At 42.9% G+C, this 72,089-nt stretch overlaps 1 protein-coding gene across 1 annotated transcript; it reads left to right on the top strand.

Annotated features, from left to right (window-relative positions):
- Window positions 1-16,614: 16,614 nt before the first annotated feature.
- RANBP3L (RAN binding protein 3 like) lies at window positions 16,615-55,964 on the top strand. Its single transcript, XM_054397533.1, has 14 exons — window positions 16,615-16,870; window positions 27,829-27,887; window positions 28,202-28,238; window positions 28,927-29,004; window positions 30,571-30,645; window positions 36,448-36,522; window positions 37,173-37,261; window positions 37,770-37,873; window positions 41,143-41,263; window positions 47,250-47,349; window positions 48,409-48,539; window positions 49,451-49,571; window positions 52,010-52,152; window positions 55,749-55,964. Exons 1-14 carry the CDS (start codon window positions 16,615-16,617, stop codon window positions 55,962-55,964), a joined length of 1,605 nt encoding a protein of 534 aa, XP_054253508.1.
- Window positions 55,965-72,089: the final 16,125 nt, after the last annotated feature.

Raw genomic sequence — 72,089 nt, 5'->3', positions numbered from 1 at the left:
ACTTGGGAGGAGCATAAGACTGTTGTCAGAGGATGTAGGGAGATTTATTATTCTTCAAGTAGCTGGAGGCTGCCTCAAGATCACTTGCCCTTGTTCTTGTGGGTGACTTTAACGTGCCAGACATCTGCTGGGAATTTAACACTGCAGAGAAGAGGTAGTCTAGATGGTTCCTAGAGTGTATGGAGGATAGCTTCTTATCCCAGATGTTATGTGAGCCTACCAGAGGTGCAGCCCTGCTCGACTTGCTGTTTACAAATAGAGAAGGGTTGGTGGGAGATGTGGTGGTCAGAGGCTGCCTGGGGTCCAGTAACCATGAAATAATTGAGTTTTCAATATACAGTGAAACCAGGAGGGGCATCAACAAAACCTCCACACTGAACTTCTGAAGGGCAGACTTTGGCTTATTTAAGGAACTAACTCAAGAAAGTTCCTTGGGAAACAGCCCTTAAAAACAAAGGGGTCCAGGAAGGCTGGACTTAGTTCAAGAAAGAACTCTTGAAGGCACAGGAACAGACTGTGCCCATGGGCTGGAATAGGAGCTGATGAGGGAGAGAGCCAGACTGGATGGACAAGGAGCTTCTAAAGGAATTAAGGGAAAAAAAGAGGGTGTATCACTTTGGAAAAGAGGGGAGGTATCCCAGGAAGAGCTTAAGGATGTTGCTAGGTCTTGTAGGAAAAAAAATTACAGAGGCAAAAGCCCATTTAGAATTTAGACTGGCCACTGCTGCAAAGGAGAATAAAAATATTTCTATAAATATATTAATGGCAAAAGAAGAGGCAAGGACAACCTCCACTCTTTATTGGATGTGGACGGGAAATGTCGTAACAAAAGATCATGATAAAGCAGAGGTACTTAACACCTTCTTTGCCTCAATCTTCAATAGTGGGACAGGTTGTCTTCAGGACAACTGGCCTCCTGAACTGGCAGATGGAGCCAGGGACCAGTATAGTCCCCCTGGAATCCAGGAGGAAGCAGTAAGAGATCTGCTGAGCCACTTGGATCCTCACAAGTCCATGGGACCAGATGGGATCCATCCTAGGGTGCTGAGAGAGCTGGCAGATCAGCTGGCCAAGCCACTCTCCATCATTTATCAGCAGTCCTGGCTCACTGGTGAGGTCCCAGATGACTGGAAGCTGGCCAAGGTGATGTCCATTCACAAGAAGGGACAGAAAAAGGAACCAGGAAATTACAGACCTGTCAATCTGACCTCAATGCCCAGCATGGTTATGGAACAGGTCATCTTGGGTGCAATCACACAGCACCTACAGGATGGTCAAGGGATCAGGCTCAGCCAGCATGGATTCAGGAGGGGCAGGTCCTGCCTGACCAACCTGATCTGCTTTTATGACCAGGTTACCTGCCTGGTGAATGGAGGGAAGGCTGTGGATGTAGTCGACCTGGACTTCAGCAAGGCCTTTGACACTGTCTGCCACAAGAAGCTCCTGGCAAAGATGGCAGGTCATGGCTTGGACAGATTCACTCTGAAACAGGTCAAGAACTGGCTGCAGGGCTGGGCTCAGAGAGTGGTGGTGAATGGTGCCACATCTAGTTGGCAGCCAGTCACTAGTGGTGCCCCCCAGGGATCACTGCTGGGCCCCATCCTGTTCAATATCTTTATTGATGATCTGGATGAGGGAATTGAGCCCATCATCAGTAAGTCTACAGATGACACCAAGTTAGGAGCAGGAGTTGATCTGTTGGAAGGTAGGAGGGCCCTGCAGAGGGACCTGGACAGGCTGGATGGGTGGGCAGAGATGAGATTTAACAAAGCTAAGTGCCGGGTTCTACACTTTGGCCACAACAACCCCATGCAGAGCTACAGGCTGGGGACAGAGTGGCTGAAGAGCAGCCAGACAGAGAGGGACCTGGGGGTGCTGGTTGATAGTAGGCTGAACACGAGCCAGCAACGTGCCCAGGGGTCCTGAGAGCCAATGGCATCCTGGCCTGTATCAGGAATAGTAGCAGGTCAAGGGAAGTTATTCTCCTGTACTCAGCACTGGTTAGGCCACACCTTGAATACTGTGTCCAGTTCTGGGCCCCTCAATTTAAGAAGGACATTGAGATACTTGAACATGTCCAGAGAAGGGCAACGAGGCTGGGGAGAGGCCTCAAACACAAACCCTATGAGGAGAGGCTGAGGGAGCTGGGGTTGTTTAGCCTGGAGAAGAGGAGGCTCAGGGGTGACCTCATTGCTGTTTACAACTACCTGAAGGGAGGTTGTAGGCAGGAGGGGGTTGGTCTCTTCTCCCAGGCAAGCAGCAGCAGAAGGAGGGGACACAGTCTCAAGTTGTTCCAGGGGAGGTATAGGCTGGATCTTAGGAGGAAGTTCTTCACAGAGAGAGTGATTGCCCATTGGAATGGGCTGCCCAGGGAGGTGGTGGAGTCACCATCCCTGGAGATGTTCAAGAAAAGACTGGATGAAGCACTTAGTGCCATGGTCTAGTTGATTGCTTAGGGCTGGGTGATAGGTTGGACTGGATGATCTTGGAGGTCTCTTCCAACCTGGTTGATTCTGTGATTCTATGAACTAGGAAAGATAAGGCCTCCTTAGAATTCTATCCTGCAAGGGAGGTCAAGGACAACAGAAAGGGCTTCTTCAGATACATTGGAATAAAAGCTAACACTAGAGGCAGTGTAGACCCACAGCTGAATGAGGTGGATGCCTTGGTGAGAGAGGATACAAAGAAGGCGGAGGTACTGAATGCCGCCTTTGTCTCCATCGATACTACTGGAGAGTGCCCTCAGGAGCCTCAGACCCCTAAGGCCCCAGAGGAAGACATGACAAAGGAGGAGTTTTCCTTGGTTGATGAGGACTGGGTTGATGAGGACTGGGTCAGGGAACAGTTAAGTAATCTGAACATCCATAAATCCATGGGTTCTGAGCTGATGGAGGTCATTGGCAGACCACTCTCTGCTATCTTCAGTAAATCATGGTGGACAGGAGAAGTGCCTGGGGGCTGAAGGAAGGTAAAGGTCAGTCCACTCTTCAAAAAGGGTAAGAAGGAGAACCCAGGTAATGATAGACTGGTCAGCCTCACCTCTGTCCCTGGAAAAGTAATAGAGCAACTTATCCTTACCACTGTCCTTAGGCATATCGAGGACAAGAGGGTCATGCCCATGGTGGGGGGGTTGGAGCTAGATGATTCTTGAGGTCCTTTCCAACCCTAACAATTCTATGATTCTATGATTAGGAGCAGTCAGCATGGTTTTACCAAGGGGAAGTCATGTTTGACCAACCTGATAGCCTTTTGGTGGATTGATGATGGCAGAGCAGTGGATGTAGTTTATCTTGATTTCAGTAAAGCATTTGACGCTGTCTCCCACAGCATCCTTGCAGCTAAACTGAGGTACTGTGGTCTGGATGATCAGGTTGTGAGGTGGATTATGAACTAGTTGAAAGAAAGAAGTCAGAGAGTTGTGGTCAGTGGGATGGAGTCTAGTTGGAGGCCTGTATCTAGAGGAAAAGAACAACCTCATGTATTATTATAGGTTGAGGACTGACCTGCTGGAGAGCAGTGAAGGGTAAAAGGACCTGGGGGTCCTAGTGGTTGAAGGTTGACCATGAGCTGGCAATGTGCTCCTGTGGCCAAGAAGGCCAATGGCATTCTGGGGTGTATCAGAAGGGGTGTGGTTAGTAGGTCAAGAGAGGTTCTTCTCCCCCTCTACTCTGCCCTGGTGAGGCAGAGTAGAGAGGCCACATCTGGAATATTTTGTCCAGTTATGAGTACCTCTGTTCAAGAAGGACAGGGAACTCCTTGAAAGAGTCCAGCACAGAGCCACAAAAATGGTTAAGGGAGTAGAACATCTTCCTTATGAGGAGAGACTGAGGTAGCTGGGGCTCTAGCTTGGAGGAGACTAAGGGGTGACTTCATTAATGTTTATAAACATGTAAAGGGTGCGTGCCAAGAAGATAGAGTCAGGCTTTTCTCGGTGGTGTCCAATAACAGGACAAGGGGCAATGGGTGGAAAGTTGAGGCCTAGGAAGTTCCATGTAAACATGAGGAAAAATTTTTTTCACTGTGAGGGTGACAGAACACTGGTGAACAGGCTGCCATGGGGGGTTTTGGAGTCTCCTACTCTGGAGATATTCAAAACCCACCTCGATGTGTAATCTGCTATAGGTGATCCTGCTCTGGCAGGGGGCTTGGACTAGATGATATTTCAAGGTCCCTTCCAGCCCCTAACATTCTGTGATTCTGGGAGATTTTCAAAACCACCTGGATGCATTCCTGTGTGGCCTGCCCTAGGTGATCCTGCTTTGGCAGGGAGGTTGGACTCTGTGATCTCTAGAGGTCCCTTACAACCCCTAACATTCTGTGAATCTATGATTCTATACATTTGAAAGGTGATTAAAGTTGTCATTGTATACAATGGAAGGTGCTTCATGCTATTAAATAATCTAGCAGTATGTTGTAGGAAAAAACAGAAAGTCTAGCTTGTGTGAGAAAGCAGACTTCTACATTCTGTCCTCATCTCAATCTTGTTTGTTATGGCAGCTGCTGCCCAAATTTATTTTCCCTCCTTCAGCTTCACAGGACTTGGCAGTTTCCAGGTTTCCAGGGCAACCTGGAACATAGGAGATACCTTGACCTAATGGTGTTTGAATAAAGATGTTAGAAGACTGACACGCGTGCTGATTGCCAGCTCCTGATTACCTCATCCCTTTATTCCTCTTACTCCTTGTCTTCTCTTATTTCTCCTCATCTGTTTTTTTGGTTGCTTTTACTAGGATCTTTCTTTTATTCAGTCTACCTTAGGTGTAAATATGATTGGTCTGTCAAATACAAAGAATTGTCAAGCAACAAGAATTCATAGAGTGTAATTATAAATTCTATCAATGTAGATAATGCATTACTATGAGTGTGTATAGTGTATGAGTGTGTATAATGTGCTTTCCATCACATAAATAATTCTGCTTCAATACTTTTGACTTTGTTTATGTTGCCTTTGATGTTTGTTAGCTTTTGACTAAAACTGTAGCAGACTGTGAGATACCAAATCTCTGAACTCTGGGAGGTGCTGTAGACTCTCTTGGGAGACAGACAGGAGGCTATCTAGAAGGATCTAGATAGATGGGAGCATTGGGCAATGATTAATAGGATGAAACTTAACAAATCCAAATGTTGAATGCTGCACCTGGGACAAAGTAATGCCAGGCACAGGTATAAACTGAAAGCGGAATGGCTAAAGAGGAGCCCTGCACAATGGGTATGGGAGTGCTGGGCTGACACTATGACCAATGTGACTCAGCAGTGTGTCCTGCCAGCCAAAAGGACAAACCTCAACCACGGATGCACCAAACACAGTAGAACCAGATGGTCAGATAGAGCTGATTATCCCGCTGCATTGAATGTCGGTGCAGCCCCACCTTGACCACTGTGTGCAGTGCTGCGCCTCTCAGTTTAGGAGGATCTAAAGGTCCTTGAATGTGTGCAGAGGAGCACACCAATGCAGGTGACAGGGCTGTAAGGAACGACCTTTGAAGAGCGGCTGAGGACTCTGGATTTGTCTAGTTTGGAGAAAGGAGGATGAAGGGTGACCTCATTTTGTTATTCCATGTTCTCTTGTGCAAAATATGTACTACAAATAGATTCAGAAGTACATGTATTGCTTTCACAAATAAGTACATGGGAAGCACTGCACATGTATTTTCACACTGATGTGCCTCTGTGGAAAATGTGTCCTTTTAATAAAATGTATTCCCCCGAATCTTACATAGCACTATTAGTAGTAATACATTCTATTTTTAGAATGTCATTCTTTTTTGAATTCCACAGTGTTTAGAGGGTAATATAACAAATGTAGAGTTAATTTTGAACTGCTGTCTTTAATGAGTTTGGTTTGGCAGTTCTGGGGACAAAAAATGAGTGTGTTTTTCCTGAATGAACAACATGCCTGGGAAGTCAGCTGACTTTCCTGAGCTGTTGGTTAGTAGAACACCACATGGCCCCAGACTGCTAAAAATAGTCTTGTTTTTTACTACATGTTTGTTCTGGAATACTATAGTGGAAATTTAAGTAGCAACTTACTGCCAAACACATCCTTCTACAGTTTCAACAATCTTCACTGATTTTTGTATCTCCTTCTAATCCCTTGATGGCAGCTGCTCTAAGTGACCCAGGAGGGCTCAGAGCCTTTTTCTTTCCCTTCTGCTTGATTCTGCCCAAGGTAGAAGCTGCATCTTACTCAACAACCGGAGGCTGCAGTCCAGTCAATAGCTCTCCCCTATCTGTACAAGCAGTAAATAGAGCTGGCAGTAACATGGGCTCTTTCATCACATTCATGCCTCCTTCCCATTCAAAGGCCAAGTGTGTTGCAAACCTAGCCCTAGTCTGTGCCTTTGGGGCAGGTGAAAGGAGAACATGCTGTGATCACTCACAGCATAAGAGGCACACACTCAGTTACCTCACTGAGCTTCCCTCTGCTCAGCTGTTTGACCATGTATCTGTTCAACAGGCAGGCCAGAAATTCTTTCACACTGAATCCTCTCAAATACAGCACTGGAACTGGTCTGAGAAAATAAATGTGGAAAGAGGTTAAAAACCAATAAAATCTGCTACTGCAGCAGGCCAAACTGACCACAGTGTAAACTCTGTGTTACAGGAAATTAGCAAGAACAATAAATAAATTACTAAGACAACTTTCATTCCTTGAAAGCAAATGCCATCTGTTACCAAAATCACAGAATTATAAAATTGTTAGGGTTGGAAGGGACCTCAAGGATCATCTAGTTCCAACCCCCCTGCCATGGGCAGGTACACCTCACACTAGATAAGGTTGCCCAGAGCCACATCCAGCCTGGCCCTGACCTCCAGGGATGGGACTTCTACCACCTCCCTGGGCAACCTGTTCCAGTGTCTCACCACCCTCATGGTGAAAAACTTCTTCCTAACATCCAGTCTGAATTTCCCTACTTCCAGCTTTATTCCATTCCCCCTAGTCCTATCACTACCTGACACCCTAAAAAGTCCCTCCCCAGCTTTCTTGTAGCCACCCTCAGATACTAGAAGGCCACAATAAGGTGTCTTTAGAGCCTTCCCTTCTCCAGCCTGAATAGTCCCAACTCTCTCAGTCTGTGTCAATAGGAGAGGTGCTCCAGTCCTCTGATCATCCTGGTGACACTTCTCTGGACACGTTCCAGCATGTCCATATCTTTCCTATAACAGGGGCTCCAGAACTGGATGCAGTACTCCAGGTGGGGTCTCACCAGAGCGGAGTGGAGGGGGAGAATCACCTCCCTTGACCTGATGGCCATGATTCTCTTGATGCAGTCCAGGATGTGATTGGCTTTCTGGGCTGCGATGTTGAGCTCCTCATCCAGCAGCACTCCCAAGTCCTTTTCTTCAGGGCTGGCCTCAAGCCAGTCACTGCTCAGCCTATATCACTGCCTGGGATTGCCCCAGATGCAGGACCTTGCATTTGGTCTTGTTGAACCTCATGAGGTTGTCATGGATCCACCTCTCCAGCCTGTCAAGGTCCCTCTGGATGCCATCCCTTCCCTCCAGCGTGTCTGCTGCACCACACAGCTTGGCACTCAATGCCTCTGTCCATGTCGCCAACAAAGATGTTGAACAAGACTGGTCCCAGGACTGATCCCTGAGGGCCTCCACTTGTCACTGGCCTCCACTTGGACATGGAGCCATTGACAGCCACTCTTTGGGTGCGGCCATCAAGCCAGTTCTTTATCCACTGAATGGTCCATCCATCAAACCCAGACTGCACCAGTTTGGAGACCAGGATGTGGTGCAGGACAGTGTCAAAGCTTTGCTCAGGTCGAGGTAAATGATGTCAGTTGCTTGGCCTTCATCTATTAATGTTGTGACCTTGTCATAGAAGGCCACCAGGTTTGTCAGGCAGGATTTGCCTTCAGTGATGTCCATTCTTTTGTTTAGATATGAGGAATGGAAGTGTGATAGCTGCAGGGTGCCATTATAAACTGTATTTGTTAATGAGGGTGGGGAGCAAGGTAAGGATACTGTGATATGAATTAAATTTTATTATGTGGAGAGTGCTCAGAGCATGGCATAGGTGCCTTTTCATTGAGCAGTTAAGATATCTTGTGTCGGTGTGAGCTGAAATTCCGCCCCCCCCCAACAATAACCAGGCTAGCCCAGTCTGGAAGCAAATGAAGGCTGTATTTACAAGCAGAGTCTAAAATCTACAATGAAATGCAATGAATATGTACAAATATACAAAATTCACAACATTTACAAATATATGCAATCAACAGAAAAGCACAACCGATCTCCCTTTGCTTCCCCCCAAGGGGACCCTCCCAAAGGGGCCTCTCTCTCCCAGGAGCTTCCCCCCAGACGCCTCTGGACAGAGAAGCAGAGTTAGTTAAGCAGAAAGTTGTTAACTTAGCTGCCAAGGTCAGTGTGTTATCTGCAGCCAGAAGAGAAGAAGAAACAGCAGCCAGACAGCCCAGCAACTGCCCCCACTGCAGAACGCAGAATGTGCAGAGTGCCCACTTTGTTTTGGGTAATAGTTCTTAAACATTTCTATCTATCCAATGGAAGTGTTTAGAACAATCGTTATTTTGCTTTCTTACACCCAATAGTGACTTATTTACACTCTTTCACTTTCTCTGTTCTGAACTTTGCAAGGAAAAATTAAAAAGACAGTTTCAAACCATCACATATCTGAACACTAAAATGAACATATTGTGTTTGTTTTACTCATGCTAAATAAGGAATTCTCAGAGGTTGTCTTTGGGTAAGTACAAGTGGTGTGTATGCATTATGCTGATACTCACAAAATCTGTCCTATCTTTAGAGGTTCAATTTAATGGGAGGAAAAGATCATCATGGGTAAGTGCCAGCATTGCCAGTGACAGCAGGACTTATGCAGACATTTTCAAGACTTTGACTGAACGCTGACTGCAAACACTTGGTTTTATTTGAATGTCCACAGAAGTGTTAGGCTCATAATTAGATCATAAAGTATTTTGTCTAGAGTTCAAAGTTACTTTGGAGGTTTGAAGAAATAGGAAATTTATCTTGTGACCTGGTTGAGACTACAACACAGCTAACTTCTCTGCTTATTACTTTAATTTATGTTAATCTAAAATTAATTTCATCATAATGTGATGCAAAACTACTTACGGAGAGTTCTGCAAGGAAAATTAATGCAGTAATATTAACGCAACAGAATGACAATGGCAATTTTGGGTTGAACCACAGTATTCTGTCATCAGCAGTGGCCAGAAATGGATGCTGAAGCTGAGAACAGCATGAGTTGATACAATGCTTCCCCAGAATACTCTCTCCTTCTCCAGTAGGTGTAGTTTGGGACATCTAATAATCCCAAAAGAGTCTCTCATAGGGAATCATTTCACATATCTATATTTGTTGATTGTCAGCTGCTGAAGCTGGTTTTCACTGCAGACAGGGTTGGTGTTTTCTGCAAGCTCATCACACGACTGAGGCAGTCATTCTTTATATGTCGTATTTCAGAGGTGTCCTTAGAGAGCAATAATTTATAAAACAGGTTAAAGATGACACATTCTTTGTGGCTGTTCACACCCACTGATTCTGGAGATACTCATATCAGTGACACAAAATAGGCTGCAGGTTCTATGTTAGACCAACACGCAATGTCAGGGAAAGAGCAGCAGTGACAGCAGCGTGCAAAATGGGAAAGCAACATGGGCTGTGCTGCTTTGGTCTGCTTCCTTTCTCTACACCTACCATAACATTTGGCAGGAAGACTACCCTGGCCCTCAGCACTTTTCAAATGAATGTTCAATTTACTGCAAAAGTAAGACCTCTAGAAATAAAACATTCTTCTACTACGGTAAAATCAGAGAGTGAAACATGGGGATAGACATACATTGCATTTTCAAACAAAATGGTTTTGAAAGGCATGGCCAAATCGAGAGTTACTGAGCAAAGAAGAAAAGCTACAGTCTGAGGAAAAAATAATTATGACTCCTTACATTGTGAAAAGCATCAAGTGTATGTAGCATTAAAATGTAAGTCACATCAAAGTGTCAGTCACATGAACACCAAGAATGAGTGAAGTAGAAATAGTCTGGTTTTGGAGTAACTGGAGTATTTCTCATCACATTTGCTCTTATAACTTTATGCTTGCATGTTCATAATTTCTGTGATTACAAGGAAGAAAGTTAAATATTAGATTTGTTGGGAGTTTTTTGGTTGATTGTTTGGTTGGGCTTTTTTATTATGTAAGTTGTGTCATTTTACATTTTGAAATATCCTGAGCTTTTTGGGATCATTACCTGGAGACAGATAAAACCACACACTGACAAGTAAACACAACACCACGTAAATCTTGCCTCTTCTGCAGTTTTACAACATTTTAAACTCACTTAAATCCAAATAATGTTTGTCATTGTGAACCAAAAGTTAAGCTAAGGAGCGATGCATAATTTCTAAATAAAGTCAGGAAAATGCCTGTAAATTCAGCCATTATACATGTATTATATATGAAGAAAATACTCAGCTAAGAATGGGCCCTGCCTGCCAAGCTGAGACCATGATCTGCCTCTGGATCCAAGTTTTTTAAATGTTCTGGGATAGTAGGGCTTTAGATTACAAATCAAGGTCATGTTTGATACAAACAATTACATTTAATTTCATACGTCGCTAAAGAAACTTTCATTTTACTTGGCCACATTTGGTGTTTAAATACATTTACTTACAGTATTTTAAACGGGTTTTACAAAAATGTATTGCCATGGGAAAGGCTAATTACATACTGATCATAACAGAACCCAAAGCAATGCCCAACAAGAACAGAATGTTTAGAACTCTTAAGTTGGTCTCAATACATTTTCAGACTTCTACAAGTCATTGCTAACCTCTATGACCTTGTCAGATGTACTAAGCAGCTGCAACTCAAGCTGAAATAATTGGAACAGGCTGTTCAGGGGAGTAGATGACTCACCACTCCTGGAAGTATTTAGAAGATGTATTTAAATGATTCTATGTACATGATTCTATGAAATGGGGCACCTAGGGACACAGTTTAGTGGTGGATTTGGCAGCTCTCGATTAATGGCTGGACTCAAACTTAAAGGTCTTTCAAACCTAAATGATTCTGTTCTACAAATTCAGAAGCTTGCTCAAGAACATCAAGAAAGATGCCCTTAAAAAATCACTATGCTTAAAATCAATTAGTTTACCGTTGTTTAGAACTGACCTTCTAAAATTTGCCTGTAGAATTAAGATTTTCAACTTGATCAAGTTAGCGATACAATATATAAAATTTCTTTTCAAACTCTATTTAGATACATTGATTAGGAACTGAAAGCAGTCAGTTTCGGGCAGTGTTCAACTGGCAAACAGTGCATCACACAGTATAGTGATTGTGGAACCTGCTGACATAATGCACCTATGAAGTCAAGGCTGCACATTTGAGCTCAGAGTAACACTTGGTACTAACAGTTAAGGCAGAGGGTACTGCAGTAGGGATATAACATCACACCTCAGGATTTATGCCAACACACACTGGGGTCCTAATGAGGGAAAATTACTCAACATCTGCCTGCTCTTGGACTTGCATCTTTTTCTGTGAAGCATCTGATACTGGCTGTGTGAAGGAAGCAGATTAGGCTAAATGTATGGTTCTGATGAACTTTTATCAAATTCTTACCTTTTTGCCTTGAACTACTAGGATTAAGGCAGTTTAACACCAGGCTTGCAATAGCCTGAAATCAGAAGAATTTGGGACTGTTATTCACAGAATGGTCTGGGTTGGAAGCGACCTCCAAAGGTCATCTAGTCCAACCCCGCCTACAGTCAGCAGAGACATTCTCTACTGACCAAGTTGCTCAGAGCCTTGTCGAGCCTGACCTTGAGTATCTCTAGAGATGGGGCCTTCACTACCTCCCTGGGCAACCTGTTCCAGTGTTCCACCACCCTCATGGTAAAGGACTTGTTCTTAACATCCCACCTACTCTTCTCTAATTTAAAACCATTAAAACCTCATCTTACCACTACAGGCTTTTGTAAACAGTCCCTTTCCAGCCTTCTCATAGGCTCCTTTCAGGCAATTAGGTCTTCCTGGAGCCTTCTCTTCTCCAGGCTGAATAATTCCAGCTCTCTCAGCCTATCCTCATAGGAGAGGTGTGCCAGCCCCTGGATCATTTTCGTGGCCCTCCTCTGGACCTGCTATGGAGCATGTCCATGTCCTTCCTGTGTTGAGGGCTCCAGAGCTGGACACAGTATTCCAGGTGAGGTCAGAGCAGAGTAAAGTGGCAGAGTCACCTCTCTTGATCTGCTGGACACACTTTTGATAGTGACAGCCCAGGATGTCATTGACCTTTCAGGCTGCAAGGACACACTGTTGGCTGAAGTCCAGTTTCTCATCCACCAGAAAGACAGGAGATAAAGGCTAGGCTTGTATAAACAAGCTGCGCAGTGCATCTGGAAGAAGGGGACCGTAATACCTTTCTTTACTGACAGTGCATTTGGTTCAGGTTAGTATAGGAACAACCATAGTGCTTGGCTGGTTTACTTTATGTTTCATCAACTTTTTGAAAACAAAAAGACCCAAATCTCAATACCAAGAGCAGTATGAAAGAAAGTGAAATCCAGAATCCTGTTTGAGAGGATAATAGAGATCCTTCATGAAGAAACCACCAATTATGGCAACAGAACTGGTGGTTTCAAGAGGCTTGGCTTTACTGGGAGCATTTTTATGATATGTGATGTTTTACCAGCTGAACAAAGCCTTAAGTGGCAGCGCTGGTTCGAGGCAAGGGGCACAGCACAGCGTTAATGGTTGGACTTGATGATCTCAAAGGCCTGCCCCAACCTGAACAGCACTGCTTCTACACCTGCTTGGCCAGTACCACAGCCCCTCCTGCCAGCACAGTGCCCCACAGGCCCTGTCCTTCTGGTCCATCTTGCAATAAGCTGGCCCCAGCCTGCCCAAGTCCAACCACCCCAGTCCCTGCCACCCCAGGCTAGGCCAGCCTGGCCCTGATTACTTTGGCCCCCACCCCAGAAGACACCCTGTCAAGACACTAGATGCAGTTGATGTTCTTCCACTGCCCTTTCCCATGCTGGAGGCAGAGGACAACTATAGCACTCAACCCGCACAGCTTGGGGAGAACCCTCTAGGGTCTATCCTTTCAGTGCTGCTCAGCAGGTGGTGAGATCGTGGACATGTGGGGGTCCAAATGGAGCTCCAAAGCAAGCATATAGCTGTCCAGATCTCCAGATGCAGGCAGTGCCTGAGCCTGTTGCTAGTACAGAGGGCAGCAAAGACAACATCTGTATGCAGTGAGACCAAGTGGATGATCTCCTGAGCCTGGTTGCAGACATGAAAGATGAAGTAGAAAGGCTAAGGAGTATCAGGGAACATGAGAGGGAGGTAGATTGATGGAGCCAGCATACTGTCCCTGAGACAAAGGCAGTGGATGGAGGCTCCACATAAGGTGGAGAAGGAGAGGGCAGTAGAAAGGGGGACCTAAGAGACAAAGAGGAATGGAAACAGCTCCCTGTTTGGCGGGGCAGGCAAATCACCTCCTGGCCTCCCTCTCCTTCCCAGTTGTCCTTATGCAACAGATATGGGGCTCTGGAACTTGAGGGCAAGGCAAATGAGGATGTAGAAGAAGGGAATTGCTCCATCCAGGGAGTTGCTTAGGGTGAGTCAGTCAGCCCCATGCATTATGACTGCCTCTGGTAAGGAAAAAAAAAACAACGAAAAAGAGGGCAATTGTAAGGCAATTCCCTTCCCTTCTGAGGGGCACTGAGCGTCCAATTTGCTGACCAGACTTATCCCACAGTGAAGTCTGATGCCTCCCTGGGGCTTGGGTTAGAGACATTACAAGCAAATTCTGGTCTGGTATGGCTCTATGACCATTGCTCACTATTGGTTATACAGGTGGGCAGTGATGAGGTTGTGCAGGTAAGTCCAGAAGTGATCAAAAGGGCATTCAGGGTGATGGTGCATTTGGCTGAACAATCCGGAGCACAGGTAGTGTCTCCCTCAATCCTTTCAGTGGAAATGAAGAGTACTGAAAGGAACAGGAAAACACACCTGCTTAACATCTGGCTCGGAGGTTGGCGCCATTGGTGGAATTTTGGTTTCTTTGATCACAAGGAGCTTTACACAACACTGACAGCCGCAGATGAAGTCCAGGTGTCTTCCAGGGGAAAAAGGACTTTTGCCCATGAGTTGACAGGGCTCATCAAGAGGGCTTTAAACTAGGTGTGATGAAGAAACGGGATAAAACCAGGTTCATGAGACTTAAGGGTCACATGTCAGTGTTGGGTGTGAAATCAATAGCCCATCTCAAAGGCATTTACACCAATGCATGGAGCATGGGCAACAAAGAGCTGGAGCTGGAAGCCATTGTGCAGCAAGATAGCTATGACTTAGTTGCCATCACAGAAACATGGTGGAATGACTGTTATGACTGTAGTATTGCAATATGCTTTCTAAGACAGGCCAGCAAGGTGAGGTGGTAGAGTTGCTCTTTAAATGAGCGAGCAGCTTGAATGTATTGAGTTCTGCCTACATAGGACAGAAAACCAAGTTGAAAGTGTGGGTAAGAATGAAGGGATAGGCTAATATGGGTGACGTTGTAATGGGTTCTTACTGTAGGCCACCTGATCAAGAAGAGGAAATCAACAGGGCCTTCTACAGACAGCTTACAGTAGCCTCATGATCACATGCCCTGATATCATGGAGGACTTCAACCACTGCTGGAAAGACAGCACAGCAAGGCACAAACAGTCCAGGAGGTTTCTGCAGTAGATTGATGATAATTTTTGACACAAGTGGTGGAGGACCCTATAAGGAGAGGTATATTCCTGGACCTTGCGCTAACGAGGAAAGAAAGTATGTGAAGGTTGGAGGCAGACTTGGCTGCAGTGACCACAAGATGGTGGATTTTAAGATCATTGGAGAAATTATCAAGACTGTAACCCTGGAGTTCAGAAAAGCCAACTCTGACCTTTCCTGAGACCTCCTTGGAAGAATCACATGGGCTAGGGCTCTAAAAGACGGGAGCGATGAAGAGATCTGGTTAATATTCAAGCACCACCTCCTCTAAACTCGAGATTGATACACCCCTATGAGTAAGAAATCAAGCACGGGTGGCAAGAGACCTGCATGGAGTAAGGAGCTTCTGGAAAAACTGGAATGGAAGAGGGAAGTCCACAATATGTGGAAAAGGGGACTGGTCACTTGAGAGGAATATAGGAATGTTGCCAGAGAATATGTAGGGATGTTACAAGGAAATCTAAGGCTCTCTTGGAATTAAATCTGGCAAAAGATGTAAAAAATAACAGGAAGGGCTTCTTCAAGTACATTTGCAGGAAAATGAACACCAGGCAAAATGTGGATCTGTTTGCTTCAGTCTTTACTGCTAAGGCCAGCCATTAGTACCTGGAGGTAAGAGAGAAAGTCTGGAAGAAGGAAGACTCTCCCTTAGCCAAGGAGGACTGGGTTAGAGATCACTTAGACAAGCTGGACACCCACAAATCCATGAGCCATGATTGGAAGAAGCTGGATGATGTTATTGTTAAGCCACTCTTCACCATCTTTCAAAGGTAATGGAGAACAGGCAAAGTGCCAGAGGACTGGAGGAAAGCCAAGTCACCAAGGAAAAATCATGCTTGAACAACCAGAGGAAGAGAAGTTATCTGGCTGACAAAATACCCCAGCCCACAGAGTCTCATGGCAACACATGGGTGTCCAGCTGAAAGTTTCACTTGAACTTAAGATGAAACTTTGCTTCAGGGTGGCAGAGCACTGGAACAGCCTCCCGTGGGCAACTGGGAAGACTCCTCTGGAGGCTCAAAACCCACCTAGACATGTTCCTATGCAACCTGGTCTAGGCAAACCGGCATTAGCAGCAGGGCTGGACTGGATGATCTCCAATCGTGCCTTACAAGTCCTACCATTCGGTGATTCTGTGATCTCTGAGGGGGCCCGGCGAGGCAACCACCTTCTGAGGCGGCCTGCAGAGCAGCGGGACAGCAGCTGGAGTCCCCGTAGGTAGTTGGGCGCACCAGAGACAGCCAGCCTCAGCAGTGCTTCTCAGCCGCGGCGCCCGCGGGCAGGTCGCCCTGCCCCTGCGTCAGCGCCCGACGGCACTAGCCGCCCCGACGGCACTAGCAGCCCCATCAACTCCGCAGCCCCCAGCCCGTGCCACCGAGTGCCTAGCACACGCCGCCGCGCCCACCCGTGACAGCCCCCTCTCCCTCTCTCAGCCCTAAGCAACAGCTGCTTCCCCGCCCGCCCTCTTACGTTGACTGCGGGGTTTTACATATCTCCTCCCAAACGCCAGCCCCTCGCTTAGAACTCTCTCCGAGCTGTCGCTGTGGAATCAGGCAGCCCTCAGTCCGTCGCGGGCCGCCGTGGTCAGAGAAGCTCGCTGCGCAGGAGGGGTGGCCAGCGGACGGTGTCCCGGGACGCCGGCCGCTCCCTGTCACGGCGCGGCCATCACCGCCTGTGGCGGCTGGCGGGGCTGCTCGTTTCGGGGCCTCGCCTACCTAGTGTTGAGGAGAGGTGGCCTGGGGAGCGGCTAGTAAGACTAAATCCAAAGTTCTAGACCCAAGTACGGCTTGTATATATAATATATACATATATGATTACACAAATATATCAATGAAGGTATTTCCAAGAACCTCATAATGAGAAACCAGCCAGTTGCTGCTTGCAGTGGGACTGTTTTATGCACAGACATACGGTGCTTCTCTGCAGGCTGTGACGTTTCGGTCAGATCCGGGCATAGTGTGAAGGCTAAGCCCGACCTTCCCAACAGAAGAGACTGGCGCAGTGACCCCTGGGCTCAGCACCAAGCTGCGCGCCTGCAAGAACAGACTGCCAGCAGGCCCTGCCTTGGCTCCTCTCCCAGCAAGTTAAAACCCAAGGAGGAATGTTGTGCAGGTAGGTTTTGTTGGCTAATAACTTTATCACGTTTCCTGTGTTCCGCCTACGAGGAGTTTTCTGAGGAGGGGAATAAACACAAAGATTGCGCCTGGTTGGTAACAGTGATGCAAAATAAGGGCTTGAAAGTTCGTAGGAGTACTCTGTTAGGAATCTCCAATTTAGATTTTATCTGAGGAGATGACCTATAAAGCACCCCAAAATGGTCTCTCTGTGTTTCTGAGAGAAAGTGGACCTAGCAGTGGGTGGGAACAGTGCTTACTATCCTGGATGCTCCTAGGAACAGCACTTGCTTGCTGGGCCATTCCTGCCCTGTGCACCTGGGAACTGAGAGAAAAACTGGCTTGGTCTAGCTCCCCAGAGAGCCACATGACTACAGCAGCAGGTAGCAAAATCCTCTGTTATCTAGGTAGTGAGCAGAACCAAGAATTGAGAACGATTCATGTGAAATGGTAGTGATAACATTTTTGAGGAAGATGGATAAATAAATGCTACTATTAAGGACATTTGCAGGTGGTGCTGCTAACCATTTTTAGCTATGCAGGATGATGAATGAACCCAAACCAGCATGCCCTGCGTGAATCATGCACTTTCAAACTCAAAGCTGATCCAATGGCTGATACAGTTTACAGTGCTTGGGCTGATTTATCAGTCAACCAGCCTTTCAGTGTGTGCTTAGTGTTAAGCACACATAGCCTAATTTATTTACATGCCTAAAATTTAAGGATGTGTGACTGTTGTTGGATCATGGCCTCATTACCTATATAGTTCAATTTCTGCACCCCCCCCTGTTAACTTCTATGCTGTTTTGTAGGGATTTATTATATGTAGTATTGGTTAAAATGGTAAAGCTTTATATGGCTATGAATTTTATTGTCCTTACATTTAATATTTTATAGACTTTTATGATAGATTAAAAATGCTGAGCACTCTGATGTTGGAAGCTTCAGTGTTTCTAAAACAATTTTTAGTTACATACTTGGGCGGCACAGTACTGCTTCTGTAGTGACACAGTTACTTCTGGAATTGCATCACTACTAGAATGATACTGTAAATGATGAGACCCAAAAATATTTTCTTCATTCTAATGTCTGAAATAAAGCCAACTGTCTTTCAGTTCTTTCAGAAAACATTGCATTGCTGGGATAGGTTTTGTTTTGTTTTGTTTTAATGCTTGTTTACATCTTACCCATATAAAGATGAAGACACTGCCCTACAGACATGAATATGACATATGCTATATTTATAAACACTTTTGCAGGCTGTCAGCTGAGTGTCTATAGCTGAAGAGAAGCATGTTAATTTTAAAATTTCATATGGCATGCTATAAACCCACAGTGGAAGCTAGGAGTAGTAAATGGAATGGTTTGATAAAAGAACCCTTTCCACACTAATCAAGAATGATTTGTTTAGAATCTGTAGCATTGGGAAGAGTGACTGAAAAGTGAGTGTACATGCATTAAAAAGTTAGAGCCTGATGCTACACAACTGTGCCTGGATGAAGAATCCTTGCTCTCATAACATATGTAACTGGTAACAATGAAATTGTTTTATGCTTGTTTTATGCGTGTAATGAACTATTCGTATGACAAAGAATGTGCAAGATTTGAGTCTTGCAGTAAAGGTATCCTAGGACAAATTCTTCAGAAGTTTTTCTTTGCTATTTCAGAGTGTGATGAAGTAGGAGCTCACTTCTTTGACAATATGCTCTCCGTTGATCCAAACAGGGATGTGTTAAGTCGTTTGTCAGTTCCCCAAATGGTATTTACAGGATGCTGTCTGAACCCAAGATCAGCAATGTACACTTAATATTTAATACAGAGTGGTTCAACAGCATACAGTGGTGGGTTCAGCAGCTTCTTCATGGGCCAGTAAGTACAGTCACTTCATAGCAAGCACAGCCAGTTCTATATATGTAAATTCTCTGGAAATAATATTCTCAACAGTGTTGTTTCTCAAAAAAACTAAAGCTTTGACCAAAATTTCATCTCCATATGTTTGAAGTATTTTCTTTTATTAATGCCAAAATTATTTCTTCTCATAAAATACTTCAGTGTGGGTTTTGACCAATTATTTAGAACAATTTCTATACAATATTTCTGGACAATCAGGATTCTTAAGAACTTATTGCAGCTTTATTGATTCACCGACACTCTTTAATAAAAAGATCAGCTTAGCTGACAAGTCTGGAAGTATAGCTAGGACACTGTACTTGAAAATTTATTGCCTGCTTACCAACATGTGTCTGTGGTACCTCTGCCTATGGAAAACCCTTCTGCTTAGCACTGGAGATTTGGCCAGATTAGAATTCTGTTTGATTTCTAACCCTGCTTTATTTTTCCATTTTGTTTTTAATTGTTACAGATTAAGAAACCTATTTCCATATTATAGATTTAGATGCAAATTAATTAATCAATCTTGTCTCAGTGTCTCAGGAAAAAAAAAAAAAAAACAACCAAACAAAAAGACCCAACACCAACAAAACAAACCAGCCAAGCAACCAACCCCCCCAAAAAACCCCAACCAACCAAAAACCAACAAACGCAGAAAAACAAAACCCAAACACAAATCAAACAAAAAAGCTTGAAAATCCTGTCATTGTAGCATTAAAACTGATCTTATATTTTCAGAGACTTGTCCTAGAAAGTGCTTCATACACAGAAATTTTGAGTGCGAAGGGTAATAAAGAGGAATTTGGAAGTAGGTTATGAAGTCCATATTTAGTCTTAATTTTTCAAAATTGCTGAGCAGCCAGTTGTCCATGTGAATTCCACTTGAGTTCTCAGCTGCTCAGCACTTCCAGAAACAGGCCTCTTACTCAGGATCAGCAATGTGAAATTTTGAAAAACTTTTTCCATACGTCTGTAAATTGGCCAATTTTACTAAGTTGGGTGCCTAAAGTACTGTTCATGGCATCCCCGTTTTGCCTTGCATCATCTTCCTTATTTTAAGTTTTGACGGAGGAAAGCCTGGTTTATGTAGTGAGGTCGCTGAGAGATCTGAGACACTGTCAGCCTTATTTTACCCTCATTTACTTGTGAACTTACTTGATTTTCTGCTGCAGATTTCAGTGATTATTAAACAGAAAAACTGTGGTTCTTCTGCAGGTTTGGAAAATCCTGTTCTTAGCCAAATGGTTTTTATAATGTTTTCACCTCTTTTTAGATGAAAACAGTCCATCTCTGGAAATACTGACAGATTTCTTCATCTATCAAAAGCCAGAAACAATATTTAAACATGAACTTGAGCTTGCATAGTAATGTATTTTATAAATTTATCCTACTCCATCTGTTCACCATATGAATTTATATTCTGCTTGTTACTGCAATTTTATTATATGAAATATAGTCTCTCTGTGTTTTTTGCATCATATTGAACAAAAATTGGCTGTATTAGTACACAGTTAACTCTGATGTGCCTTGAGGTAGCATGTTAATGGATAAATCATCAGTCTAAATAATATGTTTTTTCCAATAGAGCTATATTAATTTCTGGATTCATATCTTCTACTTACATGCTGGTCCATTGTTGATTTCTTTTTCTTCATGTCAAATTCATGCTAGGGTATACTGAAGCACAGAAACTTGCTAATACTATGTAATAGCCTTATCTTTTGAGAGGATTAAATGATAATCTGATTATAAATTTTTATGTAGTAGTTTTTGTTTGCTGTGTAATGCATATTAGGATGTTGTGAAAGAAAGCTGAATGCAGTTGAAGGTTTTCTTAAGTCAGTATATTATTTGGAGGTTTTCCAGAACCTCGTTCCATTTGAGGAAATTAAGAAGTTATTTTCTTCTTTTTATGGTTGTGGAGGGTTGACCCAGGCTAGACACCACGTTGTCTACCAAAGCCACTCTATCACTACCCTGGACTTTAGGCATGCAGACTTTGATCACTTCAGGGATCTGCTGGCCAAAGTGTCGTGGGACAAAGCCCTAGAGGGAAGGGGAGTCCAAGACAGCTGGTCAGTATTCAAGGACCACCTTGTCTGTACCCAGGAGCAAAGTAAGCAAAGAGAAAGGCAGGCAAGAATGCTAGGAGACCTGCCTGGATGAGCAAGGAGCTCTTCACACACTGTCACTCAAAAAAGAAACTGTACAAGGAGTGAAAGAAAGGCCAGCTAGAATGTGGCGGGGGGGGGGGGGGGGGGGGGGGGGGGAAGGGGGAGGGTATAAGGAAGCCACCCAAGCAGCAAGAGACCTGGTTAGAAAAGCTAAAGCTCAGTTAGAATTAAATCTAGCCAGGGAGACCAAGGGGAACAGTAAAAATTTCTGTAGGTGTATTGATGATAAAAAGAAGATTAGGGAAGGTGTGGGCCCCCTCAGAAAGGAAATGGGAGAACTGGTGACAAGTGGCATGGAGAAGGCTGAGGTTCTCAATGACTTCTTTACCTCAGTCTTCAATGGCAAAGGCTCCAGCCATGCTCCTGGAGTCACAGAAGATAATGGCAAGGGCTGGAAGGAGGAACTGCCCATGGTCAGTGAAGATCAGGTTGGTGACCATTTAACAAACCCAGAAGTGTTCAAGTCCGTGGGACCTAATGAGATACACCCACAGGTGCTGAGGGAACTGGCAGATGAGGTTGCTAAACCACTCTCTAACACATTCCAAGTGTCATGGCAGTCTGCTGAAGTCCCCACTGACTGGAAAAGAGGAAACATTACTCCCATTTTCAAAAAGGGAAAGAAGGATGACCCAGGGAACTATAGACCAGTCAGTCTCACCTCTGTGCCTGGTAAGATCATGGAGCAGATCCTCCTGGAGGCACTGCTGGGACAGAAGAATAATGAAGAGGTCATTGGGTACAATCAGCACGGGTTCACAAGGACAAATCATGCCTGATAAATCTGGTGTCCTTCTATGACAAGATCACATTAATAGATGAGGGGCAAGCAACTGATGTCATTTACCTGGACTTGAGCAAAGCCTACAACGCTGTCCTGCACCACATCCTGGTCTCCAAACTGGTGCAGTTTGGGTTTGATGGATGGACCATTCAGTGGATAAAGAACTGGCTTGATGGCCTCACCCAAAGAGTGGCTGTCAATGGCTCCATGTCCAAGTGGAGGCCAGTGACAAGTGGAGTCCCTCAGGGATCAGTCCTGGGACCAGTCTTGTTCAACATCTTTGTTGGTGACATGGACAGTGGCATTCAAATTATAGAGTTCAAATTGAACTCTATAATTGCAGTCTTCATCTGGGTATATGAATGACCATAAGTTGTCTGCATGTACAGTGTTAGGCAGAGCACCAAGCAGAGTGATGGAATCAGGGATGCCCAGGCTGTAAGAGCAGAACAGGCACCAGGCATGGGTGGCTTTCATGCTGGGAAGCTCAAGTTGCAGTCCAAAGTACAGATTTTTCACCCAGTGTGCAATAAGTCTCAGTCTCACACACTGAGATGAGATATTGTTTTATATACAAGTTTGGGTGCTGGGGAGTATCCCCACAAAGGTAGCCAGGCTTACATTTTGCATTCAGTGATCAGTTTTACACCATAAAAGACCCTGTTCAATGCACCTCCTTAGAAGATCAATGCAGTATATTGAGCCCAAACTTAAAACAGTGGCACTGTAACCTAGGCATTTACTTAAACTGTTTTGCTTGGATAACAAGGTCAGGACACATTTGGTAGTGCTTCTGCGCAGGACAGAAGACTGAATGCAGAAGGCCATGCAGACAAGGTCTCAAACAAGGGAACTGGACATTTCCAATCTGTCTTCTAGGCAAGGGCATAGTTTGAACTCTAAATGCGGCAAACATTAGACCAAGACCTTTATAATTCAGCAGCTTCACGGGAACTGTAGTGAGGAGAAGAGAGCCCAATCTGTGGTGATGGACAGACATGCTGTGTCTGGACTCCTGTCTGAGGCTAGTGGATTATTCAAGTCCTTGCAGCAAGAGTCAGACCATTTGTCAGGTTTTTCAAGTAACTTTTCCAACAGCCTCTTTTATGCAGAAGTACCAAGCAGACTGGAGTTACCTTGTTAACCTGGCAGTGGCCAACATGTCTGTGTCGTGTTGCTGATGAGAAGGGGTGGCTTCAGCCCACCCTGTTCCCCTTCCCCACCCAGTCTTAGGCTGCTGCTGCCTCTTCCTTGGGACAAAATCAGACACTGCCTGGGTGAATGTCCCCTGTGACTGCTAGGAAAAGACACTGCAGAGAGGCTTCTCCTTCTGTGAGTGCACAGCCACCCACCCTGGCTACAGCAGCCTCGTTAAAAAAAAAAAAAAAAGGAAGGTGTGAAATTTTTCACCAGTGTTAAAATTAGCATGATTGTGGTAACTCCTTGATGGCTTGTGTTGCATCCACAGGTAATTCTGCATTGCTGCCTTTTTTTTTTTTTTTCTTTTGGATCATATGCAGGTATTTTATACATGAGAAACTTAAAAGAGGTATTTGGAAATTAATGCATAGGATACATATATAATTGCTGCAAATATATTTTTGAAACTCTCTTACAAGTGGCCTGATTGTGAAGTGAAGATGCTACTGATAAGCTAAATGGAAAACTTCTCAGAATTTGCAAAATGTTTTCTTGATGTGGGTAGAAGCAATACAGAATGTAAAAACGATAAATAATTGTGGCAGCATCACCAACCTCTGACTAAATATAGAGACAGCAAGGAGGTTTTCCCTTTGGCTCAAAAGCAGGTAATGTGATATATCTTTTATATTTACTGCAATATCAAAATATGAATATTTGTCTCTGAGAGGTACCATTGTACTCTAGCTTCCTTTGTTTCTATTGGTAATCAACCGGTTGCAAACGTTTCTCCAGGAAGTTCTGGGATTTAAACTGTTAGTGAAATTTTGATTGTTTAAATTGCAGTGGACTTTCCTAATTCCCTCAAACTCCCTACAGCCTTTTTTGCTCCAGCAAAAGTTATCTCTATGATAGAGTCAGTTCCTTTTTCACAGCAGTTCACTCTTTGCTAATTCCACTGTTTGGAGTAGTAAACGTACCTTAAAAACAGTGCTAGGCTCATTCAGAAAAAAATACAAAGGATTTTTTTGGTGATTTGTTTGGAAGTTTTTGTTTTGTTTCATTTTGTAAGGAGATAGGGGTAAAGGTTTTTACATTGAATAAACAGGATTTCAGTGAAATAGAATTGGTTATGTGTGCGGCTCCCCTCTAGTGAATAGAAGTGGAATTGCTTCATCTCATGTGGTGCCTTGGACCACTGGCTGCAACCAGATGCTGGAAGTTTTCTTCAACAGTGACAGAGAGTTATTGTGGGTTTGGTTTGTTTGTTTCTGTGTGGGTTTTTTTATTTGTTCGTTTTTGGTTTTTGCGTTTGTAGTCTTTTTGTCTGCTTTAAGGACAAACTAGATCCTCTTTGCAAAGCGTGCCAAGTTCCAATACTTGAACAGGTTGCCTGGTGATGTGTTGAGGCCCTGTCACTGGAGACATTCAAGACCAGACTTGATGTGGACCTGGGCAGCCTGATCTAGTTGGACATAGAATCATAGAATCAGTCAGGGTTGGAAGGGACCACAAGGATCATCTAGTTCCAACCCCCTGCCATGGGCAGGGACACCTCACACTACATCAGGCTGGCCAGAGCCTCATCCAGCCTGGCTGCAAACACCTCCAGGGATGGGGCCTCAACCACCTCCCTGGACAACCCATTCCAGGCTCTCACCACTCTCATGGGGAAGAACTTCTTCCTCAAGTCCAGCCTGAATCTCCCCACTTCCAGCTTTATTCCATTCCCCCTAGTCCTATCACTACCTGATAGCCTAAAAAGTCCCTCCCCAGCTTTCTTGTAGGCCCCCTTCAGAAACTGGGAGGCCACAAGAAGGTCACCTCAGAGCCTTCTCTTCTCCAGACTGAACAGCCCCAACTCTTTCAGTCTCTGCTCACAGGAGAGGTGCTCCAGCCCTCTGATCATCCTGGTGGCCCTTCTCTGGACACATTCCAGCATGTCCATATCCCTCTTGTAATAGGGGCTCCAGAACTGGATGCAGTACTCCAGGTGGGGTCTCACCAGAGCTGAGTAGAGGGGGAGAATCACCTCCCTTGACCTGCTGGCCACACTTCTCTTGATGCAGCCCAGGATCTGGTTGGCTTTCTGGGCTGCAAGTGCACAGTGACAGCTCATGTTGAGCTTCTCATCCACCAGCACCCCCAAGTCCCTCTCCTCAGGGCTGCTTTCTAGCCAGTCACTGCCCAGCCTGTATTTGTGCTTGGTCTTGTTGAACCTCATGAGGTTGCCTTGTGCCCACCTCTCCAGCCTGTCAAGGTCCCTCTGGATGCCATCCCTTCCCTCCAGCATGTCTGCTGCACCACACAGCTTGGTGTCATCAGCAGACTTGCTGAGGGTGCACTCAATGCCAGTGTCCATGGCACCAACAAAGATGTTGAACAAGACTGGTCTCAGGACTGATCCCTGAGGGACTCCACTTGTCACTGGCCTCCACTGGGACATGGAGCCATTGACAGCCACTCTTTGGGTGTGGCCATCAAGCCAGTTCTTTATCCATCTTGTGGCCTATCCATCAAACCCATGTGTCACCAGTTTGGAGACCAGGATGTGGTGCAGGACAGCGTTGAAGGCTTTGCTCAAGTCCAGGTAAATGACATCAGTTGCTTGCCCCTCATCTATTAATGTTGTGACCTGTGACATGTCCCTGCTCATTGCAAGGGGTTTGAACAGGATGACCTTTGAGGGTCCCTTCCAACCCAGTGCAATCTGTGAATCTGTAAAGTTTGGTAAATCCAGTCCTTTGCACACACATGATAGGGGCTGTCCTGCTGGAAAGCAGCTCCACAGAGGAAGACCTTGGAGTGCTGGTGGACAGCAAGTTCTCCATGGAACAACAATGTGCTCTTGTGGCCATGACAGCCAATGGGATCCTGGGATGCATCAAGAAAGGTGTGTCCAGCAGGTCTAGGGAAGTTCTTCTCCCTCTCTACTCTGCCCTGGTGAGACTGCACCTGGAATACTGTGTCCAGCTTTGGGCTCCCCAGTTCAAGAGAGACAGAGACCTGCTGGAGAGAATCCAATGGAGAGCCATGAGGATGATTAGGGGACGTGAGCATCTCCCCTACAAAGAGAGACTGAGATCCCTGGGACTATTTAGTCTTGAGAAGACTGGGAAGGGATCTGAGCAATGTCTATAAATACCTGAGGGGTGGGCGTCAAGAGGAGGGGGCCAGGCTCTTTTCAGTGGTTCACAGTGATAAGACAAGGAACAATGGGTTCAAATTTGAATATAGAAGATTTCACCTCAACATGAGGAGAAACTTCTTTACAGTGGGGGTGACAGAGCACTGGAACAGGCTGCCCAGGGAGGTTGTGGAGTCTCCTTCTCTGGAGACTTTCAAAACCCACCTGGATGCATCCCTGTGCAGACTACTGTAAGTGATCCTGCTCTGGCAGGGGGGTTGGACCTGATGATCTCTCGAGGTCCCTTCCAACCTCTGATATACTGTGATACTGTGATAATGCCCAAGTAAATATAAAATTTATCAACAGAAAAACTGTGTTTGTTATTACTGTTGTGTCTGTATATGGTTGGGTTTGAGTGACATTTTACACACTGGCCCCTTTTTACACACTGGCAGCATTTATTTTAATTGTATTTTTTTTCTTGATTGCTGAGTATGTATTTGTTTATTAATTTTTACTCCTCCATAACAGGTCAGTATTTGCTTTATTAAATGTTTTGGTAATTTATACCAGTGGTAGGGTAGTTTAGTGACAGGCATGTATGCAGGTCAGGTCCATATATGTTCACATGGATTTTTGTGCTGAACAGGTAACAGTTGGAGTCAGTGTTACAAAAAGGGTATATGCATGCTAAATGTTCTGTAAGAGGGATTTTTCTGGGCAAATGTAGTTATATAGCTCAGCAGTCACCCCTGATCTGTCCTTATCACCCATGGTGAGAAATGCATGTATTTAGTTCTCAATCTCATAACATACATAACATAACATAACTAAACATACATAACTAAAACATACATAACTAAAGTGTTCAGAAGCTGATGGTTTCTATTGATTGCACACTCAGGCTATAATGAAGTAATTTCTGTATGTGGTAGTTTATAAAACTTAACTACATCTGTTTCTTTGCTCTTCAGTTGTGTCATTTTTTGGTGTAATAATTGTATCATTAATTGGTAGTAATCATGAAAACAACTGCTTTCACATTGACTATCAAAGGTAGTCCATTAGAGTTGTACAGGCTGTAAAGGTCTCATTCTTAGCAAACTAAGCAGCCTGGAGAAGACATGGGAGATACAGAAGTAGGGAATCCTTAACCAGCATAAAATTTGATGTGAGACAACTGTATGCTGAAATATGTTTCATTAAAAAACAAACAAACAAGCAAGCAAAAAATGATCATGGATTGAAAATTGTTTTCAGTTATTCCTAAGAAATGCAGTTGTATGCCTGAGAGTAGAATTTGTTCTATATAACTTCGTATGTTTATGTATCACGCTCATGCATTAAAACTGACACTAGGCATTCACTTGGCTGAAGCCTAAAGAATGGGAAGTATGAATATAGTGGAGAGGATGAGTGTAACACATTTTTTTCTTTTTTGGATCATTTTGTATTTTGCATCCTTGCACTCCTCTGAGAATCAAACCTGCAGTTTACCTTTATTCTTAAAGGTTGGCAGATGTTGCTTTTAAAGGCTAAAAGAATTTTTGTGGTTGTTGGGTTTTTTTTTGTTTTGCTTGTTTGTTTTTTAACTACAAGAAGTGTAAAAATAACATATGACAACAAATCCTGTGGCATCTAGTTATGCAAAACTCACACTAGGACTTGAGGATGCTAGCTTTTTTAATGTATGGGTTGTGCTGTATATCAGCGTAGCTCTATCTTTTTTTATACAAAAAGGATAAAATCCTGTTTGTTATTGCACAGCACTTAAAGAACTGTGATTGAGAAGTGCTATTACAGAACTGTTAATAAAAATTCTCTCTTCTGTTTTCCAGAGAGATTGGTGCTTGCCCAGCCAACATTTGTGTTTGAAAAGAAGGACCATCCTTCAAAGGTAAAAAGCTGGGTTTGTTTGTTTGTTTCTTTGGGGGTTTTTGTTTGCTTGCTTGGTTTGGGGTTTTTCATTTTTGTTTGTTTGTTTTAATGATTGATAAAAAAATGCTGAGGAAAGAGTATTCTGTTGACAATGATCCTAGCAGTAATAAGACAGTTTAGCTCTGGTTAAGGCCTGTAAGAAATGATCTCAAATCAAAACAAGGAAAAGTAGAAACTAGAAATAAAACTGCTTTTAATGCATGTATGCTGTATTGATATGCAGAAATGGCTGCTCTATTCTCCTTGACCTTTCCACACATATTTTTTTTCTAGAGGCGTGCAGGAGACCCAGATTGCAAACCTGAAAATGGTAATAACCACCTCACTGAAATGCTGTAATAATTGAATTATTCATAGAACTGACTGATGGCTGTGAGGATAGTATTTAGACTCTTACTTTGTATGAATGGAGACAACTCCCTGTCAGTAGACTATGTGAGTTGCAGAGCCACCAATCTACTATGTTCTAATATATGTCTCTTATGTTACCTCAAGAATTTTTCTGTCTTCAAAACCCACCTGGATGCATTCCTGTGTGGACTATGCTAGGTGATCCTGCTTTGGCAGGGGGGTTGGACCTGATGATCTCTTGAGGTCCCTTCCAACCTCTGATATACTGTGATACTGTGATTTATCAGAAAGCCAAACTCCAGAAGCCCTGAAAAGTAGCCAAGTATGTTCATCAGCTGTGTGAGCTCTTAGCTGCTGTCTTCTACTTAGGCTGCGTTATAACGTAACTTCTTAATGTCATCTGAGTCTATCAGCTATGTACGAAGTCCTAGATTTAGGACCCCTGAACATAGTAGACTCCTTAGGCATTTGTGCCAGGCATTGACTGAAACTCCAAAGACCTCTAGTTCTTAATTACTGCATCAGAGCTGTTTCTGTAAGTCATTCCTAGAATTTATTGTGTTCGGGTATTAGTTCTATACCATAATGTTGTCCATAAATATGCTGACAGTCTGTCCCTGCGGAACATTCTGTTTATTTTTCTCTAGATTTCATTAGTTGTTCCAGAAAGCGTGCAAGATCATCATCTTTTGCTTTCCAGAAGTCTGACTCTCAGCCCAACACAGGTATCATGTTTAACTTCAGTCATGTTTTAATTAGTATAGTTCTGTATTCTCATCTGGTTAAGAAGAGAAGGAATCTTCCTGCCTAAGAAACATTTCCACACTGTAGAAATGGTGCAAGTCATGAGAACATTAAACTTAATATAAACTTGCTCGTAATTTCAAGTTAAGATGTAGTAACATTCCACATTTACATAATATTACATAAAGTAATGAAATTAACTATTTTTTATAATTTTTATTGAATTGCTGACATAGTCAAGGGAAGAGGAAGACTGGAAAGGAATGTGATTCCCTGGTTTGTAGAAGAGCTCAGTGTTCCCTAGGCAATCCCTGAAAATGTAAAGCAGTTTCTAGAAGGGTGCTTTCTGCTATCCAGACAACAGCTGACCTGAAATGCCCTTGAAAGACTGTGTATTGCTTCCATGGGAAATATGCATAAGTCGCCGAGGCTACTGTGCAGAAGGACTGATCTGTTTCTTTAGAGCGTTAATTTAACATATGGGTGGGACCAGAAAGATGTTTCTGAATTTGGGCATTAATGTGTATACTGTGTTTTGTTTTATCTAGTCCTGTGACACACCTGAATGTAGCTAAGAGGATTTAAGATAAGCTACGGTTTGGTTTGCTCTGAAAATTACATTGATATTGTACAGAAAAAAAAACATAGATATGGTAGTGTGCTGGTTTGAGGCCAGAGAGATCCTCTCTTGCCCCAACAGGAACAAAAGAATGACACTCACACAAACGGATTGGAGAGTGATGGAAAGTTTAAATGGAAAAGCAATTGATGAAACTATAAAAAACTACAAAGCATGGTGACAAGAACAACCCAAAGCATACAGAGTCCCTTACATAACACCCAGAGGCTTCCCAGCTCTTCCCTTCTCCCACCTGAGTATACCCAAACCCCCAGGCCTCTTTCTTCCCCCTCCCATTTCTAGGCTCGTCTCCGGCTGGCCAGGTCTGAGACTGCCCCTTCCCCCTCCTTTCTCCTCCTGGCATTAGCCCTAGACAGGCCTAAGAGGCCTTGAGATACTCCTCCACCATTAGCCAATAGGAAGCATCTCCCATGGGAGCAGAGAGGGAAGAAAGAGGAAGAGAATGGCCGTTTCCTGTGTCCACCTTATTGGGTGGACACCCAAAACACCAGAGGTGTATCTTATGTGGCAGTAACAGGAGGCACCCAGCCTGAACTGCCACAGGTAGAAATTTTAGAGTATACCTATACCAAAAAATAAAGCAGGGAGCAGGAGGAAGCTTGAGTGATTGTCCACACTGCTTAACTGATAGGTCACTCCCTGGTCCTGTTTTGAACCTCTCCAGCTGGCAATCTCCAAGCTGTAAGCAGTGTGACTAAGCCAAGCTGTGCTACTTGGTCACAGATACTGCTCTGTTTCAGCAGTATAGGCAGAACCTAACAGTTCACTTCAAAAAGCTGGTAGTCAGCAGGTAATAATTTATCCTACTGCTAATGAAGGTGTGACATCAGATTGGCTTGCCTTAAAATTAATTGTTTTTTTTTTTGTCACCAAACAAAAGATAACTTTCAGTCTCTTATCCTTTCAGATGCAACTCTTACGCAGCAAAAAGGGAGGTCATCTTCCTTTACTATCCTTCCTACCTTCCCTCCCTCCCAGCCAGGTAATTGAAAAAGCCAACCAAACAAAAGAATAACTAAACGAAACCAAAAAAAGAGAGACACTTTTGTAGGAAAGTAGGTATGAGCTAAAATAAAGAAGTGTACAGAAATGTTTTTTCTGCAGGACAGAGCTGGAGTGCATTGGAGTAGGCTGGTATTTGGACAGGAAAAAAACGTGTTAGGAGGAGTAGTGGCAGTTCAAGAGAAACTGTTGTTGCGTTTGTTGTTAGGAAGTCTTGCAGTGCTGGGGAAGAATCTTTGGATGATTTTCAAATAGGCCTTTACATGGTGTGCTACAAATTATACTTGAAAAACAGAATGGAGTTAAAGTAATTGCACAAATTAGTTTGCCTGCAGTTTAATGGTGATGGTTGCCATAGGAATATAATTTTCTGTCCTAGGAGCCAGTCTTCTACCTAACCAGTATCTCGAAGAGTATTGTCCCACTTACCACCAATGGGAACAATGGAATGGTCTTGAATCCTAGTGTATGAGACAGATCCTTGACAGATATTGGCATAAAGGGTCTGTAAACAAGAGGACACAAGATTGTTATAGCAACAAACTACACTCTCTGCAATGAAAAGTAGCAATTGTGTGTAGATGTCAAGTTTAGGGCTAGGCTGGCCACTATATAAATTCCAAACACGCTTTGTTAGCCCCTTTCCATTGCCCAAGGGTTTTGGGGAAGAAGTTTTTTTGAAATATACAACCTAAACCTCCCTTGACACAGCTTGGCCATTCCTCTTGTCCTATTGCTTGTTACTTGGGAGAGAGACTGACCCTCGTCTCACTACAATCTCTTTTCAGGTAGTTGTGGAGAGCAATAAGGTTTCCCCTCAGCCTACTCTTCTCCTGACTAAACAATCCAAATTTCCTCAAACCTCTGAGATCATGAAGTCCAGCCCGTGACCTAACACCACCACACTGACTAGACTATGTCACTAAGTGCCGTATTCAATTTTTCCTTGAACACCTCCAGGGATGGCAACTCCACCACCTCCCTGGGCAGTCCATTCCAGTGTCTAATTACCCTTTTTGTGAGGAAATGCTTCCTAACATCCAGCATAAACCTGCCCTGGTGCAGCTTCAGGCTGTGCTCTCTTGTCTTGTCACAAGCTGCCTGGGAGAAGAGCCCAACGCCCGCTTTACTACAACTTCCCTTCAGGTAGTTGTAGAGTGTGATAAAGTCCCCCCTGATCCTCCTCTTCTCCAGGCTAAACAACCCCAGCTCTCTTAGCCTTTCCTCACAAGACCTTCCCTCCAGCCCCCTCACCAGTCTCATCACTCCCCTCTGGACCAGATCCATCACTTCAGTATCTTTCTTGAAGCGAGGGGCCCGGAACTGCACACAGTACTCGAGGTGAGGCCTCACCCGTGCCAAGTGCAGATGCAGAATTACATCCCTAGTCCTGCTGGCCACACTATTCCTGATACAGACCAGGATGCCATTGGCCTTCTTGGCTACCTGGGCACACTGCTGGCTCATGTTCAGCCAGCTGTCAACCAGTACTCCCAGGTCCCTGGCTGTTGCCAGGCTGCTCTCCATCAGTCTGTAGTGCTACATAGGGTTATTGTGGCCAAAGTGTAGGACCCTTGCTTGGCCTTGTTAAACCTCATACCACTGGCCTCAGCCCACTGACCAAGTCTGGCCAGGTCTCTCTGGCTAATGTCCTTCTTGTAGTTAGGGGCTCAAAACTGATCACGGTGTTCAAAGTGTGGCCTCACAAGTGCCAAGTATAGGGAAATGATCATTTCCCTACTCCTGCTGGTCACGCTATTGCTGATACAGGCCAGAATGCTGGGCTTCTTGGCTACCTGATTGCATTACTGGCTCGTGTTCAGCTGGCTGTTGATCAAAACACTCAGGTCCTTTTCTCTCCTGGGCAGCTTTCCAAAACCTGTAGTGTTGCATGGGTGGTTGTAACAAGAGTGCAGGACCTGACACGTGGTCTTGTTAAACCTCATACAACTGACCATGGCCCATTGATCCAGCCTGTCCAGATCCCTGTGTAAGAGCCTCCCTATCTTCAAGTGCATCAACAGTCCTGCTCAACTTCCTGTCATCTGCAAACTTACAGGATGCTCTCGATCCCCTCGCCCAGCTCATTAATGAAGATATTAAACAAGACTGGCCCCAAAACTGAACCCTGGGGAGTGCCACTTGTGTCTGGTCACCAAAGAGATTTACCTCTGTTCACCACCACTCTTTGGGCAAGGCCATCCAGCCAGTGTTTTATCCAGTAAAATGTGCACCCATACAAGACATGAGCAGTCAGTTTCTCTAAGAGAATGCAAATACAAATATATACAAAATCAATATCAAACCCAGCCCTCTAATGGCTATTACATCATAGTCACCACTAATGCTGTGAGGCAGACACAGAGGAAGTCTCAGACTGGACTCAGCAGCAGATGGGAACCAGAATCAAGAGCCAAATTCAGGAACACATGAATTAGGATTGGATGGAGACCTTCTCAGATGTCACCATCGATGAAGAAGCTTAACCCTTGTGATCCTCAGCTTTATACTGAATATGACATATATGGAATACCTTGTTGGTCAGTTTAGGGTCACCTGAACTATCTGCTCCTCTCCCCAGATGCAATCTCTTACTTACTGCATGGCACACAAGATTCAGCAGTATTTTATTGGTTTATATTAGAGCAGGTATAAGCAAGAGCCCTTCTGCATAACAATCCTTGGCAGTAACTGTAAATCCCAAACGTTATCACTTCCAGATGCAGACATTATCTACAAAAATATGCCATTAACTTAAGAAAGTGCAACCATTTAGAAGATACTTAACTGAAAAGTAAAATCACTGAACAAAATTAGTTTTCTGTTCTAGCTAGTACAGTAGAGTATCTGTTGTTCATGCATTCATAGCTTCATAGAATGGTTTGTGTGGAAGGAACCTTAAAGATCATCTAGTTCCAAACCCTCCTCCCCTCTCCCCCCCCATCATGGGTGGGGACACCTTCTACTCATTCTCCTCATTCAACCTGACCTTGAACACCTCCAGGGAGGAGGCATCCTTGACCTCCCTGGGTAACATGTTCCAGTGTCTCATCACACTTACTGTAAAGAATTTCTTCTTAATACCCAGTGTAAATCTGCCCTCCTCAAGCTTCCATCCATTCCCTCTTGTCCTATTGCTACAAGCCCTTGTAAAAAGTCCCTTTCTGGGTTTCTTGTAGGCCTCTGAGATACTAGAAGGCCACTATAAGGTCTCCCCAGAGCCTTCTCTGGGTGGAGCAGCCCCGGCTGTCTCAGCCTGACCCTGTAGGGGAGGTGCTCCAGCCCTCTGATCATCTTTGTGGCCCTCTTCAGCACCGACTCCAACAGTCTGATGTCACCTTGTTCTGGAGACACCAGAACTGGATGCAGTAGTCCTGGTGGGATCTCATGAGAGCGGAGTAAAGGGGTAGAATCAACTCCCTCATCCTGTTGGTCGCACTTCCCTTGAAGCAGTCCAGAATACAGTTTAGTGCAGCCATCCAGCCAATTCCTTATCCATTGAGTGGTCCATCTCTCAGGTCCACCTTTTTCCAATTTAGTTACCAGGATGCCATGTGGGACAGTGTCAAACACTTAACAGATGTCCATGCAGATGGCATCAGCTGCTCTTCCCTTACCCATTGATGCTGCAAAACCACCATAAAAAGCCACCAGGTTTGTCAGCCATGATTTGCCCTTGGTGGAGCCACACTGGTTACCACCAATCACCTCTTCTTCATTTTTCATATGCCTTAGCAAGGCCTTCAAGAGGATCTGCTCCATGGTCTTACCAGGCACAGAGGTGAGACCGATTGGCCTATAGTTTCTGGAGTCTTTCTATTTTTGAAGATGGGGCTTATGTTTCCCCTTTTCCAACCAGGAGGGACTTCACCAGATTGCTAGGACTTTTGAAATATGGTGAATAGTGGTTTGTCAACTTCATCTGCTAGTTTCCTCAGGATCATGGATAGATCTCATCAGGCCGCATGGACTTGCAGCACCTTCAGGTTCTTTAGATGATTGGATGGGCAGATCTTTCTTTTCCCACTCCCCACCTTTGTTTTCTGAAGCTTGTGTGGTGCAGCTAGCCCCCTTGTCAGTGAACACTAAGGCAAGGTGGTGCTCAATGGCTGCTTTGCCTCAGTGCTCATTTTTTTGTTTATTTTTCAGGATGTGGTACATGGTTGCCATCACTTTCTGGCTGTTGTTTGTATCTTTATTAAAACAGTGGAAGTATGTTAAGGGATTGCACTTAACCAACAAACGATATGGCAAATGGGTATTAATAAAAATACTAGTAACTATTAGTATGAAAGATTGCCAAAACTCATTAAATAAGATGTGTGTACAGCTGGAATATGTATTTACAATGGAATGTACAGTCTTTAGGCAAAATACAACAATAATTCTATGCCTGCCAGGAGGAAATAACATGGAAAGAGAAGATCCCCAGGAGCAAAATAGTGCTCACCCCCAGCATGGGGCTGGGGGAAAGACTCAGTAAGAACCCTTAAGCCCAAGAGGCAATGAATTAATTACAGCTGATTCTACCCATGTGGGGAATGCTGCTGCTGCTGCTGTGTTAGCTGTTGAGGCTTTGGGGTGCTGTCATGCGGTACTAGCACAGCAGGTTGCCAGCAAGAAGGGTGCCACGTTGTCCCAGGGCTGATCTGGCTACAGCGGATGGCGGGCTGTTTACGACGCGTTCTTCACGATGGGCACTTGCTTTGTTCTGGGTAAACTGAGGCACGGCACGATTCCAGGTTGCAAGGGGAAGCAGGTTTGGCTCTGGCTTCTAGGCTCATGGCTTCTCCGGCTTGCGGTGCATAGGTCGTGGCTTTGTCCCAGGCTCTGGACCAGGCGCTCGAGGCAGGGCAGGGCAACTCGAGGCAGCTGCTAGCAAGACGGGTCCAAGTAGGTTCATGCAAGGCTTGACCAAGGTTTAAGCAAGGTTTAGGAGCAAGGAAAAGGCAACTATAAGTCAGCCTGTATATATGTCTTGCCTGAGATCCGTTTGGGCCAACGGGGGCAACTGAAGCCAGCACAAAGTTACCCAATAAAAAATGGTTTTGCCAGGCTGCGGCCATAAAAGGCAAAGCAAAGGCCTTGTTTCTGGGGAAGCAGTGGTCAACATACGTGCTCTTATCCCAGGTAAACAACTTGTTTACCAGACATGCATTGGTCCTGTCCCCTTTGTTCTTTTTCCTGCGTTGCTCTGACTTTCTGCAGGAAGGAGGGGGGAGGGAAGGAGGGACCATGTCTAGACACCTTAGGGCCTGTCTGGGTTTGTGCTGGGCCTGTTCTGGCCCTACCATGACACTCACACCTACCAGGGGGTAGTATCAGAGGTGCCATGCCATCAATGCAGTAAGTCATGAAAGCTTTTTTACTGAAACAGGGAAGGATACATTTATTCGTTTACTCCTCTATTCTTGATCTTCATGTACTCAGCCTAAAAATGTCTAGGACTAGAGTAGATAGCATTGACATTTCAACAGTTTTTGCAAATGAGCAGCATCTGAGTTTCAAAGACGAGGAAGGATTTTATGAATTTAAAATATCCATTCATATCCAAAAGACTTTTGTCTCTGATTACAGCCAGAAAATCCATGGTGCTTTCTCTGCCTAAGTATACCCACCTGTGAAACTGAGACAGTTAGAGTTACGTCAGGGATCTTGTTCAGATGTATAGGTCGGAATATTGCTCAGGTACTAATAAGACAGGGAGAGATTACAGCAACATGAACTGATAATTAATGGGTTTTTTTATTCATTATTAAAGTCTAAACTACTTGTTTTGTAGTAAAGAAGAATAATATATTCATGACCTCAGGTCTTCTTCGAAGGAACCATGACTTGATCAAAAGTACAAAAGAAGGTAACTGTCATTACAGTTTTTTTCACTGTAGTTCTACAAGGATGTTGTTAACAGATACAGAAGATACAAAAATGACAACTTTTCTTTATGCTGAGTGATAGACCAAGTATCTATAGGAGGTTCACAAATTATTTCTTTTACAGTGTAAATATCTTGTGAGCTCTGTTCTGAGCCTCTGCTCTGAGTACTTAATTCCTGAGTGGATTGAATATAATCTTGAATAGTGAAATTCCACATTTCTAACTGAATCACTCTGCTCTTGAACAAGGCCATAAGGAACTCTTTTGGCATCTGCAGGTGCAGGATTAAATTTGAAATAACAGAAGAGGTAGCTATCACAAAGCAATAAGTATAAGTATAAATGTAAAGATATACTTGAATATGTAAATACAACTATTTTATAAGTATAAAAAGGTGTATTTATGTATGTAACACATTACCTTTTCAATCTGATAGTGTAATGGGTTGGTGTCTCTTCAGAACTGTTTAATTTAGAAGGAATTACAATTTTTCAGAATATGTAGCAAGTAAGCAACAATAAATGGCATTTAAATATGCTTTAAGCTTAAAAAGGCAAGACACATAGATGTGAATTAGATTCAGAAAAAAAAAGGTCTCTGCTTAAATACTTTGTCTTTGCATTTTGCAAGGATCCGTGTCACAAACTCAACTATGGAATGTTATTAGACCTGCTGTTTTACAACCCCCACAAGAAAAAAAGAAAGAAGCACATGTTCAGGTAAAAAGGGAAGTAATTTTACTGGCTAATACCTGTTTACAGCTCAAATTAAAAACAAACAAACAAACAAAACAAAGCAAACAAAAAACCCACAACAAACCAAACCAAACCAAAAAAAGTGTTATTTTAAAGCAGCTAATTATTCCACTGCATGATTTTCAAGAAAGTTCTGCCTATCAGTTTCAGTGGAATCAATGGATCACTGACGTGATGTAAACTTTTAAACTCATGCTGACTGTGTTTGAATAAAACATATCTGCAGGCTGTCTCAACTTTCAGATACCAGAGTTCTGTGGGCAAATCAACTCTGGAGCTCTTTTGGAATTTTGTTTATTTAGAAAGTAACATTTTAGTGTTTTGATTAACGGCACTGGCTTAGTATACACATGGAGGAAGCTCTGCCATCTATCACATATATATTTACCTCAGTGACTCTGTACTTCAAGCAGATTCGTTGTTTGTAGCAGAAAATATGACTAATTAATTAATTCTATGTTGTTGTTCCTAGCTATCTGAAGACAGCTCTTATTCCTCAGCTGAGAATTCAGTAAGTTCCGTATCAGCAGCAAGCTCATTTACTACCATGAAGCTTTCTAACTATAAAACAACACAGTAAGTTTTTATTGCTATTTCTACACAACTTTGTCACTTGGCCTATGGAATGTCCTATTGTTCTACACATCTAGCATGGTACTAAGCTCATTCTGTCTACAACCACACAGTGCTCACTGATGTTTGTGTGTGGTGCCAGGATTTGTTGGTGTTGACATAAGCTACATGTACCAAAAGAGATGGACTCCTGCTGAGAATTAACCACTGTGGGACATTTTATTTCTCATTAGCAACCTCTGTGTCAAAGCTATTTTGGTTTGCCATCTTGTGATGCTTTGGCAGTTTCAAAATAGGCTCCACTTTGAAAGTTTACAGTCATCTCTGTGTCTCATTGGAGAGCTCTCTTCTGATTGCATAGCTATTGCATCTCATCAACAGATTCAGAGAACCTTAAGACTCACGAAAATGTGTCAGCATATTGGACACACGAAGAAATCTGTATAGGACTGACTTAGAAGACAAGGTGAATGCTCCACTTCCATGCACATGCCTGGGTTTCTGAAATGAACAGCTGTCTCCCAGGATTGATGATAGTTTGGCATCTTTGTGCAGACATGAACTGACCAGCACAGACTTCAGAATTTCCTTGGATTAGGATGTTGCCCCATGCCTTTACCTCAGTATATGACTGATAGAGCCCATGCTAATGCAAAAGTGGGCTATTGCCTCTTTCTGGAGACTGGCTCATGGGAATGTTAGGTCTGTGGTTAGCCAGTATTATATCTTTCAGGTATTAATACTTCTTGCTGATGGTTGATGGAGGTTATTTTCCTGGATGAGGGTTATTTACCTGGAAATTGTGAGCATCAAGAGTACACTGAGATCAGCTATGATGATTAAATAACATTTCAAAATTGCTAGGGCCACAAGTAATACCTTTGTGGTTTTGCCTCCTTCCTCCCTCCCACCCAAAGAGGACAGAGAACATGTTAACTGTGAAGGAGCCAATTCCAGTCTTCTTCAGGGCTGCACAGATCTGATAAGGTTCATGTATACAATATTTGATATGCATGGTGCTGGGGTTCTGAGGAGATAAAGGACTGTTAGATACATAGACAACATTCTTAATCCTTAAGAGCAGGAAGCATATCATTAGAGGGTAGATGCTCACTGTGATTTTGGAAGAACCAGTCTGTCCTATCACTATTAATGCTGCAATGATGCTCTATGAGGACAGCATAGAGCCACACTACATGCTAGATTTTTAGCAGATTCAGAATGATGGTAATACATGCATTGGAAAAAGCTGAAGAGAAGATGATACTGACTTCAAAATCATCTGGTATCTATACTCCAAACCTGTTTAGCTTCTGTCTCCTGCTTCTTATTCCTTTTATTTTTTTAAAAAAAGGGATCACAAATCTCCTTGGGGTATTTGGGTCTTCTTAGTATGCAGATACTGCAGTTGTCTTAAATGTTGATTTATTTGACAAATTGAAAACTAATTTAAATACATCTAGGCGCTTACTGCAATTTTGAGACTGCAAGTGTAAGTGCTATTCTTCTTTTCCTTATTAAGTGACCAATGCTTTAAAATACTTCAGTAAATTTTTTTTGGTTAGATGTTTTTTTGGTAAATAACAACAAGTATTCAAACAAACAACTTTATTAAACTTCATATATGTGCTAAACAATAGTGAACATTGCAGCCAGGTGTGCTTATTGCCAAGAAAAGATTCTTTAGATTTGTTTTCCATTATCAGTCAAGGTATAACTATTGACATTTACAAAAACTCAGATGCAGAGAGACTCAACGGCAGAGATTATGGCTGTCTGCAAATGTCCTTCTTGTATTGCTTCCTTTTCTTCTCTATGTGATAACAGTTCAGTAGAGAGGTGAATGAAAATTATTCCTTAGCCCTCTGCAATTGCTGCAGCTGTCCTTATCCCACGAAACCACTAACAGATGTATTTCCTAAACTGGCTACAGTAATGAACTGAAAAGGAGAAATTTGTAGTTTTTCAAGTCTGATTAAAAGCTTGGTGAGATTGTGTTGTGACAGAAATATAATGCTGGAAAAGCACAAGCTTCTTATGTATTCATCTTTGCACAAGAATTTTCTTGGAGAACTGCAAGGTTTCAAGGCCAGCACTGGAAGTGCCAGCTACTCAGACCCCTGTGGGCACTGAGAAGCACAGTAACTGGATCTATTCCCTTTCCATAGTGCTTTTTCAGTATATTCTTCCTTGTTAGTGGCCATTCCCTGAATTCACTGCCTCTGTTTTACATCTCCATGGCAGCGTTGTCCCTGGCACACTTTGTTCTTGCCCTGCAGCAACATAAGAGTATTGAGGTTTTTATAAGACTTCTCTGCTGGCATTTCCATTTAACTCTCTGGGGGGAAAAAAAGATTCTGCACTGGATACTTTTTTCCTTACATTTCTGAAAATAATCAAAATCAATTTCTGACATTATTTTCTTGTCTCTACTTTTGTGGCTTTAGCTTTTCTGGAGTGTTATCTTTACTAAGTTGCTACAAAGCAGCCTAGAAGTAGTAGATGAAACTTTAGGATGGAAGCTGATCACAATTCAGTGAATTTTAGTGGGGATTTTTCTTAATGATAAGAAACTCATTAGTTTAATCACTTCACATTCCCTGTTCATGGCCCAAGACACAAGTGAAAGGCTTCAAGGCTGGAAAGAGATAGATTTTCTAATTTCTCTTTCTTATTTGCCCTTAGTCATAGTATATTGGGTTTGCATTGCTTTGGTAGTGGAGGGGCTACTGTGAAGGCTGCTAGAAACTTCCCCTGCGTCAAATAAAGCCAACGTAAGATGGCTCCAAGATGGACTCCACTGGCCAACACTGAGCCAATCAGTGACAACAGTATATGGTGACATAACGAAGAAGGAATACATTATTCTGGAGGGTACCAGAGCTGCATGAGAACTAAGTTAATTCATTGTTGGAAGTCTTTTGGTGGAGCAAAAGGCATCAGACAAACAAATCTTAATTCATTAAAATTTCTGGAGTAAGACATTTCCCTGAGGAGAATGGGAGATGTTATTTTGCTACTTGTTCTTTGGTTTTAAGGAACTTCCTTAATAATCTTCATGAAATAGTGGTTTATGCTCCGTTCCTTCTGTGAAACATTAAGTAGAGAATATTCTCAGATTTTCTTCAAGAATTTGGCTCATTAATATTAAAGTGGTCATTTTTTGTTTGTCTGTGATGTGTGTGGTAAAGTGAATGTGTGAACCTATTTATATTCTTTGCAAAGTTCTAAATAGTTCTAAATCACATGCTTATGTTATTTTGTTCCCACAGAAGTCAGTTGTTGGAAGGCATAAGTGTACAAACAAACAGCAATTCTGATTTTGTGTTTGGAGAAAACATGGTTGAGAGAGTTTTGGTAAGACCCATAAATGCTGGTAGACTATTAATCAGGGTTAATGTGCTCACGAGTATTTTTTTCAGAGATGGATTCTTTTTTGATCTTCTTATTCTTCTAGAGATGTTAGTAAATATGATTCCAATAATTGTTGAGGAGAAAATACCTACATTTTTGCTGTAGAAGGGGTAGGCATTCCTATCTCCCTGTCCTAGGTCACAGAATCATAGAATACATTGGTTTGGAACATACCTTTGAAGGTCATCTAGTCCAACCCACCTGCACTTATCAGAGACATCCCTAACTAGATCAGGTTGCTTAGAGCCCCATCAAGCCTTAACTTGAATGTCTCCAGGGATGGGGTCTCCAAGGATGGGGCCTCCACCACCTCCATGGGCAACCTGTCCCAGTGTTACACTGCCCTCATAGTAAAGAACTTCTTTCTAATGCCCAATCTAAATCTACCCTGCTCTGGTTTCAAACTACTGCCCCTTCTCCTAGTGCTACAGGCCCTTGTAAATAGTCCTTCCCCAACTTTCTTATAGGCCCCCTTCAGGTACTGGAAAGCTGCTGTAAGTTCTCCCTGGAGTCTTCTCTTCATCAGACTGAACAACCTCTCTCAGCCTGTCTTTGTAGGAGAGGTGCTCCAGCCCTCTGATCGTTTTTGTGTCCTTCCTCTGTACCCTCTCCATCAGGTCTATGTCCTTCTTGTGTTCAGCACCCAAGAGCTGGACACAGCAATTCAAGTGAGGTTTCACCAGAGCAGAGCAGAGTGGCAGAATGACCTGTCTCCATCTCCTGGCTATGCTTCTTTTGATGCAGCCAGGATGTGATTTGCCTTCTGAGCTACAAGCGCATATTGTTCGCTCATGTCCAGCTTTTCATCCACCAGAACTCTCAAGTCCTTTTATGGACTTGGGCTGATCACATCCTCCCCAAGTCTGTCCCCACACTCAGCCCTGCTGAACCCCATGGTTCACCTGGGCCTGTTTCTCCAGCTTGTCCAGCTCTCTGTGGATGACATCCCATCCCTTTGGCATTTTGACTTCACCATTCAGCTTGGTGGCACGTGCAAACTTGATAAGGGTGTACTCAATCCCATTGTCTGTATCATTGATGAAGATACTAAACAGCACTGGTATGGACTCCTGAGGGACACATCTCCATCTGGACATCAAGCCATTGGGATCCTCATTTCTACCCTTCTTAAAAATGAGCACAAGATTTCCCTTCTCCTGGTCCCCAGGGACTTTGCTGACTGCCTGGACTTTTCAAATATCATGAGAAGTGACTTGGCAACTACATCAGCCAGTTCCCTCAGGACTCTGGGAGGCATCTCATCAGTTCCCCTAGACTTGTGTATGTTCAGGTTCCTAGATGGTCATGAACCTTGTCTTCACATACAGTGGGAAGGACTTTGACCCCCTGGTCACCGTCTTGTGGTCCTTCAACTCAGAAGGTGTGAGAAGAGAGGTTGCCAGTGGAGACTGAGGCAGAAAAAGGTATTGAGTACCTCAGGCTTCTCCTTGTCTGTTGTTACTAGCTCACCATTCTTGCTTATCACAGAGGACATGTTTTCTTTAACTTTTCTAGTTGACATATCTGTAGAAGTCCTTTCTATTCGTTGCCAAGTTCAGCTCCAGCCACAACCTAGCCATCCTGACCTCATCATGACACAAGTGGGTAGCATCTCTATACTCTTCTGAAGATACTGTCGCTGCTTGAACTGCCTGTGCAGTTCCTTCTTGCCTTTTATGACTCAGCCTATGCTTGATTTCCTACACCTGGAGACTGAGAGCTCCTGTGCTCCATAGAAAGTGTAATTGAAGATCTGCCAGCTCTTTTGTGCTCCCTTGTCCCTGAGGATTTTTTTCCCAGGAGGTCCTGCTGACTAACTCCTTGAAGAGCTTGGATTTTGCTTCCCTAAAAGTAAGGTTCCTGACTATGCCCCTTATCTGACTCACATCCCTTAGGACTTTGAACTCCAGCAGCATGCAATCGCTTCAGCCCAGGCAGCATCCAGTCATGACATCCCTCATGAGGTTGCCTGCACTGGTGACCATCAGATCCATTATCCCGTTTCTTCAGCTAGGGCTGTCTGTTTCATATCTTAACAAGTTATTGCTGAGGCACTTGAGACTCCTGAGTCTCCTCTATTGCCTACAACTTGCTGTGTTACTTTTCCAGCAGATTAAGGGGTCTAATTACTAACCCATACAAGTATGCACTTCTTCTCTTTTGCTCATTTTTTGACCTGAAAATATATGCCAGGTAGAATGGGACAGCCTCAATAAAAGACAACAGTATGTGGTCCCCACTGCTCTAGTAGTTTCTGTTATAAGGATGGTAGAAGATGGCAGACATTGGTATGAGGGGAAAATTTAACACCCTCCTAGATTAAATCATGTCCTTGTTAAAGTGTATTGTGCATGCTGGGCTTAATGGATGAAGTCCTGAAGGAAACAGGCAAAATGGTGAGCTCCAAAAGCTCACAAAAGGGCTGCATCATTTGAAATGGAAATTCAGTTTATAGAAGTAGAATGAAACATTATGCATAGCTGCCAGCAGCTTGGCAGCCATAGGTCTGGGTTATGACTTCTGACTAGGATTTAGTTATAAGGTAGGACATGAGCCACTGAGCATTGTGAGGACCCAGAAGCATTTATTTATATGTACCTAAGAAACTTCTTCTTCAAAAACTAAAGGAGATGGAAATTTTTTATTTGATGTTAAGCTTGTGGTGCCTGGGAATTTTAAGATATTCTTCTGGGATCTAAATTCTTAAACTGGAAATAAGTTAGTACTTAAACATCTAAATCTTTCAGTGGATTTAAATCCTAGTCCAGGATCCATAAAAAGAGGCATCACCAAGCGACTCACCATTCTTTGTCAATAGTTCTGGCTAACCAAGGAGGTCCCAGTTGACTGGAGGGTAGCAAATGTGACACCCATCTACAAAAAGGGCTAAAGGAATGATCCAGGGAGCTACAGGCCTGTCAGTCTGACCTGTGGAGTAGGTCATCCCAAGTGTGATCATAGAGCACATACAAGACAGCCATGGGTTTATAAAAGGCAGGTCCTGCCTGACTAACCTGATCTCCTTCTACAGTAAGTTGACCTACCTAGTGGATGAGAGAAGGGCCATTGGTGTTTTCTACCTGGACTTTAGTAAAGCCTTTGACACTGTCTCCCACAGCATTCTCCTTTAGAAACTCATGGCATAAGGCACTCTGCACTGGATAAAGAACTGGCTGGATGGCCAGGCCCAAAGAGTGGTGGTGGATGGAGTTAAATCTGTCACATTTGCTACCTTCCAGTCAACTGGGACCTCCTCGGTTAGCCAGGACTGTTGACAAATAATGGTGAGTGGCTTGGTGATGCCAAGTAGGTGGCATCATCTACCTCCTTAAGAACCCTTGGGTGGATCCCATCCGGTCACATAGACTTGTGCATATCTAAGTGGCACAATAGGTTGTTGATCATTTCTTCCTGGATTGTGGAGGTTGCTTTCTGCTCCTCATTCCTGTTTTTCAGTTCCAGGGGCTGAAAAAGGAGCAACTGGTGTCACTGACAAATACTGAGCCAAAGTAGCTGCTCGGCAGCACAACCTTTTCCTTGCGATTGGTCACTAGGGTCCCTTCTACATCCAGTGGTGGGTGGACATTCTCCTTAGCTTTTCTTCTCCTGTTAACATACTTACAAAACCACTTTTTATTATCTTTAATGACACTGGCCTGATTGAGTTCTAGTTGAACTTTGGCCTTTCTGATTTTCTCCCTACATATCCTTGGAAGAGCCTTGTACTCTTCCTGAGTAGCCTGCTCCTTCTGCCATTGCCAGTAGACTTTGTTTTCCTTCCTGATTTCTACCCAAAGCTCTCTACTTAGACAGGCTGGTCTTCTGCCCCACTGGCTCATTTTCCAGTGCACAGAGACAGCTGGTTCCTGTGCCTTGAAGATTTCCCTCTTCAGGAATTTCCACCCTTCCTGCACTCCTTTGTCCTTCAGGACTACCTCCCAGGGGATGCCATCAACCAGTCTCCTAAACAAGTCAAAGACTGCCCTCCAGAAGTCCAAGGGTGTAGTTCTATTGATTCTGTTCCAAACTTCTCTAAGAATTGAAAAATTCACCATCTCATGGTCACTGTGTCTAAGATGGCCACCAACCTTTACATCTTGTACTAGTACATCCCTGTTTACAAGCAACAGGTCTGTTAGAGAGCCATCCTTCATTGGCTCATTCAGCAGCCGTGTTAGGAAGTTATCTTCCATGCACTCCAAGAACCTCTGGGACTGATTCCTGTATTGTATTTCTATCAGATACCTGGTAAGTTGAAGTCCCCCAGAAGAACAAGGACTAGCAATTCTGAGACCTTCCCCAGACACCTATAAAACACTTCATTAACCTCCTCATTCTGGTTGAGTGGTCTGTAGCAGACCCCCATCATGACAGCTGCCTTCTTGGCCTTTCTGCTTATTCTTACGCACAAGCATTCAACCCTATCATCACTGTCGTCATGCTTGAGACAGTCAAGATCTTCCCTAACCTACAGGGCCATCCCACTGCCTCTCCTTCTGGGCCCATCCCTTCTGAAGAGCCTATAGCTGTCCAACACAGCACTCCAGCCATGGGATTCATCCCACCATGTTTCTCTTAGGGAAAAAATATCATAGTTTTCCTGCTGGACTATAGCTTCGAGCTCTTCTTGCTGGGTGCATTGGCATAGATACACTTCAATTGGGGCGCCTTTTTGTGGCATAGGAGTCTGCTCCCTGCTTGATCACTCCCAGGCACTACCATGAGTCCTAGCTTGTCAGTGGCCCTTGCGTCTTCTTTATCATGTGGCCCACTGTCCCCTACCTCCCCTGAGATAGCAGTGGAGCCATCACACCATCCCACAGGTGTTCTGGGCTTTTCTCCAGCAAGCCTGGTCTTTCGCCTTTCCCCTTCCAATCTAGTCTAAAGTCCTGTCAATGCGCCTGGCCAGCTCCCATGATAAAACTCTTCTCCCCTTTTGGGTGAGGTGTACCCCATCTGTCGCCAGCAGGCCTGGCGTCATGTAAATCAACCCATGATCAAAAAACCCAAAGTCCTGCTGGTGGTAGCGGGCTCTAAACCAAGAATTTATCTGGTGGGTCTTCCTTGGTCTATCTGGTTTGGTCCTTGCTACTGGGGGATGGAGAAGAACACTGCCTAGGCTCCCGTTCCCTTGACCAGTTGACCTAGGACCCTGATGTCCCTCTTGACAGCCCTCAGTTTTCTTTTTTTCTAGTTCACCATTGCTTGTCTGAAGGGTCAGTAGCATTAATAACCTGTGGGCTGTACCAGGGTAGGATACTTTCTTGCCACATCCTTAACTCCGGCCCCAGGAAGGCAGCACACTTCCCTTAGAAGTGGATCAGGTCTGCATATTGGGCCTTCCCTTCCCTTTAGAAGGAAGTCACCTATAGTGATGACTCTTCTCTCTCTTTTTTTTTTTTTTTTTTTTGAAGTCATTTTGATGTTGGGCTTGGGCTTCCTTAATCTTGGGAATACTTCTAAGGTAGTTGATTTATCTTCTCCATTGACTGGCTGCACTTGAAGGGCTTCCTACCTGTTTTGAAGGGCATGTGGGAGGCTGGGGGAGTGACTGAGGGAACACACCTGCCATGCCACGTATGAACCTGTTGCTGTTGCTGCCATTGCTCCTTGTCATGGGGATAGGGGGAGGTGGGTAAGGAAGGAGTTTGCCTGCTGCCTCAACCATGATCTTACCTCCACTCTTTTCATTTGGGCTGCTGCTTTCAGCCTTATAGGGGCAGGATGCAGAAACCACCTGGTCCTTCTAATTGTGCTTTCTAATGGATGTTACTGATTCTGTTTCAAGGAGGGCAGAGCCTGGCTCAGCCAGTCCATTTTATCATCTGGATTAGTTTTTACTCCTAAGATGTTACAATTGCTAATCTTCAACCTAGAATACAGTAAATGATTCCATGTTCTGTTTGACATGCAGTAACAGCCATATTATGTACATAAGAATTCTTATTTCTTTTTTTTTCTTTAGAGTTCTGAAAAGCATCCCAAAACATACATTGAAGCTGATTCATACAAAGGAGAATTAACATCCATGTACATTGAATCTTTTCATGTCCATCCACAAACAAGTAAGCATACGCAGTAAAGAAGCCTGCCTGGCCTTATTACATGTCTTGCTGTATCTTAGAGGATGTCAGCTGAGTGGTGGTCAATAATTTTTATCCATTATTAAGCTACCCAGTCACTAGTACATTTGCAGTGTATGCCAAAACCTGTGTTCAGAAAGCATTTGTGGCATTTGAATTGGACTAACTTCCAAATGAATGAACTGAGTTATGCAGGGAAGGATAGTGTTTCACAGATTATTATTATTTATTACAGATTATTATTGTTTATTATTAAAAACATATTTTTTGTGAATGACTTTTGGACTGTATTTTTGAATGATAGTTTTAAGTTTTCTGATGCTTGTATTTTGTTGCTGCTCATATAAATGACTTTGCATATTTGTATTCTAATTGTAGGAATGAAATGTCTATACAGGTTTTAAGGTTGCTTGGGATTCTGGTGTGAGCTTTTCTACTAGGCAAGCCACATAAGCATAGGCAGTGAGGGAATTCCAAGCAGGCCACTATCTTAAGCCTTCTTGCCAAATTTTGAACCCCTCTTTACTAACGGATATATTGAGTCTTCTTACTTTGTCTAAACATTCTGACAAGTGAGAAATAAATAAATATTAAGCCTATGGAAAATGTATACAGATTACACAAAGAAACGACATTTTGTTACTATATTATTCCTTTCAGATATCTTCCTTTTTTTGCTCCCACCAAATATTCATTGTAAATGTATTACTATTCTGAGTACTGGAAGACCTGTTTTTCCTTATTTACTAATCCACACAGCAACATGACAGACCAGTTTCATTTGGAAAATCTACTTATTTAGGGCTTGTTTCTGCAAGTTATCCCTTGGGGCAAACCTCTGCAACTGCGGAGAGCCCTGTTCAATTTTAAAACCCCCAAAAAAACTAAACACATGAGACATTTTCCAGTATTACAGCCTTTTTCTCCTTCTCTTCTATTTACTGCTTTGTTCAAATACTTATTAATAGTACTTCATAATATTAGATGTCACAGGGATTACTGAACTCACAGGCCATTTCATATTTTTTTTTGTCCCTACAGAAACAGCTTTGTTGAGGAATGTGACACTAATTGAATCAGCAGCAGCTTGTATTTCCAAGCCAGTGAAAAAAATTTTGTTAGATGAAGTTGAAGTTATAACTGGAGAAGAAGCAGAACACAATGTGTTACAGGTAAGCAGTTTTGTTGTTGAAAAGAACACCTAGGTCTATTACAGATTGTGGCAGTCTGAAAATAATTCAGTTTATATTTTAAATGTTCAGTTTTTAAAGATATGACTCTGCCAGCCCATTTTTCTGCAGGCTAATATTTTCTTTTCCATATTATTTTTGTTCATTTTATAGACTTTCAGTAATTGACTGCTTCAGATCTTCATTCTACAGCTGTATTTTATAAGGATCAACATAGTATACCAGCAGCAACTAAAACTTCAAAATGGGAAATTACTTGAATTTTTTTTTTTTTTGGGACAAAACTTTTTCTGGGAAAAAGCAATGTGTTGTTAAGTGAATTTAGTTTTATAGGTCATCTAAAATACCAGTTATTTTTTTCTGGCCCAGCATTACATACTTTGCTATTTTTCATCTGCAAAACGTTATTTTCTCACAAAGTCACAATGATGTATGTGATTTTAAAATCTTAACATTGCAAGTTATGTTGTTTTATAACTGATTCAGTCTTCTGTCTTGACAGCACATGGACATTTTACTGTCTTTGCACTAGTACTCTCCTAGTAGTGGTACTGGTATCCTGGGCTGTATAATGTTTTTAATGAGTGAGGGAGTAGATGCTGTATCAGCTCACAGAAGAAGAGTTAATGAAGTTGCTAATGAAGAGGTAGTTAAGAGTTAATGAAGATAAAATAATTGAAAAGTAAACTGAAATTCATGATGAGTGTTTTCTAGGACTAGCAGAATGTATAGCACAGATCTGGGTACTAATGGTGATACATCTATCTATCTGTCTTTGTATACATGCATATGGATTTATTAAAAGCAGTATCAAAAGCTTTAAAACCATCAAGTTTTTAGAAACAATAAAATAACCATTGGCTGGCAATTTCCATCATGTATTTCTCTTTCAGATCAACTGCAAGCTCTTTGTATTTAATAAGCTTTCTTTAACCTGGACTGAAAGAGGCAGAGGATCCCTGAGGCTTAATGATACTTCCAGCAATAGATATGGAATGTTGCAGTCAAGGCTAAGTAAGAATTGAATAATGAAGTAAATCTTGTTCTTGGGGGGACTTCAACTTCCCTGATATCTTCTGGAAATACACATAGCAGAAAGGAAGCGGTCCCAGAGGTTCCTAGAGTGTGTGGAGGATAACTTCCTGACACAACTGATGACAGGGCCAACCAGGGAAGGCACCCTGCTGGACCTGCTGTTTGTGAGCAGAGAAGGGCTTGTGGGTGATGTAGAGATTGGGGGCCATCTTGGGCACAGTGATCATGGAATGATAGAGTTCTCAGTTGTTGGAGAAGTAAAGAGGAATGCCAGCAGGACTGCCACCTGGAACTTCCGGCAGGCAGATTTTGGCCTGTTTCAGAGACTGGTCAACAGAATCCCCTGAGAGGCAATCCTGAAGCGCCAAGGAGTCCAGGGAGGCTGGACGCTGTTCAAGAAGGAAGTCTTAAAGGCACAGGAACAGGCTGTCCCCATGTGCTGAAGGCCAGCCTGGCTGAATAGACACATTTGGTTGCAACCTAGGGAGAAAAGGAGAGGTTTTGGTCACTGCAAGAAGGGGCGGGCTACTTTGGAGGGCTAGAGGTTGCTGTGAGGCTATGCAAGGAGAAAATTACAAGGGCCAAAGCCCAGCTGGAAATTAATTTGGCTTCAGCTGTTAAAGAGAACAGGAAATGCTTCTACAAATATACTAGCAACAAGAGGAGGACTAAGAAGAATCTCTGTCCTTTGTTAGATGCAGAAAGGAACATAGTGGGAAAAGCTGCGATACTTAATGCTTTCTTTACCTCAGTCTTTAGTAGTAAGACCAGTTTTGGCTGGATACTTATCCCCGTGAGCTGGAGGATAGGGATGGAGAGCAGAACGAAGCCCCAGTAATCCAAGATGAGATATTTAGTGATCTGCTGGATCAGTTAGACATACACAAGTCTATAGGGCCAGATGACACAACAGCCAAGGGTGCTGAGAGAAGTGACAGAAGAAGTGCTCACCAAGCCACTTGCTATCATATACCAGTGGTTCGAGCTAACCAGGGAGATCCCAACTGACTGGAGATTCACAGACATTATTCCTATCTACAAGAAGGTCAAGAAGAAGAATCTGGGGAACTACAGACCTGTGGGAATGTCATGGAGGAGATCACCTTGAGTGCCATTATGTAGCGTGTGCAGGGAAGCCAGGACATCAGGCCTAGTCAGCATGGGTTCGTGAAGGGCACATCCTGCTTGATGAACCTGATGTTCTTCTATGACAAGGTGACCCACTTACTGGATGAGGGAAAAGCTGTGGATCTTGTTTATCTGAACTTCAGTAAAGTGTTTTACACTGTCTCCCACAGCATCCTCCTGGAGAAACCGAGTGCTCCTGGCTTGGATGGGTGGACAATTCACTGGGTTAAAAACTGGCTGGATGAGTGGGCCCAAAGAGAGTGGTGAATGAAGTTAGATCAAGTTGGCTATCACAAGTGGTGTTCCCCAAGGCTCAGTATTGGGGCCAGTCTTGTTTAATATATTTGTCAATGACCTCGATGAGGAGATTGAGAGCACCCTGGTAGATGACACTGTACTGGGTGGGAATGTTGATATGCCTGAAGGTAGAGAGGCTCTATAGAGGGATCTGGACAGACAGATTGATGGGCTGAGATCAGTTGTACAACAGGTTTAACCACTTGTATGAGGTTTAACACAGCCAAGTGCTGGGTGTTGCACTTGGATCGCACCAACCCCATGCAACACTACAGGCTTGAGGAAGAGTAGTTGGAAATTTGTCCAGGGTGCTGGTTGATAGCTGGCTGAATGTGAGCCAGCAGTGTACCCAGGGGCCAAGAAGGCCAGCAGCATCTTGGCCTGTATCGGGAATAGCGTGGCCAGCAGGAGAACGGAAGTGATTGTGCCCAGGTGCTTGGCACTGGTGAGGCCATATCTTGAGTAGTGTTCAGTTATGGACCACTCACTACAAGAAGCACACCGAGATGCTGAAGAGTGTCTAAAGAAGGGTCTGGAGAACAGGTCTTATGAGGAGCAGCTGAGGGGACTGTGTTTAGTCTGGAGAGGAGGATGCTGAGGGGAGATCTCATTACTTTCTACAACTACTGAAACGGTAGTTAGACATTAGAATAGGCTGCCCAGGGAGATGTTGGAACCATTGTCCCTGTAGGTATTCAAAAAAAATGTGTAGACATGGTACTCTGGGACATGGTTTGATGGCAATAGTGTATCAGCTCAATGGTTGGACTCAATATTATACTAGTTTCCAACTAAACCAATTCTGTGATCCTATATATTGAAAGAAACTAATCTATTTTGTTGTGGAAAAAAAAATAAAACAATCATGTCAGGTTTTAGAGCAAATGAAAAAGTGCAATTAATGAAAATGTTAGTTGTATACAGGTCTTAGAGAAAACTGCTGCAGTAAAAATGAAGATGGTTCTAATAGCTTATAAACCTTCTTATTTTAGTCATGCGAAATCAAGGCAGCTTGAGACTGATTCTCAACACCCAGCTCTGGGATCAAATGGTTATAAAAAGAGCAAACAGAAAGAGCCTGTGCTTCACTGCTACAGACCAAGAGGACCATTCTGTTAAAGTATTTCTAATTCAGGTAATCAGAGATAAAACTCCACCCAAATCCTCATTTCATCTAGGATTATGAAGATTTGCTGAATCTTTGGTTTTAGCAAGTGGCCTTTTATGCTCTCTCAGGCTATGCTTAGCTTAGCTGTTACATGGTTTTTATTACGAAATTACTTACAAATACTATTCCTTGGTGTTTCAAAAAGATGTGAAGATGTAATATGGCCTTAGGACAGACATTTCCAGACTCTGCTTCATGTAACATTCACTGATGGAATAGCTATCATTCCAGTCGTATGCAGCAATTACTTTTTCTTACAGAAGCACTGCAAGAAGTTACTTAGGTTCAAAGCAGCAGCTTTCTGCTATGGTTCTTAACACAGTGCTTACATCTGGTGTAGGACTTCCATTTCTCAGTTAAGAACATAGAGTCACCTTATATAAGAAAATATTTGGGAATCCTGGTTTTCTCTAGAAATGCGTAGTAAGCTGAGGATGGAAATGTGGTGGATTTATTTGCAAATAAATAGCATTTATGTACTGGGCTGGGAAATGAGGGTAACGACACATGAGTTTAAGGATGTCTCTGACATCCATGTTATGTCACATGACATACACAAGGAAAGCACCGTGCACTGCATGTGCAAGTACTGTAAGTCTGTCGCTTCCAATGAGAGATTGACTTACCTATGGCTGTGCTGCACAAATGGTCTGCATGTGAGAATTAGAGATGTCCTAGATTTCCAGATGTGCTGAACAGTTATTCTAGTGTATGTAGATTTAAACATTCCTTACATTCTGTCCTGGCACTTCTGGACAGTAAAAAAAAGGCATGTGTCAGGAAACTGAGATACAGTACAGCTGTATGTATGTAAGCTGCAGAACCTGCTTCTACAGTTGTCTCTGAAGTAGCTGGCATTCCTCCCAGCTGGTATCCAGCCAAACTAACACTGAGACTCTTTGAGTGTGGACATAAACATGGTCAATGCATGAGACACCCAGCAGGCATCATCAAAGCCTTAGCACAGAAATCAGACTGGTCTAGTAGGCAGTGGAGCCCAGTCCTCCAAGGCACCAGCAGATATTTTTAATGTCCATTTAAATTTGTTTTTCCCATGTCACATGAATGATTGATACATTCAGTTCAGGGGTATTACCCAAGGGGCTTCTCATGAGTAAGGGACAGGTGTCCTGCAACTACAGAGGAGGCAGTCCACAAGACTCCATTAGATTAGCCCTGTAGTACTCACCTATATTTGTGCAGGGGGATGACCCTGCCCCCTCCCCTCATGCTTGTTTTTAACTCCTCACTTTGGTAGCATTGAAATCTCTGTGGCTATGAGTGAGGCAGATCAGAGACCTGATCTTGGGGCGGGGGGGAGTTCAATTTTGCTAAATTATTTTTTTAGCTTGATTTTCATTCACCATGTGATCATGTTTAGGGTAGTACTGGCACAATGGAGAGGATAGAAAAGAAGAGTCAGAGGATGTATGGATGTGAGTCCACCACTCCTGTAGAAGTCAGAGTTCATATTAGATTAAAGTGACAGAGGAACTCTGGCTTTTGAGTGAATAAGTAGAAATCTACAGATAGAAATGATCAGACTGAATAGCTGCCTTTTTTGTATTTATAACCCTATGTTTCCTGAAAAGCCACACTACCTTGAGAGCTTGAATTTGTCTGCTGAGAATTGCATTTGCAGTTGAAACAGCTGAACAACTCCTATTGCTTTCTCCTTAGCCTGGCTGTAGGGGGAGAATTATTTGCTGCTTCAAGTCTGGGTAGCACAGAAGGTAATCCTGATCTGCTGTTACTTCCTAACTCAGATAGCTTTTCCACTTGTACGTGCTGAAATGTGTTGTTCCAAACCTGACAAGATATATTTCTTCCTATAGCCAAGTGATACAGATAGAAATTACTCCACATAGAATCATAGGGCAGGCCACACAGGAACACATCCAGGCAGGTTTTGAAAGTCTCCAGAGAAAAGACTCCACCACCTCTCTAGGCAGCCTGTTCCAGTGCTCTGTCACCTTCACCGTAAAGAAATTTCTCCTCTTGTCGAGGTTGAAATTCCAGTGTTCCGGTTTGTGTCCATTGCCCCTCATCCTTCACAGACCACAACTGAAAAGAGACTTCTTGACATCTTCTTGACACCCGCCCTTCAGACACTTGTAAACATTAATAAGACCCCTTTCATTCTTCTTCAGACTAAACAGCCCCAGATCTCTCAGCTTTTCCTCATAAGAGAGATGCTCCAGTCCCCTAATCATCCTCACAGCCCTCCATTGGACTCTCTGTAGTATTTCCCTGTCCCTCTTGATCTGGGGAGCCCAGAACTGGACACAATATTCCAGAAGTGGTCTCACTAGGGCAGAGCAGAGCGGGGAGGAGAATCCCCCTCAACCTTTTGGACACATTCCTCTTAATGCACCCCTGCCTGGGTGTATTCCTGTGTGGCCTGCCCTAGGTAATCCTGCTTTGGCAGAGGGGTTGGAATCAATGATCTCCAGAGGTCCCTTCCAATGCCCTACCATTCTATGATTCTAAGATTCTGTGGTCACTTTGTACACCTTATTGACTCCCAGCATCTATGAATGTTGTATTAGGGATGTGAAGGTGTGCACCTCTACATGTTCCCTTTGCTATCTATTTTGTAAAATTTTTCTCTCTGAATTTTTCTAATTCCTTTTAAAAAAAACTTTTATTACTGTATTTTTGGCCTATTTTTTTAGTTTATATCATCTGTCCCCACTTTCTCTTGCGGCAACAAATTCTAGAAGTTCTTACTCTGTGAAGACACTCTTATGCTGATACTTTACTGCTTTCATTTAGTGTACACTAGTGCATTTACCATGTGGTCTTATGAACAGCTGCATTATACTCAGTTTATTCACAACTTTTATGATTTTGAAAACCTTGTGATTATACCTCCTTCTCGTCATTCTATGCATACTGAAAAGTCTCAGCTTTTCATAAGGAACTGCACCATACCCTCTATCATTTTGGTGCCTTTCTCTTTACCTTCTTTAATGTTACTGTATCTTTGAGATGTGATGACTAGAATGGAAGACAGTACTCACGACATGGCTGCTTGAAAGTTTTATGGACTGGCAAAATGCTGCCTTGTCTAGTTCTCAATACCCTTATTGATGATGCTTATCTTCTGAGAATAGCAACAGAATTCATGTAATTTTTTTGTAGTTACCTTTTAAAATTATTTATTCTGTAAACCAAAATGAAATACATGTGTTTATATTTCACTGCTTTCTTGCTTCTAGGATCATATTCAGGAACCTTCTAGAATATCAAGTACTCAGTACAACCTGCCTTTCTTCAGGGGAAATAATAATTTATAAGGTTATGTTTCTTTTAATTCTAGAGAAAATAATAAACAGCTACATGATACAAAACCAAGACCAGTTAAAGAAACTTGGCATTATTTGTATTTAGATGTATTTTCTGAAATTAATTATTAAATATGAATCTTAAATAGATTGTTTTAATTTAAAAAGGACAAGATACAGTTCTTGCATTGCTTTTGAAAACTTCACTGTCCATTCCTCTGTGAAAACCAGATTTTTCTTGGTTAGCTTAGACTGCATACGTTTTATATTCTGCAGGCAAGCTCAAAAGACACTGGGTACCTGTATGCAGCAATACATCATCGTCTTGTGTCATTGAGAAGCTTTGCTGAGCAAGAACCAGATGCCAATCAAGTAGACATGGAATCAGAAATAGCTTTTCAGCCATTAAACTCTGATAGTGATGATGAAGATGATGAAAAAATAACTCAAGTGAACAGCAGTGGATCTCGTAAGCAGAAATTTTCCTTGTAATGTTGTAAACCTTTCAGAGTATCTTCTTGTAAGCAATGAAAATTGTTCTTTTGGGGTTGTCTTGTGCTGACTGTAACTTTCATCTGTTATAAATAGCTCTTTTCAGGTAGAGGAGGGTAATACTCCTTTCAGAAGTTTGACTCATTACTGTTAAAATGCAAGTTTTTGTCAGATCAAGTATCTACACATCCGTATACCAGTGGCATACAAATTTGGCAAAAGGCTGAGGATTAAGAAATTTTAATATTATCAAGCTTTACCTAAGGGTTTCCTCAGCAGGGAATGTCTGAGTTTTGTCTGAAGTAATTTTCAGCCCTCTGTTCTTCAAAGCTTGTTGCATTTGGGTAGCTATTGTCTGTAATTTAGTTTTGTCTGAGGCTGCGACAAGTATGTCATCCATGTAATGCTAACAAAAAACATCAGGAAATAATTTTCTAATTTCTGAAAGAGACTCTGCTACAAATGGTTGGCATATAGTAGGGCTATTCTTCATGCCCTGGGGCAATACTTTCCAGTGAAACCTTTGCAGAGGTTCTGCCTGATTAACTGATGGGACAGAAAAAGCAAACTTATGTCTGTCATTAGGATCAAGAAAAATAGTAAAAAAGCAGTCCTTTAAATCTATCATGACAATGTCCCAGCCCCTAAGTATCATAGTGGGTGATGGCAACCCAGGTTGTAGAAGCCCCATATCTTCCATGACATCATTAACCTTACAGAGGTCTGTATCATCCTCAAAGTCCCATTTTTCTTTTTTACCACAAAAACAGGGGTATTCCAGGGGCTGTTTGTGGGGACAATACGTCCCCACTGAAGTGGGTCCTGCACTAAGTCTTTTAAGGCACAGGTCTTTTCATCAGTGAGGGGCCACTGGTCTACCCATACTGATGTTTCAGTGAGCCAAGTAAGCTTTGGTGCTGTAATTTGGGAGACCTATATGTCATCTCGACCCCATATGTTAATAGGTGCTGGGGAGATATATGGACGAGTGGTAGCTACTTGTCCTTCTGGACCTACGATTTGTATATAAGTAGTGCTTTGCTGCACCACAGTAGCCCCCCCTAGTCCCAGCAAGTGTGTTAGGGGCATTCACCATTGGCCATGAAGCGGGCCAATCCCTTACTGACAAAACAGTCACATCTGCTTCTGTATCAACCATACTGCAGACTTGTATTTTAGAGGGTTTTGTGGTTTTCAACATAAGGCAACAAGTTAACAACGTCCTCCCATAGATTAATAACTGTGACCAATATATCTCAGGCTGCCCAGTAGACCCAAAATTACTACCTTCGCTCTTTTCTCTCCCACATTACATGTCTGATTTCTAAAAGGCACTAGTTGAGCTATGGGACTTCTCTGGGGGATAAAAACAGGGGGAGATGGAGTCCATACCATGGCCTGTAAGTAGCCTTCAAAATCAGCATCTATTATACCAGGCAAAACAAAAAGTCCTGGTAAGGTACTGCTAAACTGGCCTAAGAGTAGAGCACTAAGTCCCTTCCCTATAGGGCCATAGGTGGTTAGTGGCACTTTAAGGACCTCTTGGTTTTTTATTGTTGTTGATATTGCTGTGGAGCCACCCAGGCCGGCGCTGCCTTCTGTAGCAGAGGAGAGAGCGTTGATGATGGTCGGTGAGGAATATTTGGTGTTATCGCACATCCTCTCATCACATTGTGCTGCCTTACTTTCCAGGTAGGGGTCAAAGGGTTATTCTCTGTGTCAAATTTTGAACAACACTGGTTTACAAAATGGTGGCCTTTTTTACACCTAATACACAGTCTGAGTGGTTGAGGGTTCACGGGTCTTTGTGTTTTCAAAGGACAAGTTTTGTTAAAATGTCCAGATTGTCCACAGTTGAAACATTTTTCTGTAGTTTTAAGTGAGGCAGCAACTTGCCCAGCAACTGTGGAAGCCACCGTAACAGCCATAGCCTTGCATATTAGCTGTCATAGAGTTAATTTTCTGGCAGGCCTCTATCATGTCCTTCAGGGAAATTAACACCTTTTTACAATCCTCATTAGCGTTTTCAAATGCTAATTTCAAGAGCAGAGTTTCTCTTGCCTCAGGGTTCTGGATCTGCTTATCTATTGTATCCTTGAGCCTATCTGTGAATTGTAAGAATGACTCTGAAGGACCCTGCTTAATTGACGTAAAAGACAAAGTTGGCTTTGTCAAATCAGGAACCCTAATGGCTTAAAGCCTGGCTCACATGCCAGCAAGCCTGTACATGTGGGTCTGAATGCGGTGCCAGTCCTAGTAACTGCACATGAGTTGTATTTTGCAACGGATCGCCTTGTGGGTGCTGCGGGTTTTCAACAGCTGCCGCTTGGCAAAGCACACACCATTTAGTGTCAAAAACTGCCAGCTGCATAGGTGTTAAAATTGTTCTGATAATTGAAGTAATATCATAACGTGTCAGGAGTGTTCCAAAAGCTGTTTCAAAAGGCTTTGAGTATAGGGTGATCCATGCTCTGCATGCCATGCACTGCATGCCATGCTCTGCAACTGTTTTTCTTAAACCTCTTAATAATGGCCAAGCTACCAGGTCATATATCTGATCACCCTGTGCATTTCTAGAAACAGGAAAACCCAGCAGGTCCCTTTCTCCCTCCTCCACTGCCTGTTGTCTAATTTTTCTCCAAGTTTCCACTGGATTATGATATAACCCTCCCAATATGTTCGAGGAATTCCCTGGCCAAGAAGATGTGGGCATAGGTGTGGATAAATAGTCAGGGGTATTAGAGAGTGACAGAGGGGGGGTTGAGGAAGGCCATGGCAGTACAGGGGAGTCCCTAATGTTAGAAGCCGTGTTTTTGGGCAAGGGTGGAGGGATTATTGGTGGCCAGCTGGAGGGAAGCACAGATGGTTTCTCATTAGAATATCTTTCAGGACTACAGTGGTGGCCGCCTTATCATCTTCCTTCATTTGCCCCAACAAGTCTTTTATAAGCCACCAGATTGTGAGACACGGTGTCTCAGTCTCATTGCCCATTGTAGCTGTCTCTATCAATATTCACCCCCGTTTTTCCCAGGTTGTAAGTGCGAAAGTATTCTGCAGAGTGAAGCCCTCCAAATGTTCCCTAAGCCAGGCGAGCAACAAAGTTTCTTTTTGTCACATGTAATACTTCTTTTCTTTAATATCTGGGTGAAAATTCCCACAATAGATTTCTCTTCTCTAGTCATTTGCTGACCCATAATGCCCAAAGTAAAGGTTAGTCCCCAGCTGCTCACCTCTAGTCTCGAAGTGCAGAAGCATTGTGTTTTTGTCCAGACACAACGGCTCTCTCAGCCTGCTATCTCTTCTGTAGGCTAAGCAGGGCTCGTCACCGGCCACTGTCCTTCCTTGAACTCCTTATCATGTCGGGGTCACCATTTGTGACAACAGATAACATGGACTCCACAGGTATTCCAAGCGAAGACATTTATTGAACTGTACAGCTTACTTTTTGTATGTTTCCAGGTTGTCCACGTGAAACAGCAAGGTGTGGTCAACAATTCAGTTGGCTGTTTCCTTGCTATCATGCACTCAGGCTAAGCATACAACTGGCTAACAACTTACACAAGAACTTTCTGAAACGTTAAACCGCGTTCCCCTTTATCCTTCTAGCTTCCTGATACAGTATGCGCCACTTAATTCAAGGACAAAACATACCTCCTCAAGGTCACCCATAAACACACCATCCTCCATACCAGTGTAATCAGTGCTACCCATTCACTCCATGTAGCACTGGTCACATGATGTGTAGAAGGGGTGTTCCTTCTGAACATCCAGTGCAGCACAGCCAACCTGGGTGCTAAAAGGAGAGGTGCTTCAGTACGCACATCTTCTGAAGGGGCTCAAACTCCTCCATAGGCTGCTAAGATCTCAGTTGGTGTATAGTGGGCTTCTGATCCTTGATATCCTCTACTCCAAAGTCCCAATGGCCAACCTCGGGTTTTACCTGATGTCTTCTGCCAGACACTCCAAGTGAGACCATGCTCCCTGGCTGCAGTGTAGAGGATATTTTGCACTGATGGTCCTGTGCAGATAGGCCCAAGTGCACGAGCTATCTCTTTTTTGATCTGCTTAAAGGCTTCTTGTTGCTCACTGCCCTGCTCAAAATGATTCTTCTTTCAGGTTACTTGATAGAGAGGGCTCACAAGCTGACTACAGCCTGGAACATACATTTTCCAGAACCCCACAAGGTCTAGGAAAGACTGTGTCTCTTTCTTGTCAGATGGTGGAGACATGGTTGCTATCTTGTTGACCATGTCCATAGGTTCATGACAGAATCCATTCTGCCATTTTACTCCCAAGACCTGAATTTCTTGTGCAGGTCCTTTGACCTTGCTTTTTTTTATAGCAAATCCAGCCTTCAGAAGTATCTGAATAATTTTTTCTCCCTTCTCAAACAGTTCTTCTGCCTTGTCACCCCACACAATGATACCATCAATGTACTGTAGATGTTCAGGGGCATGACCCTTTTCCAGTGAAGTCTGGATTAGTCCATGACAAATGGTGGAGCTATGCCTGGGGAAGTCAATTCAAGGTGTATTGCACACCCCTCCAGGTGAAAGCAAATTGTGGCCTGCACTCTGCTGCCAAAAGAATTGAGAAGAACATATTGGCAATGTTGATCGTAGCGTACCATTTGGCTTCCTTTGACTCCAGCTCATACTGGAGCTCCAGCATGTCTGGTACAGCAGCACTCAGTGGTGGCATCACTTCGTTCAGGCCACGACAGTCCACTGTTAATCTCCACCCTCTGTCAGATTTCTGCACTGGCCAGATGGAACTATTGAAAGTCAAGTGTGTCTTGTTGATCACTCCCTGGATCTCCAGCTGGTGAATCAGTTCATGAATGGGAGCCAGGGAATCTCAGTTTGTGTGATATTGCTGCCGGTGCACTGTCCTGGTAGCAATCGGTGCCTGTTGTTCCTCAACCCACAGCAATCCCACAATAAAAGGATTTTCTGAAAGGCCAGGTAGGGTAGTCATCTGTCTGATCTTCTCTGTATTTCCTGTGGCCAAGCCAAAAGCCCATGGATAGCCCTTTGGGTCCTTGAAGTACCCTCTCTTGAGGTGATCTATCCCAAGAATACAAAGGGACTCTGGGCCAGTCACAATGGGATGTTTTTCTCACATACTGCCTGTTAGACTCATGTCAGCTTCTAGTACAGACAGCTTCTGGCAGCCTCCTATCAATCCAGAAATCCAGATGGATTCAGCACCTTTGTACCTTCATAGCATCAATGTACATTGTGCACTCGTGTCTACCAACAACTTGTATTTCTGTGGCTTTGATGTGCCAGGCCATCAAATCCACACAGTCCAGTATACTCTGCCATCCCTTTCCTTCTCCTGGACAGAGGCAGGGACCCTCTACTCCTGGTCTTCATCAGAGTATTCACTGTCTGATCTGGGTGATACCTGGCTGGAGGTCCCCTCATCAGGATCAAGGGATGTAACCTCAGTTCTTTCCTACCTTGAAGATTGTTGATTACTCTCTTGACTTTCTACAGCAGCTACCTTTGCTGCCTTCTTAAATGATCCCTTTTTAACCACTGTCTTCCCTCTCAATTCACATACATGAGTTTCCAATTTAGAAGTGGAAACTCGTGTCCTCCAGCTGGTCATGCAGGAAAAAACAGAGTGCTCCATGTGTCATGCGTTTGGGGCTCCCCTTCCCTCTGACTGCAGCAGGAGAGGATTGATTTCTTGGGGTACACCTGGTAGATGAGGGACTGGCTCGTGGGAATGAGTTGGTACAGAGGTTACCCTCAAAATTCTGGATCCAGGCTGACACTACCTCCACAGACCATGTGTCCTCATCTAGATAGTACATCAACTCTAGGCTGCTTGAGTACAATGCTGGAGCACCTTGGATCACTTTCCTCCACATGGCCCGCGTGCATGGGGCATCCTCTGGGTCTGTGGAGACACTTTGATCATCTAAGTCACCATAGATAACTTCCAGCACCGCTAATTCTCTTAGGTACTGGATGCCTTCATCTGCAGTGTTCCATTTCCCTGGAGAGCTCATAAGGTCCTCCTTGCATGGGTACCTTGCCCTCACACTTAACAAGAGTCGTCTCCAGAGGCTGCATATGCCTGTCTCCTTTGCAATCCCTTTTTCAATACCTCTGTTTCTGGCAATGGGACCCAGTTGTTGGGCCTCTTTCCCTTCTAGCAGTTGACTATCAGCCCCATTGTCCCAGCACCGGAGCAGCCAAGCAGCAATCCGCTCTCCTGGCTGGCGGCTGTAATCCTTGCGCAAGTCTCTCAGCTCTGCCGAGGTTAAGGACCGAGTAGTTTCTGCTTCTTGCTTGATCTCGCTCACTGCCTCTGATCTCCCAGTTGATGGACCAGCCTCTTGATCATAATCTTCCTCATCCCTTACTAATCAATGAGAGGGACCTGTTGACCTCGTTGTCCACTGCTTCTTTTTCACTACTGGGACAATAGCTCTGGTTGCTGTCTGTGTCCCCATCTCAACTGAGGTATCCTCAGGTGATGTTTGGATGCCTGCCTCAGCCACAGTCCTCTTAGAGAACTGACCTATGGCTCAGTAAGCACAGGTCAGGCCCCAACAGAGTACAAGAAGTTGTTGGTTTTCATTGGGATAAGCAAGTCACCCTTCTATCAGATGGCGAGTAGTTCAGTAGGATTGCTCACCTCTTCTGGGGTGAAGTCCCAGGCTATGGGAGGTGATAACCGTGCTAGGAATCTGCTCAAATCTTTCCATATGCCCTGCCACCCAGGGACTGACCACCTCAGGGCACATTTTAATATATCCCTACCCGAGGGCCATCTCGTGTCATGCCATGATGGAACCAAACTCCACAAAACCTATAACATGCCAGTGGTGTTGATTAGCAGTAGTAGAGAGCTCACATAAGGATGGATCAAAATCTCGGGGGTATACATAATAAAATTCTCTGTATACATTTCAGGTAGGGAGAAAGAAATGATAACCTCTCTAGCATAGCTCCCACAGAACACCAGCCCTACAAGCATGGGAAACGAACACATAGCCATTATCTGCCTCGGCATGTTCCTAAACAAATGAAAGATTTCCAAGACAAAGCAAATATTATCAACAAGCCACGTGACCAGCACAGAAGCTTGTATCTTAAGCAGGCTTATAGAAAAACTGCAAAACTGCAGCTGCGTTATATTTTCCCAGGTTTTGGCACCAAAATAGACTATGGTGGTTTGGCCCTGGCCTAGGGGCCAAATGCCCACCAAGGCACTCTATCACTCCCATTGTTAAATGGGGAGAGGGGAAAGATATAACAAAAGCCAGTAATAAGGCAGAAGGAATTTAACAACAGTAATAAGCAAAGGCAATAGACTGCACAGAAGTGAAAGCAGAGGGAGAGAGATGTTAGTCTCTACTTCCCATCAGCAGGACAGTGGTCGGTCTCGGCAAGCAGGGCTCTCTAAGCTTGGTGGTTCCTTAGGAGGTTAGATGCCATCATATGGCATGGAATACCCCTTTGGCCAGTCTGGGTCAGATGGCTCAGCCATGTCCCCTCCCAAGATCTTGTCCAACCCTCAGCATGTTCTTGGGTCAGGGAAATGTTGAAAAGACACAGCCTGGATAGTATTCAACAGTAGCCAAAACACTGGTGTGTTATCAACTACTCCTGCAAAACACAGCACTAGAAAGATGCTGTGAGGACAATTAACTCCAGCTCAGCCAAACCAAATACAGCAGTTAACTAATTAGTAGTAGCTAGATGCATGTGTTTACTAAGATAGTTATTATGCAGTGATTAATTTAAAACACTGATTCTTGATTGGCTGTAACAACTACCTCACTAAGGCATTTGCAGGTCAAGATTTTCACATCAGTTTTGCCAGTTTTCTTCAGCATAACAAAAATTTGGGCTCCTCAGAGGGAAGAACACTACAAAAACAAGATATAAGGGGCAAGGTGCTGACTTTCTCTAGAAGCTGTTCTTACAGCTTACAGCAAGGATGGGGTCATATTTGCAGAACACATGGCAGAAACAGCTGTCAGACTTAAAAGCTCTTCTGTTGTAGCAAAAGATGAGTCACTTTTCTGGGGTGGATCCACTTGCTTGTGCTGAACTGCTGCAGTGGATAGAAGAGCTATCAATTATATTTGATTTTCTAATAGAAGGACTACAGCCAGCATGTTTGAGTTGTTGTTCATAGCGTGTGTTTTCCTCTGCAGACCAGTAACATACTCTCCTTGTATTATCTTCCTTTCAACAATTATTCAGCAGGAGTCAAGTCATATACCAGTAACAGCTACAAGTGACAAATCTTTTTCCAGTTTAGGCAAACAGATTGCAGTTTGCAGTACTTGTTCCCATTATTAGTTGTTAACTAGATTTCAGTACCATTCAATGCTCTAAATAGAGCGTGACACTTTTATACAGCATTTTATCACAAATACCTTTTTTTTCCCTTTTTAGGAAAGGGGTAAATTGTTGTTGTAGGTTAAGGATTAATTGTAAAACTATAGAGATAAAAGTCCTCCAGAGGACTAGAAAGTCCTAAGAGGGAGGCAAAGATATTGTAATTTGTTATTCTATTCCCTTTTCCTGTATCTCTTTGTTTAAGAGACAGCACTTCCACAAGTCTCTCTCTCTGCTCCAGGAGCATGGCTTTTGCTTTTGCTTGCAGCATGGATGAGGATTTGCTGGTGGGAGCTGTATTTCTTGCTGCATACAGAGGCCTACCTCAGGGTTAGCCAGAGGGTGAGGCCAGGACTGATTCTGATTGTATTTATATCCTTTTTGCCATAATAGATTTTGTACTATGTTTACTTTTGTAAATATTATATTTAACTTCCAGTTCTGTGTGAGTGTTTTTATTTGCTCCTTTGAAGTAAAATATATTCTGTCCTCCAGCCAGAGCTGTTCCAGCTCAAAACCAGGACAATTGTTATCTCTGAAAACTCCTTGGATTGCTCTCAGAAAATAAAAAAAATCTGTTTAATTCCTAAATAGTCTCTATTGACTTTACAAAGTTTCTTGTAACTTGAAAACTCTGGATGGAAATCGATTCCTTTCCAGAGTTATTGATGATAAAAGAGGGGAAAGGGAATGTCAAAGCAGTGTAGGAGTACAGATTTACAAGTTAAATATTTATTTTGATTTTCAGAGACTTCTGATACAAATATTCAGATGGCAGCCAGCAAACAGATTATGAGATATGAGTGTGAGGTGCTTTTATTTTAAGCATCTGTCCTTCATTTGTGTCCAATTACTGACAACAGTTCTAACAACCATTTTCCAATGACTTCTAGCATTTCCTGCTTATCTTAATCTCTTCTATAATTTGCAGAGCCAAAAGGTTTTAATTTTGCATACATTTCAGTTACTGATACCAAGGTTCAACTTTACAAGCAAACATTCACATCTTACACACATCTGCCTCTGGAATTCCCATTTCTAAACCAGGAAGAAAAAATATACCTCATGTGGTTTGAACAGTGTGAAGTCAGTTATAAATATCACCATAGGAACCTCCATTTGGATGCAAAAGATCAGAGCCTGCATATATAAGAGCATTGGCTTAAATATTTCATTTTCATGCTTTCATTTTCATTGAAGGAAATGTGTGAATAAGTTGTCGTCTTTTTGTCAGTCTGACTCAGTTTCAGAGGCTGCCTCCGTAGATGTTAAGAAGTGTAAATCCTCAGTTACTGTTTCATTACAAAAAATAAAATCAGAAAGTATGCCTGCATTTTTTTTTTAATTCATTCTACCTGTTTTGTCTCCAAAACCCCCAATGATAGTTCTTTCTTTTCTTAGTATAAGAAATTTTGTTCTTGTAAAACTGAACTGGCATAGTTCCCTAGATTAGAATTTGCCTGGATGCATTGCTGTGTAATCTGGTGTAGGTGTACCTGCTCTGGCAGAGGGGTTGGACTTGACGATCTTTTGAGGTCCCTTCCAGCCCCTGAATTCTGTGATTCTGTGATTATGATGTGTTTCATAGCACACTAAAAGACATGAATAGGTAAGAATCTTCAGTGCTAAAGACCAAAGAAGAAAGCATAATATGATATATGTAGTAAGTGAAGCATTTATGAACATTAAGGTGATTCTACACCATTGCAAAACATTTTTGTAAGAATGTTTTACACAGAATTCTTCATTATAACATCCAGAGGAGGTTAATGCTACATAAGGAGACAGTGGAAGATAGTAGAGATATTTATACCATCTTAGACATTTGTCCTATTCTTTTTAAAACTTCTTAATTGACTTGCTGTACTTTCAAGTAGAGACATTAATTCTATTAAGTCCATAAAGAATAAGTTGCTGTATCAGATACTTTTATTAGATCATGTTTCACAGGTACATCTTGGATACTTTTACCAAAAAATTTCTGCATAAATCTAAGTGGAGAGAAACAGAACAATTCACCTTAAAACAGATTTTGAGAGTGGACAAGATCAATAACTTTCTGGGAATTATTTATCATTTTCCACTAACTATGAAGTGAGCTGAGGAGATGAATTTAGACAGCAAACGTCTAGTCTGGCTAAAGTCAAGCAAATATCTACTTCAGTTTATTTAATTGCTAATTCATTTATCTGCTGTAACTATGTTTGCCTCGAGTTGCCTTAATCTAACCTAGCTGAGGATAGATCAGCAGAATTCTTTATTAAACATATTCTCACTACATAATATAACAAATACAATAATGAAAAATGCTGATACAACAATGCATGAATGAATAGACCAAGAGTACTCCCTTCTGAGGGAGATGACACTGGCCTCAGTTGCATGACTCTCTTGTGTCTTTTTTCCTCTCCTTGGAATTGTAAACTTTACATTTTTTGCTGTGTGGCAGATGTGGTTCAACAAACCAAACTGAGCATTTCCTTCAGCCAAGCCTATAGTAAGGGAGCGTGGCCTCCTGATAGGCAATGATCCCTGTGGATGAAGAGTCACTAGCATCCTATGGATTTCGCTGTGTGGCCTGTTCTGCAACAAGTAACATGATGTCAGACTGTTGCCACTACCTCATCCTCTTTGCTACTATGTTGGCAAACCCATTTCAGGTTGCCATGCAGACAAAGTCTTCTGACTCTTCTTTTTAGTAACCTTGACTGCAGGCTGTTAAAAATTCAGCATAATTCCATATGTAATTATTGGACAGACAGTTCTCTAAGACTGTGCAGCTCTTGTGGGGCGCCCATCTCTTTTCACTGGCAACACAATCAAACAAGGGACCTGTGCCATGCTTAAAAAATTACCCTGCCAGAACATGTATCTTTTAGCCTAAGCCTAAACTAAGCCATTCTTAGCAAGTGTTTACAAATCACTACTTAGACCTGTAAGTCACTAAGGTGTCTCTGAAAATGTTACTTCTGGCTTCTGACACATCTGTTTTTTTCTTTGTAGCTATTAGCAAATTCTGTCCTTGCTCTAAATGAATGCCTTTTTTTTTTTCCTTTTTTTTTTACAGTGGTCATCAGAAATATTGTAAAGTCCTTAAAGTGTTGTAGTATGGTTAGCATTTAGAAAGAACTGTTACTCCTTGGGAGACATAAGGCACTTCTTTCACAGAGGAGAATGAAGTGTCAGTCGTAGTAGTAGAATAACAGAAGGCTATGGGTAGAGAAATTATTTCCATCCTTTTCTCTTTTCTGAATCTGTTTGTTTGTATCCCTGAGTGAGAACAGAGAAGCTGTAAAAGTACATGTGAAGGACAAGGACAGCAGTGCCACTAGGAAAATACACTTTTATGCATTATTTCTTATAATAGACCTCACCAATAACTCTTAAATCTTCTTCTAACTTCATCCTGGTTGAGAGATTCTGTCTTTTGTTTGATGTGTCTTCTATTTCCTGGTATGTAATTCTATTTTAGAAGCTATTTCAGAGTTGCTGGAGTCTAGAACTAGGTATGTCACAATTAGTCTTTCCATACATAGCCATAGACTTTAAGAGAAAACCATAGTGTGCAAAGACATAGTGTGTCTCATATGGGTCCACCAAGAATTGCATGGATTTTGGAAGCTACTGTTGTTAAGAACTGAAGAGTGTTGTTACAGAAGTGCAACCTTTGTTTTATTTTAGATATGTTTTCTTGTCCATTATACATGTTCCTGGCATGTTGGCCTCATTAGGAGTCTATCATCTGCTGGCAGTTATAAAGATTTGAATGTTATAAGAGCATTTTTTATTCTCAAGTAAAATACTTTTAAATCATTTAAAATACTCAGCAAGTTGGTTCTGTGAAAGTGGAAGGGGTCGCTGATACACTGCAAAGCTGTGCTGCCATCCAATGAGATCTGGATAGGCAGGAGAGCTGGGCAAAGGGGAGCCTCTTGAAGTACAATAAGGATTAGTGTTCTGCATCTGGGAAGGAGCAACACCAGGCACCAGCACAGACTAGGGGTCATCCTGCTGGAAAGCAACTCCATGGAGAAAGACCTGGGAGTGGACAGCAAGTTATCCATGGGACAGCAATGTGCCCTTGTGACCAAGAGGACGAATGGTATCCTAGGGTCCATCAGGAAAAGTGTGTCGAGCTTGTCTAGGGAAGTTCTCCTCTGTCTCTACTCAGCCTTAGTGAGACTATGCCTGGAATACTGTGTCGAGTTTTGGGTTCCCCAGTTCAAGAGTGACAGAGATCTACTGGAGAGAGTCCAGTGGAGATCTGCAAGGATGATGAAGGAACTTGAACATCTCTCCTATGAAGAAAGACTGAGAAAACTGAGGCTGTTTAGTCAAGAATAGAAGTCTCTAAGTAACTGAGTGGTGGGTGTCAAGATGAAGGTGCCAGTCTCTTTCTGGTGGCACCCAATAGTAGGACAAGAAACAGTGGGTATAAGCTGGAACACAGGAGGTTCCACCTCAACATGGGGAGAAACTTCTTTATTGTGAGTGTGACAGACCACTGGAGCAGGCTGTCCAGAGAGGCTGTGGAGTCTCTTTCTCTGGAGTCTTTCAAAACCTGCCTAGGCATGTTCCTGTGTGGCCTGCCTTAGGTGATCCTGCCAAAGCAGGATCTCTAGAGGTCCCTTTCAACCCCTAACATTCTGTTTTAAAGTACTACAGTTCAGCAACACCACAGGAACTCCTGAAAAACTTTGTTGATGTTTCTTGTTGTGGTAGTTTTAAGCTATGCCTTTAAAATTTTCTGCAGATCTTGAACACAAAAATAGTATAATGTAAATAAATCACTATTGGGGGTAAAAAGGAAAATAAAGATAATTCTAAACAATCCCGTTGGAGAGATATCTACCATAAGATTTGGTTCCCAAAACAATCTCTATCTCGTCTCTCTGTCTTGGGATGGGAGATACTAACTGGCGTTACTGATCTTGACTGCATTGCTTTGTGTTGTGACTGGTATTAACTTCTCTGCTCTGGCTAGGAGGGAGAAGCTGTTGCAGCTGCCCTGGTCTTTGGCCATGGGATCCTTGTTCTGCTTATTAATTGTAAATACCTGTAAATATTGTAAATACTGTATGTTTTGCACATATTCATTGCATTTCATTGTAGTTTTGCTTGTAAATACAGCCTTCATTTGCTTCCAGCTGAGCTGGTCTGCCAGGTTTAATGTTGGGGGGGGGGAAGTTTCAACCCACAACACTTGTCAATTTAAATTCTTAGCAATTGTTAAAGATTTCAAATCAGCAGTCTAACATATCAGGAAATGGGGTGGAAATCATGTTTAGTATTCTCAGAAATGCAAGGAATTTCATTTCACTTGTAAGAGGTTTGAAATGGTTAGTATGTACTTAGCATTGGCCAGATGGTATCAGCAGTTTTTAAACAGATGCTAAGATAGTGGCTTTACATGTCTGGCATTAATCAGTCGTCTGCAGATGTCTGAAGGTCATAGATATTATGCACCAAAAACACCCCTAAGGTATTTTATTATGACTGATGGGTTGTTTGAAAATATATTGGCTTTCTCACAGTTTACTGAGTATCTATTATGAAATGTTAGTACAGTGTACCCCATATAGAGCAAGATGGTTTGCATCCCAGACACATTGTCCTGTCTAGACATGTGAGTCTTTAGTGCTTACATGCTTGTCTTTATTGACATGGTGGGTCACAGGCTTCATTCACTATTCACGTGCTCAAATATTTGTGAAAAATCCTGTGTTATCTAGTTAGGTATTTACCTAAACTAGGAACTGATCACATCCAAACTTTAACCTACTACTTTGGTATTATGAAATGCCAGATTGTTTCAAAGCATAGATATGCTCAAATCGCAAGATTTAAAAAAATTCTTTCTCAGATTGTTCTGGATGGAATTGCAAGCAGTCTGAAGCCTATTTATAGAAGCACAGAATGGCTTGAGTGAGGGACCTTAGGAATCATCTAGTTCCAACATCCATTACACCTACCAGAAGCTACAACAGCATGGTTGGGAACTCATCTTCCCAAAATGTCTAAGCTGACTCAGTCCCTGGATGGAGGAAAGCAGATGTGTTTTGCTTTATGACGTTTAAGCAACGATTTATTTTTAGGGACAGCCTAAGTTTAATACATTGACAAAAACCTTGAGATACACTTTAAAGGATTACAGTCGACCTGTTTTGCAGTAAGCTGGGAATGACATAATGGCTTCCGATATTCAAGAACTGTTAAAAAGGCTTGAGATTTTAGAAGTAAATATATCTAGATGCATTAATAAACTAAGGATTTTTATAGGAAATAAATGATTGTTCATCATATTGATGGATAAAACCTCATAACCATGAACTAATAATATACATTAAGAGGTATTTGTTGTTAGTATATGTTATTTAAAAGATAGATTTAGAAAGCTCTAAGTCAGGCTTCACTTGAAAACATGTATTTAAAACTATGTGGCAACATTCATTATCTTATTTTGTAAGTACATACAAGCAGAACTGAGAGCAGTTTAGCTTGATCCAGGCCTTAGAAATCAGCCTTCAAAACGAAGGGATTTTTCTGTTTGTTTTGAAAATATCCAGAATTGTATGATGGTTGTAGAATTTTGTTGAGGGGCAAAGAGGCACAACTACTTTTACAGCTGTAAGAACCAGAAGAATTCACAATAAAGAACTGCAATCCAGTTCTAGGGCCATATGAGCTTTAAAATCCAATAGAGCATCTGCTTGCACTCATGAACACTCTTTCAGCTGCATGAGACACTGTTAATTGTTTAGATGCACGAATATCTACATAGAAATTTACCTCAAATGTGTGAGGTTATGAGATTATTTCTGCCTTAACTTTAGCTGTCTCTAAACAGCACCATTCCTTGAAACAGGCATCTTGTGCGTTCTAATGAGGGCCAACAGTGCCAAAGACCCCGTCAGTCTGTAAAGGAGTTTCCAAGGATTCTTAAACCCATATGCAGTACGAACAGCATTTATGCTGTGTTGTATATTCGTTCTGTCAAAAGATAAAGAAAATATGTCTGTAATCATTTTGCCTCAACTCTCTGCTGCCCTGTGTATTGCTGCTTACCGAATATTATTCCTTTGTCGTCCTTATTCCTTTGTCATCCTCAGAGCTGGAACAAGGTTCTGAAATATCTGAAGTCCTTTAAAATAGGGTAATAGCTGCTCAGTCATGAAAGTTGAATCATTCCTGAAGAGTCAACTTACAATTTCATTTTCCCATCTGAACATACTACGGAGCTGGAATTATACCATCCTCTTCCTGAGTTCCTTCTGCCCTGTCAAGATTATTATCCAGATGAAGCTGAACTAGCATCTTGATTATGCTGAATCCTAAATAGCCTGACAAAACTAGCACTTGTCTGACATTGATTTAGCATCTGGATGATGGTAAGCTTAAGTGGAACTGGATTTTTGCTTCATAACAGAGCATCTGTGTCAAACAGTGAAGGACTGGGATTCTCTTTGACTCTTCAGTCTGCTAATAACAAAAATGTTCTTTTCATAATTAGTTGTACATTGTGTCCTTTTCTGCCTGCCTTGCTCCTGACCACATCGGTATTTGCAACACTGACTTTCATATTTAATTGCTGCAACTGATACTGAGGAACAAGCTCCATGTTATAAAAACTTCAGCAGTTGTAAAACACAGCAGCCCTATGTATTTAGCAAGAGGTCATGGTGATAACTTTGCCCTGGAGTTCAGCTGGCTATGCACTGAATGCAGAGTTTGATTTCAAAGTCTGTCCTGATAATCA

The sequence above is a fragment of the Indicator indicator genome, chromosome Z (assembly GCF_027791375.1).
Source record: "Indicator indicator isolate 239-I01 chromosome Z, UM_Iind_1.1, whole genome shotgun sequence".
Lineage (NCBI taxonomy): Eukaryota > Metazoa > Chordata > Aves > Piciformes > Indicatoridae > Indicator > Indicator indicator.
Note: the sequence above shows the minus strand (reverse complement) of the source record. Positions and strands in the feature narration are given on the sequence as shown.

Bases quoted from the DNA above. Each gene is read 5' to 3' on its own strand.
- RANBP3L (XM_054397533.1), top strand. From the start codon at position 16,615: ATGAGAAACCAGCCAGTTGCTGCTTGCAGTGGGACTGTTTTATGCACA. The intron at 47,350-48,408 runs GTAAGCATACGC...TTGTCCCTACAG, and splicing joins TCATGTCCATCCACAAACAA to AAACAGCTTTGTTGAGGAAT. The intron at 48,540-49,450 runs GTAAGCAGTTTT...TTTCTCTTTCAG, and splicing joins CAGAACACAATGTGTTACAG to ATCAACTGCAAGCTCTTTGT.